The sequence below is a fragment of the Phascolarctos cinereus genome, unplaced genomic scaffold (assembly GCF_003287225.1).
Source record: "Phascolarctos cinereus isolate Bilbo 61053 unplaced genomic scaffold, phaCin_HiC Scaffold_5;HRSCAF=322, whole genome shotgun sequence".
Lineage (NCBI taxonomy): Eukaryota > Metazoa > Chordata > Mammalia > Diprotodontia > Phascolarctidae > Phascolarctos > Phascolarctos cinereus.
The window spans coordinates 156,613,074-156,685,162 of NW_027555958.1; the positions used below are offsets into that span (position 1 = coordinate 156,613,074).

The 72,089-nt window shown below is 39.2% G+C and overlaps 1 protein-coding gene and 1 pseudogene across 2 annotated transcripts; both read left to right on the forward strand.

Moving 5' to 3' along the window:
• The first annotated feature begins 14,992 nt into the window (after nucleotides 1-14,992).
• Nucleotides 14,993-47,076, forward strand: POPDC3 (popeye domain cAMP effector 3). 2 transcript variants are annotated; one of them, XM_078155221.1, is made up of 5 exons: nucleotides 14,993-15,262; nucleotides 38,023-38,117; nucleotides 39,170-39,886; nucleotides 44,636-44,744; nucleotides 46,671-47,076. In XM_078155221.1, exons 3-5 carry the CDS (start codon nucleotides 39,402-39,404, stop codon nucleotides 46,944-46,946), a joined length of 870 nt encoding a protein of 289 aa, XP_078011347.1. In that variant the 5' UTR covers nucleotides 14,993-15,262; nucleotides 38,023-38,117; nucleotides 39,170-39,401; the 3' UTR covers nucleotides 46,947-47,076. The 2 variants fall into 2 exon arrangements, with proteins under 2 accessions (XP_078011347.1, XP_078011348.1); XM_078155222.1 differs by lacking the exon at nucleotides 38,023-38,117.
• Nucleotides 47,077-47,173: 97 nt separating this feature from the next.
• On the forward strand, nucleotides 47,174-58,701 carry LOC144457561 (heat shock protein HSP 90-beta-like; annotated as a pseudogene).
• Nucleotides 58,702-72,089: the final 13,388 nt, after the last annotated feature.

The window sequence follows — 72,089 nt, forward strand, 5'->3', positions numbered from 1 at the left end:
TAATGTCTTGTACATAGTATACCCTTAAAAATGTTTGTTGTGGGGCAGCTAGGTGGATAGAGCACCAGCCCTGAAGTCAGGAGGACCTGAGTTCAAATTCAGCCTCAGACCAAACACTTGACACTTATTAGCTGTGTGACCCTGGGCAAGTCACTTAACCCCAATTGCTTTAAGAAAAAAATGTTTGCTGAATTGAAAAGCCCTAAAAAATTATCATCAATTACTGACCGACTAAAAGGAACCCTCCAGTTGAGCCTCAGATCTTTCTAAAGGCTATGACCCTGATGTCAGACTGGATGAGGATGCAGCCTTTTTCACTGGGGACCAGAATCTGGGCTAACAGACTCAAACCCTTTAAGGCTTAGAGGATCAGAAGAGAGTCTAACCAGAAGGGACCTGAAACACCAGGAATACAAGGTGAAAGTAGTTTCTTCAGGTGAGAGAGAGAGAGGGAAGAAGCATTTATTAAGCACATATAATGCGCCAGTGCTAAGTGCTTTACATATATTATCTCCTTTGATTTAGGTGTTCATTGGAGGTAACAAGCCTATTGGGAATTCTCTCGGGTAATATGCATTTACCAAGTGCTTACTATGTGCCTGGCACTGTGTTATGAACTGGGGACAAAAAGAGAGGCAAAAGCCCACAGTCCCTGCTCTCTGGGAGTACCCAGTTTAATAAGGAAGATGAACAGGAAAATTAGAACATACGTGTAAAATAGAGTAGGTGGCAGAGAAGTAATAATACAGAGTAGCAGCTAGGTGGTGCAGTAGATAGAGTGCCAGGCTTGTAGTCAGGAACACTCACCTTCCTGAGTTCAAACCTATCTCAGACACTTACTAGTTGCATGGCCCTGAGCAAGTCACTTAACTGCTTGCCTCAGTTTCCTCATCTGTAAAATAAGCAGGAGAAAGAAATGGTAAACCACTCCAGTATCTTTGCCAAGAAAACCCCAAATGGGGTTATGAGGAATGGGACACAATTTTAAAATGTCTGATTAATAACAATAAAATACGGAGTAGATGCAAGGCCATCTCAGAGGGGAGGGTCCTAGCTTCCTGGGGTAGAGGTAGAGTTGGGGGGTGGAGATCCAGGAAAAGCCTCCTTGCAATAGAAGGGCCAGTAGATAAAAGGAAGCTAAAGAGTAGAGACAGTGAGGATGAAAAAGGAGGCAATCAATTTGCTAGAATATGGGGGAGATTTGGAACAGAATTCATTATTTTGTAAAAATTGTTGGGAAAGCTGGAAAGCAGTCTGGCACAAATTGGACATAGACAAATATCTTACACCATTTACCAAGATAAAATCAAAATGGCTAGAAATAAAGGGAGCTATTTACAAGAGAATTTGAAGAACATGGAATATATTACCCATCAGACTTATGGATAGGTCAACAATTTATGAATAAACAAGAGATAGAGAGCATTGTGAGATGTAAAATGGATAATTTTGATTACATTAAATTTAAAAGGTTTTGTACAAATAAAAGAATGTAGCCAAGATTAGGACAGCAGAAAACTGGGGGGGGGGATTTTTATAGACAGTTTGTCAGATAAAGATCTCATATCTCAAATATATAAAGAACATTGTCAAATCTATAAGAATATGAGTCATTCCCTAACTGATAAATGGTCAAAATGAACAAGAAGTTTTCTGATGAAGAAATCAAAACAATTTATAGTTGTACAAAAAAATGCTCTAAACCATTCTTGATTAGAAAAATGCAAATTAAAACAATCGAGCTATCATTTTATGTCTATCAGGTTGTCTCAAATGATAGAAGGAGAAAGTGACAAATGTTGGGAGTGGATGTGGAAAAATTGGGACACTCATTGTTGGTGGATCTGTGAGCTGATCCAACCATTTTGGAGAGCAATCTAGAATTATGCACAAAGAGTTGTTAAACTGCCTATACCCTTTCACCCAGCAATACCACTATTAGGCCTGTTTCCCAATATGATTAGAGAAAAAAGGAAAAGAATCTATATGTTCTAAAATATTTATAGCAGCTCTTTTTGTGATGGCAAAGAACTGGAAATTGTGGGGACGCCCATCAATTGAGGAATGGCTAAACAAATTGGGGTATATGTTTGTGATGGAATACTATTCTGCTATAAGAAATGATAAGATCGATGATAAAACATGGAAAGACTTGTACAAAATAATGAAGAGTGAAATGAGCAGAATCAAGACAACGTTGTATGTTGTAACAACAATATTGTTTTAAGAATAACGTTGAGCCACCAAGTCATTCTGACTATTATAAATACCCTAATTAACTTGCAAAGGTTCTATGAAGGAAGATGTTGTTTGCATCCAGAGAAAGAACTGATGATAGATAGATGGATAGATAGAGAGATAGAAAGATAGTTGTCTCTAGTTGTAGCCATCTCTAGGAGGGGAAAGGGAAAAAAAGAGTTACATGATAATTTTGTCACGTGACATGGACTCAAGGCCTTTGTTGTATATTTAAAAGGCATAGCAAGTTGTTCGTAATATATCTGCAGTTTCAGGTGCAATCCTCTTTTTTTCTATTCCATTTTGTTATGGAAATGCTTGTTTTATATCTTAAGTTCAGAGTAAAAAATGTTTTTAAATTTAAAAATTTTTGCAAAGAGAAAAGGTTGTGAGAGGAGAAAATCAAGATTGCATGTAGAAGGGTTAGCCTTGGCAAGAAGAGTTACCTAGTCATTTGAAAGAGGAATGCAGGAGAAGATGGTGGTGTGAGAAAAGTATAAGGCGAGCAGAAAAAGAATGGTCTCAGAGAATGGTCTCATAATTTTCAGTGATGTATGAAGCAAGGTGCCCAGTTGAAAGGGTGGGAGAGAGCTATATAGAAAGCTTAAGGAGAGAGAAAAATATTTGGAACAGCTGCTGTGGGGTGTAAGTTAGTGAATATATTAGGGAAGCATAAAAGGAATGCCTTTGACTTTAGGGCACAGTTCATTAATATAAATTTGGTGCAGTCTCAGTCAGCATTTTGTTGTGGTTTCCTTGAGCTCCATTCAGCAGCATGTGAGTGAAGGAGGCAGGTGGTGGAAGTAATCCAAGGTTGGGATTGGTAAAGCATAATTGACAATAGTCCAACAACTTGGTCAAAGGATGAATACCCTCCAACAATATTCCTGACAAATTGTCATCCAGTCTCTGCTCAAACCAATCCAAAGACAAAGACCTCACTATATCATGAGACAGCCTCCACTTTTTTGAACTACTTTAATTGTTAAAAAGTTCTAACTTTGTCTAATTTGCTCTAGTTTCTATTTTATACTGTCTTGAAGCTTCTTTATCTGGCCAACCTCCAAACCTCAGTCTGCCTACCTCGACGACCTGATTAGAGTTCTGCAAAAATGCCCAAGTTCTGCCTGCAATTGAGCCCTGTTTCAGCTCTGGCTTGTTCAATAAAACATCTCTTTTGTGTGTGAGGTTTCTAATCTTTGGCCACCTTCTCCTACCTGCTGCTGCTATTTCTACCCACTGCATTGGCTAAGAAACTCCAACAACCTGTTAATTCTCTCAGTGTCTTTAATACTTAATAGTAAAGCATGCTCGATTTCTTGACTTCAATCTTACATATTTCACCATTTCAACTCTACCCCTTCTTTTTTATTTCACCACAACTATCTCTCCCTTACATTATACCATATACAGATATACATATACATATATGTGTGTGTGTGTGTGAGTGTGTGTATATGTGTATGTGTATATATATGCATACACACATATATGTGTATGTATATATGTATACACACACATATATGTGTATGTATGTGCATGTATGTGTATGTATATATATGTATATATATTTGTGTGTGTGTGTGTGTGTGTGTGTGTATATATATATATATATACACACACACCTCTGTAATTCCATTCTGTAAGTAACAAACCTCCCTTCATTTGGGATCTTTTACTTTCATGCATCTTCCACCTTCTGGCACTCACAGAGACCTGGTTTCCCCTAGATGACAAAGAATCTTTGGTCCTCCCCTCAAGCACTAGCAGAACCCTGTCTCTTGCACTCTGAATAAGAAACTAGCAGTGCTGGGCCAGGCAGACAAGAGTAATTGCCCTCTCCTTCTCTTATGAGGGGCCCTTTGGACAGGGGAACTGGCTGCCTTGGTTCAGTCCTGAGGGAACCTAGTCCCTAAAGAGAGGAATGAAGGAAGCAAGCATTTATTAAGGACATACTATGTGCCAGACACTGTGCAAGGCATTTTGCAAATATTATTTGATTTAACCCTCACAACAACCCTGCAAGGTGGGTGCTATTATCATTCCCATTGTAGAGTTGAGGAAACTGAGGCAGAAGTTAAGTGATTTGCCCAGAGTCATACAGTTACTAAGCTCTAAAGACAGATTTGAACTCTGGCCATCCTGACTCCAGAAACAAGAAGAATCATTTAAGATTATGGTTTAGCTCATTTCTAGGATGCCCCTCCAAATAGAAATACACTTATTGTATAACACAAACAAGGTATAAGATAGATATTAATTTCCCCTATGTAAATGAAATGGTAAACACACGAGACTCACAAGTATTTACTGACAGAAAAACAAGCAGCAGCAGTAAAATAACTATTGCTGTAGTGTCCAGGGAGGCTGAGACTTAAACCTTAGAAAATGAAGTTGTTTTGGAGACTGCTGAGTAGAGATTTTATATTTCACCTTAGCTCTGCATTGTCTAAACAATTCCATCCCCACCCCCACCCCCATCCCCGCTCTGCCCCTCTCCAGTCCTTGGCTCTGGTCTCATCATTCTGCTTGTGGCCAATCTCTCTGGACTGGAAACTTCCTGCTGTCAGTTAATTCTGCTAAGGGACCCAGGAGCTCCAACCTCTCTTACAAGGCTGCTTTCAAGGCTGGAATGTATACCTCAGCATCACTATTCAGTCACTTATATTCAGAAAAGAAATAGTAAGAAGAAAAGGCGGCCAGGGACCCAAAGCCTAAACTAAAATCTTAGCTTAGCTGCCATGTATTTGAAGGTGTCGCGGAACTAGAGTGGGTAGAAGGTCACTGTCCCTCCCCCACATTTCACAGGAACTCTACAGGAACACCAGGGAAAGAGAGCTACTTGTCACACATTCCACAGATAGGAAGGAAGTTATCACTCCTTTTAAACTGATGCAGTGCCTGGCCCTTCTCATTGTTGAGGCCCTTGGAGAGACCCCATAGAGTTTGCTGCATCATGCCAAAACACCAAGCCCTTTCAGCATCGAGCCACATGTTTTCCTGGAAGTGGCTTGGATGCAGGTTCGGCTTGGATATACCCTAGCCAGAGCAAGAGTGGGAGTGCTGCTCTACACCCCTCATTATAGTTCCGTCTCTCTGGTCTTGGATAAAAAATCAGAATACCCCTTGTTACTTCTGACCTCCCCTGTTTCACCATTGCTTGGCAACCTTTTTGTTTTTTGATGTTCACTTATCAGAATGTATCACCAAATCCAGATCTGAGTGGCTACTACCTACTGGCCCCTGGGCTTTTTCCCTCTTTTCTCAAGGAGTTCAGGACTTGATTTATTATCTTTCTCTCATACGTAACTCCTGACTTATACTTAGGAACTTCAACATACCTGTTGGTGCCCCTTCAAACACCATAACCTCCTGTTTCCTTGATCTCCTCAAACCCTATGACGCACTGCACGCTACCATCACTGGACCACCAGGGATGGTCACACCCTAGATTTGGCCATCACTCACAAGTGTTCCTTTTCCCTGATCAAAACCCTGGTCATAGCCTCCTATTATTCTATCTCTCCTGTGCCTTAACCCTCCTGAACCAATTTTTATCCTCCCAGTGACCTCTAATTCTTCTACCTCTCAGTACTTTTTAGGCCATTACCCTTGCTCTGGATTAATTTTCTTCTCTTCCTAATCTCAACCCCATACTTAAGTAGTTCAATTCTACACAGTAGAAGACTGTGCTCCTTTGTCCTGTTACTGACAATACCTAATCAAAGCCAAGCACTGAATTACTCCCATCATCTCCTTCCATTCCTTTACTCATGTGCTTCTGTGAAGAAATAAAAAAGTTCCAAAGGAGCTGACTCCACTACAATTTATGGTATCTAAATTCAACGGGGCTTTAGTGTAGAAAGGCAGTTTTTTTATTCCTCTATAATTGATTCCTTATCCCATGCTTCCATAAAGGCTTCCCAAGCCTTCTCTTCTCTCCTCAAACTTTCCACACCTCCCACTCCTGCACTCTCAAAGTAAATCCTCTTTACTTACTTTACTGAGAAAATTGAGGCCTTTTTAAGGGAGGACTCTATTTTCTCCATTTTCTTCATCTTAAACCCTCTGGCATCATGCCCAACTCTCTTGTCCTTTCCACCAGTCTCTGGTAATCAAATGGCCCTTCACCTTGCCAATCCTTCTTCTGTGCCCTTGATCTCATTCCCTCCCAGCTTCTCCAGCAGATTACCTCCTCAATCATTTCCCTTTTTTTTTTAATCTAACTTCTCCCTATTTTTCTTTCCTATTTCCTTCAAACATACCCTAGTCCCTCCATTCTTAAAAAAAGGCTTTTTGGTACCATCTCCTAAAACTATTTTTCAATACCTCTCCTTACCTTCTCAACTCCAAGAAAAAGCTATCAACTATACTGATTGCCTCTACTTCTTCTCCTCTAACTGGTTTCTTATCCCTTTGCAATCTAGCTTCTGATCTCATCATTCAACTGAAACTACTATATCAATTTCCTCATCTGTAGAATGAGGGGTCAGACTAAGTGATGTCTGAGACGCCTTTTAGTTCTAACTCTGTGATCCAAAGAGACCTCATCAGCTCCCATGAGTTTAATGATCATCTCAAGCAGAAGGCTCTCTATATATCTGGCACCAATCTCTTTATTTAGTTCCAATCTCACAGCACCATCACCTATAGGACATTCCAAACTGAATAATCTATAAACATGTCAAAATCAACATATCCCAAACAGAACTTTATTATATTTCCTCAAAAGTCCCCTTCCTTTCCAAATATCCCTATTTCAGTCTAAAGCACTATGCTTCTTTCAGTCTCCCAACTTCATATTTTGCCATTGTCCCTTACTTTTCACTGTCCTTTATCAAACAAATCCATATGGTTGCCAAATCTTGCAATTTCTGCTTCTATAATGTCTCTTATTTTCTCAGTACTCCCATAGGCAACTCTGCATGATTATGCCTTCATCACCTCTCATGTGGACTATTGAAATGGCCTTCTAATTGGACTACCTGCTTCAAGTCTTTTCCATTCTTCCATCTATCCTCCACAGAGCTGACAAAGTTATTTTCCTTAAATGATAGTCTGACCATCCCACTCCCTTGCTCAATAAACTCCAGTGGCTCCCTTTTGCCATTAGCATAAATGTATAAACTCTCTGTTTGACTTTTAAATAAATTCCTTCACAACCTAGCCCCAATGTACCTTTCTGGCCTCATTATATATTACTGCCCTTCCTGCACTCTATATTCCAAATAAATTGGTCTTCTTGCTGTTTCTCACATAGAATATTCCATCACCCGTGTCTATGATTTTGCCCTGGCTGTCCCCCATGCCTAGAATATATCCCTCCTCACCTCTGCCTGATAGAACACCTTATTTCCTTCAAAACTCAGCTTAAGTGTTGCCTTGAGTTGTATTAAGCCTCTTTGGAATCTTCCCTTCATTTTTTTTTTAGGCAATTGGGGTTAAGTGACTTGCCCAGGGTCACACAGCTAGTAAGTGTCAAAGTACTGAATCTTTCACCTGCAAATGCCCTCGATACTTAAATTGCTTTGTATTTATTTTGTATTTCTTTTTCATACATGAGCTGTATTGTACACATTATTCTTCTATATATATTGTATGTGTACACACTGTCTTTCCAAATAGAATGCAAGTTTCTAGAATTCACTGGGGTTTTTTTGCTTTTGTATTCACAGAACTTAGCATCTTCCAGGCATTTAATGAATGTTTATTGCTGTTTAATTGAATTAAACTTTCAGTTGTCAAGGGAACTACCAAGAAAGAACAATGACCCAAGGATTGGGGTTAGAGGACACCCTAGCCTATAGAAAGAAAAATGAAATAGAAGGAGCCTAGCATACAGTGATTACATTTTAATTTTTGCATCACATTCATTTATGAATGTATCCCTCCCTCTCCCTCTACCAAGTGAGCTTTTCCTTACAGCAAAAAATTTTTAAAGAAAAACAATTCAGACAAACCAACTAATATATTAGCTGCCAACAAACACATCACCCAGCGGTGTTTACAATACTCCATACCCCATTGGTCCTCATCGCAATGAAGTGAAGGAGGTATAATAATTTAATCTTGTGCCAAGCTACTTTAAAAAATTATTATACTTTATTTATTTTAATATTAATTTTAAAATTTTTTATTTCTAAATTCTACCTCCAGCCCCTCCCCCACCCACTGAGAAGACAAGCAATGTCGGTTATACATGTGAAATTCCATATTAGCCATGTTGGAGGGGACAAAAAGCAAAAAGAAAAAAAGTGGAAAAAAGTATGCTTCAATCTGCACCTCCAGAGAGAGAACTAATGAACTCTGAGTGCCAAGCTAATTTTGAAATAGCAAACATTTACTAAATGCCTGTTGTTTGCCAGAATATTACATGTTTCTAGGGAAATTCAAAGCTTAGAAAGGATCCAGTCCCCACCCTCAAAGAGCTCATAACTTCATGGTGTTAAGAACCTAAGGTAGCTGTAATATGAACTTTTACATGGTAAGTTCGATAGTTACAAAATGGAATGCCATGTGAAGTGATCATATGTACTTAATGTTAATGTGCACATGGATTTGATCTTGAGAACCTTTTATATCATGGTCAAAATAAACACCATTGAAATGACTGTGCCTGTACAGACTGTGCTACAGTAGATGGATTGAAGGAGGGATATAGAAGAATCCCAGTAAGTTCTGTGGCTCTGGTCTTTTGAGTAGGAATCTTTCTCCAGGTGGCAACAGTTAATCAAAAACTTGTCAGTGGCAAAAAGTTAATTAAAGAAGTGGCAATAAGGCACCCTTCTGAGCAGTCTCATATCTCAAGGTGCCTATTACATCACAGTTCTCTCTCTCTCTCTCTCTCTCTCTCTCTCTCTCTCTCTCTCTCTCTCTCTCTCTCTCTCTCTCTCTCTCTCTCTCTCTTTCCCTCCCCACCTCCCCCCATCAAGAGAGTCCTAGAAGGATTTCTTGGCTTATTTGACCACCCTTGTCAAAGCCCTGGTAAATATACTCTGAGAAGTCTTGCCATTTTCTATCACTTTTCACAGGATCATACGCTTAGAGCTGAAAGGAACCTTAGAGTCATTTAATCCTTACTTACATTTTACAGATGAGGAAACTGAGGTCAGTGGAGGGGAAATCACTTATTGAAGATCATATAGATAGCATGCAGCAGAGCTGAGATTGAATCTAGACTCTCTAATTCCATATCCTATACTTTCCCCAGCATACCCAACATTGTCCCTGATAGTTTGCCTTTCTAGCGTTTTGGAATGTTTCTGGCGTATGAGAAAGGATTGTAAGTTAGGCTTCCACAGCAGAACAAGAACAGTTCTGAGGTCTTCCAAGAGCTTGTGGGTAGTCCCTCAACCAATCAGAAAGTGCTCCAAACTTTCTGTAAACAGCTAGTTCCTTAAGAAAGAGCCCTGGAGGCTAAATAGTTGCAACCCCTCAGGTCAAAGGCTTTTCTCCACTGCCCTTGCTTAATAAGCATATTGCATATTAACTGACACACCTAGAGGGCAGAGTTAGCCGCCATTTTTATCATGAAACCCATGAAGTGGACAGAGCTAACAGAACGTGGAAGAACATGCGATGGATTGTCCAGGGAGAGTGTAACTCAGATGAACTAGACCAATCATAGCCCTGATGGGTGGAGTATAGTTCTTACTAACTGCTTAAAGATTGATTGTACCACTGAACCAGAGCCTACATGCTCCTAGAGTGCGTTGTGCCCACTTCTCTCATGAGAAGTGTAACAGAGGCTTTCCTTCACTCACTCACTCACTGTAGTAGATTTTTGTTTCAGATTTTTCTAACGTGGTGAAAAGGATTGGGGCTAAGTCTTGGTAGAAGTATGAGAATCAAAAAAAAAACATAGGTCTAGATCTGGATGGATCTTAGAAGCTATCCTGTCCAAACCCCTCATTTTTCAAAAACGGAAACTGATGCCCAGAGAGCTAAGGTGCTTTTTCTGAGGCCACACAGGAATGTTGGAGGTAGGATTAAGACCCAGGTCTTCTTACTCCAGAGACAGTGCCTTTCCTGCTTTACCACACAGCCTTCCTAATCCATCAATCAATAAGCATTTATTAAATTCCTACAATATGCCAGGAGCTGTTCTAGCCCTATGGATACAAAGACAAAAATGAAACATTTCCTGAGATAACATATACATCTAGAAGTATATGTAAAATCCATACTAGGTAATTTCAAAAGTGAGACACTAGTGTCTGTGAAGCTCAGAAAAAGTTTCACTTAGCAGATGGGATTTGAGAAGAAAGGGAAAAAAAGTTTTTTGAAGGATAAATGATTACTCTTTAATTTTAACATTGCCAGAAAATAGGCTTATTTTTCTATGTAGTCATACATCATTATATGATAATCATATGTGAGTATATGTTTTTTACCTTCCTGAGTTTTGAAAACTTGGTTTGGATGCAGTAATAAGAAAAATCATAATGGGGGGGGGTAGAGCCAAAAATGGTGGAATAAAAGCAATGAGCTTGAGCTCTCCTCCAAACCCCTCCAAATACCTGTAAAAAATGGCTCTAAAAAAATTCTAAAGCAGCAGAACCCACAAAAAGACAGAGAAATGAATTTCCAGCCCAAGACAGCCTGGATGGTTGATCAGAAAGTTATATCTCGCCAGGCAGGAGAGGAATGAAGTTTGGCCTGGGCGTGCAGGCAAACCAAGCCTCAGCAAACCTGGAGCAGGCCTCAGAGGACTAAATCTTGAGCAGCTGTGGCAGTTTCCAGACTTCTCAATCCATGAATGCCAAAGACAACTTAGAAGGTCAGTGGGAAAAGTTTGTGACTGTGGTAAGAGAGAGAAGTGTGGTCCCAGCCCCAGCCCTGCTGCAGCCCTAGGGCTGCGGCTGCCTCCAGAGCTTCTGGCCCGCAGACTGAGGCGGAATCAAGTGGCTGATCAGAGGGGGATTGCAGAGATCTCTTGCTTTGCCCTGCTTGGATCTGGGTCACAGTTCTGGGTGGTAGTCTTGGGGCAAGGAGGAGTGCTGGCATGTGGAGCTTGTAGTGGTGGCAGAGAGAAAATCCTCCTCACAGTTCCAAGGCAGAAAAGAGTGCTTGTAGTCATTCATAGACCAGACCACAGGACAGGAAATGAGTAAACACCTTGCCTCTTAGAAGAATTGAGAATTTACAGGTCCCTAGAAGTATCTCTGAAAATAGCTGCACAAAACCCCTGAAGCTTGGAACAGTACATTCTCCACATTGGAAGCAAACTTCTACCTTAACAAAGAGTTTAAAACTCAAATAATTGGCTGGGATCATGAGCAAACAAAGGTGCAAAAGAGTCAGACCACAGAATCTTTCTTTGGTGACAAAGAAGATCAAAACATACAACCAGAAGAAGACAAGAAAGTCAAAGCTTCTACATCCAAAGCCTCCAAAAAAAATGTGAATCAGTCCCAGGCCATGGAAGAGCTCAAAAAGGATTTTGAGAAGCAAGTAAGAGAAGTAGAGCAAAAACTGGGAAGAGAAATGAGAGTGATACAAGAAAATCATGAAAAAGAAATCAACAGCTTGCTAAAGGAGACCTAAAAAATACTGAAGAAAATAACACCTTAAAAAATAGACTAACCCAAGTGGCAAAAGAGGTCCAAAAAGCCAATGAAGAGAAGAATGCCCTAAAAAGCAAAATTGGCCAAATGGAAAAGGAAGCCCAAAAGTTTATTGAAGAAAATACTTCCTTAAAAATTAGAATAGAGCAATTGGAAGCTAGTGACTTTATGAGAAATCAAGACACTGTAAAACAAATCCAAAAGAATGAAAAATTAGAAAACAATGTGAAATATCTCATTGGAAAAACAACTGACCTGGAAAATAGATCCAGGAGAGAGAATTTAAAAATTATTGGACTATCTGAAAGCCGTGATCAAAAAAGACATCATCTTTCAAGAAATTATCAAGGAAAACTGCCCTGATATTTTAGAGAAGGCAAAATAGAAATTGAAAGAATCCACCCACCACCTCCTAAAAGAGATCCCCAAAGGAAAACTCCTAGGAATATTGTAGCCAAATTACAGAGTTCCCAGGTCAAGGAGAAAATATTGCAAGCAGCCAGAAAAAACAATTCAAGTATTGTGGAAACACAATCAGGATAACATTAGATTTAGCAGCTACTACATTAAGGGACTGCAGGGCTTGGAATATGATATTCTGGAGGTCAAAGGAAATAGGATTACAACCAAGAATTACCTACCCAGCAGAACTGAGTATAATCTTTCAGTGGGGAATAACGGTTATTCAGTGAAATAGAGGACTTTCAAGCATTCTTGATGAAAAGACCAGAGCTGAATAGAAAATATGACTTTCAAATATAAGACTCAAGTGAAACATGAAGAGGTAAACAGGAAAGAGAAATCATAAGAGACTTATTAAGGTTGAACTATTTACATTCCTGCATGGGAAGATGATAATTTGTAACTCATGAGACCTTTGTCAGTATTAGGGTAGTTGGAGGGGAAAATTATATGTATGTATGTAGATAGATAGATAGATAGATAGATAGATAGATAGATAGATAGATAGATAGATAGATGGCACAGGGTGAGTTGAAGATGAAGGGGTGATATCTGGAGAATAAAATTAAGGAGTGAGAGAGAGCATTATGCTGGGAAAAGGAGAAGGGAAAGGTAAAATGGGGTAAATTATCTCACATAAAACCAATAAGAAAAGTCTCTCACAGTGGAGGGGAAATGGGGGAAGGTGAGAAGGAATGAGTGAATCTTATTCTCATAGGATTTGACTTAAGGAGGGAATAACATACACACTCAATTGGGTATGGAAATCTATCTTACCCTACAGGAAAATAGGGGAGGAAGGAGACAAGAGAGCAAGAAGATGATAGAGGGGAGGGAGAACAGGGGAAGGGGTAATCAGAAGCAAGCACTTCTGAGGAGGGACAGGGTCAAAGAGAGAATAGGGGGCAGCTAGGTGGCGCAGTGAATAGATGTCTGGCCTTGGAGTCAGGAGGACATGAATTCAAATCCAGTCTCAGACACATGACACTTACTAGCTGTGTGACCCTGGGCAAGTCACTTAACCCCGATTGCCTCACCAAAAAGGCAAAGAAAAAAAAAGAGAGAGAATAGAATAAATGGGGGCAGGATAAGATTAAGGGAAATGTAGTTAGTTTTTCTCAACACAATTACTATGGAAGTGCTTTGCATAACTATACCTGTATAATCTGTATTGAGTTGCTTGCCTTTTCAAGGAGAGTGGGCGGGGAGGGAGGAAGGGAGAAAATTTGTAACTCAAAGTTTTAAAAACACATGTTAAAAAAATTATTTTCACATGCAACTGAGAAATAAGAAATACAGGAAATGAAGCGTAGAAATCTATCCTGTCCTACAGGAAAATAGAAGGGGAAAGGGATAAGAGAAGGGGGGGAGAATATAGAAGGGAGGGAAGATTAGGGGAAGGAGTATTCAGAATGCATGCCATCTTGGGTTAGGGAGAGGGACAAGATGGGGAGAAAATTTGGGACTCAAAATCTTGTGGAAGTGAATTTTAAAAACTAAAAATAAATAAATTTTTAAAAATCATAATGGTGCATGACCCCCTAGTTATAGGTTGTCCAATTCTAAGTGCACAGTAAATTTTCTTTCACAGAACCCCTTAAATTGAAGCTGTAAACCACCATCCAAGTTGTAAGATTGGAAAAAGAATTAAAATGACCCTGACTGAATATATCCCACCATTCTAGAGTCATCAATCAGTTGAGAAGCATTTATTAAGCATCTACTGTTGTGCCAGGCACTATGCTAAGCACTAGGGATACAAAGAAAGGCAAAAAACAGTCCCTGCCCTCAAAGTGTTCACATTCTAATGGGCAAAACAAACATGAAAATTAATAAGGTATGCATAAGATATATACAGAGTAAATGAAAGCAAATCTGAGAAGGAAAGGCACTCGCAGCTGGGAAAATCAGAACCAGCCTCCTACAGAATGTGAGATTTCAGCTGAGTCTCGAAGTTTGATTAAGCTGGGGGTTTGGGGATATCTCCTGTATTGCTGCTAAGAAATTAATATATTTTAGCAGCTTGCAGGCTATATTTCATTGTTGCTATCAATAAAAAAAAATAATTCATGCCTACATCCCTATGGATTCTTAATTACATGGGTCACTAGAAAAAATCTTGAATTGCCCTTTCTAGTGCAGTAAGAATTGTGAAGAAATGGTTCAGTCGGGAGAGGCAGGGGTAGTGGTGGTGCTGGTGGTGATAGCAGCAATCACACTAGCTCTCACTCAGAATCTCTGTTTCCTGATGTGCAAAATCTGAGTATCGAATAATATCAGTTCTTTTAGCTACAAGTCCATGATCTTACAAGGTGAGAAGCTCTGATCACCACCCCTAGAGCTTCTTTCGTAAAACAAATATTTAATACCAAATGGGACAGATTAAAATATGAATTTCAACACACGTGGTGTATATTCCGTAGTGTGAAATGTTATTAGTCATGCGTACAAGGTACTCAAGCCCTAATGTATTTATTAAGAGTAACTGGAGTTTATCGAAGTTTTCAAACAGTCTTCTTGTTCTTCTCCCGAGTGCCTTGCTGTTATTTAGCCGGGTATTCCTCATCACTTTCTTGGCTCTGGACCCTAGGGTTCCTCCCAGATGTGGCTCCAGCTGCTCCCACCCCACCGCAGCTGGTCTCAGTGTCTCCGCCTGCCAAGCGCTGCTGCAGCTACAGCTGCAGCCGCATCTGGGGGGCGCGTGCGCCGTGGCAGCCGATGCCCGGGCACCGCCGCCTCCTCCCCGCTGCCCTGCCTATTTTAGTCCTAGCTGCCGCGGCCGGGCGCGGGGCCGCCTGGAGCCGGGGGCTGAGCTCAGGGGCGCGGAGTTGACCCGCTGGGCCGGGGCTGCGGGCACCCACCCTGAATAAGAAGGGGAGCCGGAGCAGTCCGGTCAGCTCCAGCCTCGCAGGCTCTCAGCCTCCCAGCCAGAGTCCGGCTAGGACCTGAAACTTTTGTCATGCAACCCTGGAGCTTGTGCCGAGCGAAAGAAAAAGGTAAGAAGGAGTTGGGAGAGGAGCTGCTGGCTTTGCAGCCGCCTCCTGCTCGGGTGTCGACTTACAGCCTGGCACCTCACGGGGCTAAAAATGGAAGCGAAAGTTGGAGGCACCCCGGGCTTTGGAGCAACTTTCTCGGAGCTCTCCAACCCCCATCTCTGCCTCTTCCTCTCTGTGCTCTGCAGCTACTCATCTGCCTCCTCTTTTGCCCCAGGTCGGTTACTGGGACTATCATTTTCCTTGGCTGCTCCCCAAATTCCCATCCCCTTCCTCAGCCACTTCACACGTGTTGCCCTTTTTCCTACCCCAGGCCTCCATCACTACTTTCTGTGTTGCCTTGATCCCCATTCCTTTTTGTCTGTCAATCCTGCCTATGCCGTGTCCTCAGGGCCCCCTTAAGAGAGTTGGGGAGGGAATCTAATGAGGGAAAGGAGCCCTCTTAGATTCTCATAGGCGTCTGTGTTTTTAGCTGCTGTCAGTCTCCTGCACTGGACCCTAGAGGGAACAGGATTGGTTCCCCTTGTCTTCGGTTGCACACCGACTTGGGAAAACTGCCACATCTAGCTATACATCTCCATCCTTTCTCACTGGTCCTGTGGACAAGTCTGGTTGTGGAAGAAAAAAAAAAGAAAAAGAAACGTGATTCTTAATGTTTCCCATTCATGTTTCATGTAAGGACTTTGAAATGTAAAGGCAGGCTTGGAAGGCATTTGAAGAGGGAGGTTACTGACACTCCATCAGGAGTTTCCTTCCTCCCTCCTTCCTTCCCATCCTTCCTTCTTTTCTTTTTTCCTTGCTTCCTCCCATCTTTCCTTTTTCCTTCTTTCCTTTTTTCTTCTATTTTTACTTTCCTTTTTTCTTCCTTCCTCTCTCCTCTCCTTCTTCCTTCCTTCCTTCCTTCCTTCCTTCCTTCCTTCCTTCCTTCCTTCCTTCCTTCCTTCCTTCCCTCCTTCCTTCCTTCCCTCCCTCCTTCCTTCCTTCTCTCTTGTAAGCAGGTCAAAGGATCTCTAATATTCAAGAGAGAAATTCTTGGTGGAACCATGGTCAAGTAATTTCTCTTCTCTATTCTTGTTTCCTCATTTGTAAAATATAACAGGGCTGAACTAGATGACTTTTAAGGTTCCATCCAGCTCTAGTGATTCTTGGTCCCTGTATTGATTGAAAACACAAATAGACAATTAATAATATACAGATGGTGAGAATTATTTCCAGCAAGAGAAACTCATCAACTTTGGAAACAAATTTAAAACCTTTCCACCAAACATGCACATTTAGTGATTTAAAAAAAATTGTTAACCATTACATTTTAAGTATTTTGAAATTTCAGAGTAAGCATAAATTATACTTATTTCTTCATATTTTTAATTCCCAAGGACATTTGCATAAAATATTATAATATTGTAGTTGGGAATTGTTCTTTTTGGTAATAAATAAAGAATTAAACAAGAATGCTGAGTTGAGAATATAAACAAAGGTGATCAAATCACTTCTATGGGCTTCAGTTTCCTGACCTATAAAATGAAAGCATTGGACTAAATGAGCCCTAAGATTCCTTCTGGTTCTAGCATTCCATTACATTAGAGTAACTTCAAGAGAGTATTTTCCAAAATCCAATTTAATATAAGGCATTACCTGCTCTCTAAAACTGTGTGCATTTATGCCCTCAGACATTTGGTAAGCAGTTGGATTTCTTTAATTATACAAATCTCTTGTAATATCTGAATCATAAAACAAACTAAACTTCTAAATGGTGACATTCTATGTTGTTAAATTTAAAAATGTGTCACCAGAAACTGGAATCCAGACATTGTACCACAGAACTGACTAATAAGGTTGGCACATCTTTTTAGAGCTACTTGGTCAAAAAGGAGGCTTCAGAAGACTGAAGGTGAAGGCAGGACCTCTTTATGAAACAATCCTCACATATGGGCATGGCAGTAGGAACATTACCTGTAATGATGGAGTGATATTAAATTTTAAGGTAGTCTTTGCAAAATATCTGAGACCGGTCCTTTAAAAAGTAGAGGAAAGCTTCAGAGTTTAGATTTTTGTTGCTGTCGGTGAGGGTCACGGGCATATAGAGCACAAGCAAGTCTCCAAATAAGATGCTACATGTTTTTGATTACCTTTGTAAAGAAAAAAAAATTAAGATTTCCCCTCACTCGCCTTCTGCTCCCCCACTTCATTTCAAAAAATAAACAGGAAAATGCTTCAAAGTGAAAGTCACAGAGGTGTTTTATAAAAACTTTCATTTCATTGTTATTAGACAAATCTGCTGATTTAGGCCTAATAATTCCTAGTTATACTCTTATATGCTGAGCATTTATATTACATAAGATCCAAAGTGTAAAAAACACAGAGATAGATAAAGTTGTGCAACTAAATTATTCATAGAGTTAACAGATGTGACTTGATGAGGACAGAAGGCTATATGTCTGCCTTCTGAGTAAGTATGGGAACAGGATAAAAACCTATCCTGTTTGAAACCTGGAATCCTTGGTCTTTTTGACTTTGCCTACATTTTGAAAGGTTGACAAATTCGATGTGCCTTAAAGGAGATATGGCCATTAATTTTTCCCAACATATAATCTAGTTGAGTTTCTAGCACAACCTTTTTACACAGGTGAGGAATAGCACAAATGCTATTTGTATGGGGGAAGGAAGTATTATATTAGAATGCAAACCAAGTGCTTATGAAATCTAATTTACCCAATCTGTGAATAGTAAGTAAAAACAGTTGAAGAAAGAATTAGATTTTTATTCATACACCTTAGACTTGGAATGAGGCGGGAGGTAATACTTCGGATTTACAATAATGGATTTATTCCAAATAGATTGAAGCAATTATCTTTCTTTCATTAATCAAAATGTATTCTTTTTGGTAAACTGAGGGACTCCTGAATCCAAATGCTTCTTGTTTTATCCTCGTAAAATGCCCACCTATTACTTATAAAAATTAAAGTCTTTTGAACGTCAAGTTAAAGAAATAGCTAATGTACCAGTTTGGCTAAAATATAATTCATATGAGGGCAAAAAGATACAGTTTGTCTGGAAAGGGAGGTAGGAAGGAGGTAGGAGGTAGATTATGGAAGATGGCAAATAACAGCCTATAGAGTTTGTGTCTTAGAAGCAATAAGGAGCTACTAAGGATTTTTCAGGGACACATATATGTACTTGATGAGCAGGAAAGAGAAATTTATTCAATAAAGGAGATTAAGGAGTAGTTAGGTAGAGATAAAATAATATGATTAATAATAATACCTAATATTTATATGGTACTTGCTATGTGTGCCAAGTATAATACTAAGCACTTCACAATTAATGTCTCATTTAATCTTTACAACAATCCTGGGAGAGTTTAAGTGTCTTCCTTAGAGTCACACAGCTAGTGAGTATCTGAGGCCATTTTTGAAACCAAGTCATTTGTTGTTAGGCCCACTACCTTACAATAATAATAATAATAACAAGCATAGTAAAAATAACTTATACAGCACTTAAAGGTTTGCAAAGCACTTTGCACATATTTCTATTTGATCCTCACAACAGCCATTATAAAGTAAGAGGGAAACCAAAAGAGAGCAATGGTTCAGAAGCCAAGGAATAAGAGTATACGGGAGAAAGGGGTTGGTTGACAGTGTTACAGCCTAGAGAGAGGTAATGTAGAATGACAACAAAGAAGGACCCTAGATTCAGCAGTTCAGACAGTTACAGTAGCAAGTTCAATAGAGTGATGAAGTCAGAAGCCGCAACATAAGAGTTTGAGAAGTAAGGGAAGGTCCAGATATCAAAGCAATGAAGTGTAGATGTCTTTTTCTCCGACTTTGACTTTGAAAGGGAGAAGAGTTCTAGGACCAGAGAAGGTTTGGAGGAAGCTGTTGCCTGGAATGGGTAGAGAATGCCTGAGGAAAAATAAAAAGATAGCCATATAATAGTGAAGATGCAATTGAGATTAGATTAGATAAATCTGTTGGGCACCAAAATAGCATGTTTATGCCACTGTTGGGTCATACCATCAAAAATTACCTTCCATCTATTCAGCAGTTATTTTGTATGTACTAATTTTGTGTGTTTCCCCAATTGGAATATAAACTTCCATAGACTATAAACAGAAGTGGTTTTTGCTGCTTCTTTGTAACCCTGTGATTAACACAATCCCTGGAACATAGTTAAGCACTTAATAAATTATTGTTGATTAATTATGAGTAGAAGCAGATAATTGGATGGTGGGGTTAGCTCAGGGCTGGAATTTGGCTAGGCATGTGTAACCATAGGATGAGGGGGCAAGAAATTGAAGGGTAGGGGCAGCTAGGCAGCTCAGTGGATAGAGCCCGGCCCTGAAGTCAGAAGGAACTGAGTTCAAATCCCACCTCAGACCACACACTTGACACTTACTAGCTGTGTGACCCTGGGCAAGTCACTTAACCAATTGCCTAAAAAAAAAATTGAAGGGTATTTGATAGTACATAGTTGAATTGGTCAATCATATAATCGAGACTACAAAGAGAAGAAAGTGAGGACAGAGCAAGGATCATAGACTGGGAGAACAGGCTGAGGGGTTAGAGGTCATGGTCAAGATGGAAAATATGCTTAGGAAAAGTGGAGGCCAAGGAAGAGATGCAAGGATAGGATGTTATGAGAGAAAGCAATGTCAGAGTTCTGGATCATGGAGGTAGCACAGACAGGTGACGGAGAGATGAAATGTAGGACCAGCTCTATTTGTAGGTCAGAGAGTTTAGTAGGAGGATGAGCCGGGAGGTGATTGGGGGAACAATGAAATGCGTATTGGTGTCTTCACATATGATGGAAAGGGTTGAAATGGAGAAGAAGACTGTGAGTCAGGTACTACACTCATAAGATCATAGACCAGCTGGGTGACACAGTGAATAGAGCCTGGCACTTGGAGTTAAGAAGACCTGAGTTCAAATCCTGCTGTGTAACCCTGAGCAAGCCACTTAATCTCTGTCTGTCTCAGAAGAGGAGGATCCAATGAAGTTATATTTGTAAAGTGCTTAGTACAGTGCCTGGAACACAGTAGGTGCTCAATAAATGTTTGTTTCTTCCCTTCCTCCGTCCCTCCCTCCCTCCCTTCTTTCCTCCCTTCCTCCCTCCCTTCCTTCCTTCCTCCCTTCTTTCCTCCCTCCCTTCCTCCCACCCTCCCTTCCTCCCTTCCTCCCTCCCTTCTTTCCTCTCTTTCTCCCTCCCTTTTTTCCTTCCTTCCTCCCTCCCTTCCTCCCTCCCTTCCTCCCTCCCTTCTTTCCTCCCTCCCTTCCTCCCTCCCTTCTTTCCTCCCTTCGTCCCTTCCTCCCTCCCTTCTTTCCTCCCTTCCTCCCTTCCTCCCTCCCTTCCTCCCTTCCTCCCTCCCTCCCTTCTTCCCTTTCTTCATCTGAAAATGAAAATAATAGTATTTAGGGTTGTCATGAGGTTAAAACAAGAGAAAATTCATAAAGCGCTTTGCAAACCTTAAAGCACTATATCAATGCTAGCTATTATGAGATTTATATCTGGAAGGGACCTTAGAGGCCATCTTGTCCAATCCTCTCACTTAACAGGTGACAAAACTGAGGAAACTGAAAAATGAAGTGACTTTCTCAGGGTCACACACAGGTAGCACGTAGTGGGGCTGAGATTTGAACTAGGACTAGAACCTGAACCAACTCTGACTCCAAATTCAGTATTCTTTCCTTTGTAAATTTCTCCAGACCAATTCACTGGAAAACTTTCCCTTGTGGGATCATAAATCTAGAAGTGAAAGTTTCTGAAGTGATCATCTCCTTTACCCTCGCTCATTTTACAGAGGAGGAAATCGAGGCTAATGACATGCAGTGACATTTTTCAGATGATGCTCATGGGTGAAGTGCCACAAACACAGGCTTAGAACATTTTTGGGGGGTGGGTTAGGCAGTGGGGTTAAGTGACTTGTCCAGGGTCATACAGCTAGTAAGTGTTATGTGTCTGAGTTCAGATTTGAAATCAGGTCCTCCCGAATCCAGGATCAGTGCTCTATCCACCGCGCCACCTAACTACCCCGGCTTAGAACATTTTTGACAATGATGACAGAGACTCTTCTATTTCAGTTGTTAACATATTCTTTCATGAGAGTCTCTGTGTTTTGGGGGAGGAAAGCACTAGATTGAGGATCAGACCACGATTTGAGCCTCTGCTATGCCTTACATTAGCTATGTGACTTTGAGCCACACAGTTCACCTCTCTCGGCATTTATTTCCTCATCTCTCAAATGAGTTGCACTGAATTATACTAATAGCTCACATTTCCAAATTGCTTACTGACTTACTAAGTGAGTTTGTGCTTTCTGGCAACCTTGTGAGATAACTATAGTGGGCATTATTATTGACATTTTAACACACAATGAAATTAAGACTTGAAGTCTGTTACTCGGGCATTAAATGGTATGCTGCAATGGGGTTGAACATGAATACAAACAGATCCTACAGGCATATTGGCTTAGAAAAACAAAAATTAAGATTATCTACATCTTATTTTTATTTACTTTTTGTTAAATATTTCTTAGTTCTATTTTTTATTTTATTTTTAAGAAATAAAACAAGCATTCCCATAATATAGTAGAATTTTTAAAAAGATGTATGCATTTGAAACTGCAAATTATTGCTTACCGTGGCGAGTTTTGCTGGCAAGTTGCAGGCCTCAAGTTTGACACCTCTGAGCAGATAGAGCACAGTACTTGGAATCAGAGAGACCTGAGTTTGAATTAGGTGATTACTAGCTGTGTGGCCCTGGGCAAGTCATTTATCTTCTCTCTCAGCCTCAGTCTCCTCCCCTTAAAAAGATAAAAAGAGCACTTACTACATAAGATTAAATGAGATAATATATGTGAAGTGCTTTGGAAAACCCTTAGAGAGCTACATAAATTTTAGCTATTATTATTGTTGTCAGAGTTGGGACATGAATTCAAATCAGGTAAATCTAAATCTAGTACTCTTTGCACTAGACCAGAGTGCAAGAAGAATGCCAGAAATGAACCACCTGGAAATCAAATGGTGAATTTCAGACACATTGGTACCACCTATAACAAAGGGTAGGATCAAAGGACATTTAAAAAATGCATGCCATAATCAAATTACCTCTAAAGTCAAATGATTGTAGCATCATAGATTTAGAGCTGGAAGGGACTGAGGCTCAGAAAGGCGACGCAACTTATCCAGGGGTCTCACAGGTAGTAAGTGGCAAAGTGAGAATTCAAACCAGTTATCTGATCATGAATCCAAGAATTTCCACTATTTCATTCTTTCTGGCTTTCAAACTATTACTCCATTATTTTGAGAAAATCCATTAATCTCTCTGAGCCTCAGTTTCCTTATCTGCAAAGTGGGGGTAATCATTTTGACACTTTTGAGTGTAAAGTGTTTTGTTCATATAATGTTTTTGTAGTCACTTAGGGCATTGTTTCCCTTTTTGGAGCTGGACACGTTTTCATTGTTCAATTTTATATTGTTCCTTCCTCAGAATTGCTGCAAAGTATGTTTGCATGTCAGGTTTGTGTACGTGTGTACATATGCATGTGTGTGTGCATGTACTATTTATTTCAGTGCTTTGAACAATCTCTTATTTAGTTGGTGCAGTTATTCCTTCTAGGACACAGATCAGGAGCCCTCTCCTTTCAGAACGGTCTTTACGAGTTTCTGTGTCTAAAAAATGGCCAGCTTTCTGGTGATGATTCTCTCCTAAGCTGGTCTTTGAATGACTGCTGGGTTGTATAGGCCATCACCAGGACATTCTCACATCATAAATCACATTTCTCTAGCATTTTAAGGTTTACAAAGCAACAAGCCTATGAGGAAGGTAATGCAAGTGTTTTTATCTTTATTTTATAAATGAAGGAGCCAAGGCTTGCAAAAGTTATTTAACATAACTAATAAGCAAAAAAGTCAAGACTTGAACCCAGGATGCCTGACTTCAAATCCACTACACTTTCCACTAAGTCATGTTTTATTTGAAACCTTTCTAACTTGGTTGGACTTTCTGAATCTTTGGCTTCATTGGTGTAACTTCCAAGACCTGAAAGTCACTTGGTATCTACTCAAAAAAAAGAAGAAAAAGAGTCTTCTGGTACTCTCACCAACTTAAGAGAGACATTGGGGTGAAACGCTCGCATACACAAATACAAATATAAATACACACAAACATACACACACACACACACACACACACACATAATATATATCTACCTATGTCTGTATCTATCTATCTATGAGTCATCAGCATAAAGATGAGAGCTAAACCCATGGAAGCTGATGAGGTTATCAAGAGACAATGTAGAGGAAGAAGGCAAGAGGGCCTACAACTAAATACTGGAGAATACTCACAGTGAAGCTCATCATAATGTTAGTGACCAGCAAAGGAAACAAAGAATGGTCAGATAGGTAGAAAAAGAATAAAGAGAGAACAATGTCATGAGAGCAGAGGATATCTGGGATTTAAGAGCTTGAGAAGGATAAGGACTGAGAAAAATCCATCAGCTTTGCCAATTAAGAGATCATTGTGTGACATATAAAAAGTTCAAGAGGTATAATTTCTGGGTAATTAATCATTTTATTAATCACGCTAGCATATAATTAATAAAAGGGATTAGTGACACTCTTGAATGCAAAAGACTCCTCATGGAACCCAATTGGCTTATATGCCCTTGGAAGAATGGATATTCCAGAGGGTGGCAATCAACTCTGGTAACAATTAATGGGAAGAATGAATATCTTGAGAAGTGGACCTATTCTTATGAGAAGTTGGGGAATGTGACTTTGATTAGGTCATTTACTTTCAAATCATCCCCAGCCTTGGGCAACCTAGACAGAGGATCTACACTCCTGCCAAATCAGTGGAACACAATGGGCTGGAATGCACCTTAGATGAAATTCTTTGTAAGGTTTTCTAGTTGGATGGGGCAACAACTCCACCTAGATAAGATAGTCTAGGTGGGGATAATTTTGGAAAAGGTCTAAGATGTCCCCAATAATTTGTTTTTTAATCATTGTTATTTTCAATTTACAACTTTGAAGAGAGTAGTATCTCTTGGAAAGCCAGATTGCAAAGGGCTGAGGGGTAAGAGGATAGTAGGTAGAGGCAACAAAGTATACAGGAAAACCACCTATAAGTTTTGTTTAGAAATCTGACTCTGCCAAGGGTCCCTCTCTCCATCATTCCTCCTGTCACTATTTTTGACATGAATTTAAAAAGGAAAAAAATGCAAGCTTACATAACTAATCAGCATTCATTCAATACAGCAAGAGTCAGAAGACCTGAGTTCAAACACCAACCTTGATTCTTTGTTGTTCAGTCGTTTCAGTTATGTCTGACTTTCCATGACCCCATTTAGGTGTTTTCTTGGCAAAGACACTGTAGTGATTTGCCATTTCCTTCTCCAGCTCACTTTACAAATGAAGAAACTGAAGCAAAAGGTTAAGTGACTTGCCCAGGGTCACAAAGTATCTGAGACTGGATTTGGACTCAGGAAGATAAAGTCTTCCTGACTCAGGGCCTGGCACTCTATCCACTGCAACACCTTGCTGCCCCCACCTAGATGCTTACTGGAAGTATAACCATCACTTACCCTCTCTGAGACTCAGTTTCATCATCTGTAAAAATGGAAATTATAATAACTCTGTTTTATAGAGCTGTGAACCTCAAAGGAGATAATCTGAGTAAAATACTTTTTAAACCTCAGTATAGTATGTATGTCAGCTAGTGACATAATCATATTAACATATTATGATTGCTATTCTTGAACTGGAGATAAATGAAACCAACAGAAATATGTTGGATGAGATAATTTCTATATGCCCAAATTATAAATTATTTTAGAGTTCTTTAAGATACTAAATTGCTACGGTAGTAATTATTTCTTTTTATTGTTATTGTTATTGGAGGCAGTGTGGTATGGTAGAGAAAACCCTGAAGTTGGAGTCACAGGTTCTGAGTTTGAACTCTGTCTCTGGTACTTTATAACCTCTGGGACCTTGGGCAAGTCATTTAAACTTTCTAGGCCTCAGTTTGCTCATCTGTAAAAGGAAGGGGCTGGGCTACATGACTTCTCCAGTCCTTTCCTGTTTCAGATCTACAGTCTATGAATTTGTTTCCATTTGACAGATAAGTGAATTTTCCCCCTGTGGTTTTTTTAAAAAATAATTAATTAAATTTTAATCCCCATGGTTCTTAATATGTGTTATAGCTATTGGTGATTTTAGAAGCCACAGTGAATGAATAAGTAAGCTGGTGTGCCATTCATTCTGTATGATCCTAGTAGAGGATAAAATCCTCTCTTGTGATGCAATAAGACAAAAGATTGGTAATAATGATGATTTTACAAGACCTAGTGCATAAACCACATAGTATTCTCTTCTATATGAGCCCACTATAGGATAAAATCTTTCATGGTGAGAGATGAAATAGATATAAAAGTATCTTAATATTTCTATTAGTCCCGATGCTACTTCATGCACCTCAAGTCCATTTGCAAATATAAACACAAAGCAGACAACACAATAATACACCAGAAACAGAACCAATTTCCTTCAGCTAAATGGAAAAGGAAAAGCAGGTTGATGTCAAAAGTGAAAAAATATGAGGTCAGAAGACCTTGATACAAATTCTGGCCTTGCCTCTTATTAGATGTGTAAACTTCAGTGAGTCATTTCTTCTGTGGGCTTCAGCTCCTCCATTTCACAAACCTAAATTGATGATTTTGGACCAGATTTCCATTGGCACTTCTAGCTATTGAAAGGGAAAAGACAGGTAAGAATATTAAAAGAAGGAAAGATCCTTATTATTCTCTTATGTTTGTGCAGTATGTATGTTGTAAGTTCCCTGGTCATAAAGATTGTGCTTTCTGTGGCCTGTATTAACAAGGATTATAGTGTCTTCCTTAAGCATATCAGTTGACTCATTCTCATATTTAATTTTTATTAATTAATTCAGTTAATTAATCTGCAATTATATTTAATCATCCTAATCTCTAGAACAATTCAAGAATGTGTTTGGATATTTTCTTACTAATTAAGTTTCTTCTTTTCTTTTTTCTTTCTTTTTTTTTTTTTTTTTGCTTTTTGGTGAGACAATTGGGGTTAAGCAACTTGCTCAGGGTCACACAGGTAGTAAGTGTGAAGTGTCCGAGGTCAGATTTGAACTCAGGTCCTCCTGACTCCAAGGCCGAAGTTCTATCCAGTGTGCCACCTAGCTCCCCTGACTAATTAAGTTTTAATACCTCTCAGTTAACTGAATTCAGAGCCCCTACCAGTTGATCAGATATTAATAAACTAAAGAAACCTCCTTTCCCAATAATAATTATTTATATTCCTCTATATATTAAATCCTTTGATATCTAAGAATAAATAAATATTAAATTTGTTGAACATATAATTTATTAGCAAGGAAATCAGTAACACAAAATTATAAATAATTGCTTACAATATTTTAATTCTGAGAAGTATCACAACCAGGGTCACTACAAACCTTCAATTTAACAGCAACATGGAAGGAAACAAGCATTTATTAAGCACTTACTATGTACCAGGCACTGTTCTAAGTGCCTAACAAACATTATCACATTTGATCCTTCTAACAATGCTGGGAGGTAGGTACTATTATTAACCCCATTCTACAATTGAGAAAACCAAGGCAAGCAGAGGTTAAGTGACTTGCCCAGTGTCACACAGCTAGTAAGTGTCTGAGGCTGGACTGGAACTCAGGTCTTCATGGCTACAGGACCTAACTACTACCTAGCCTAGTAGGCTACCTAGCTAATCCAGCATGTGACTTCACTTCTGAGAACATGGGATAATGAGGAAACTTTTTTCAAAAGAATTTTCTTCATCCTTTTCACAACCTAAAGATTAAAATGGTTCCATCAAAAAGGAAGGCCTCTCAATTCTCTTTTTCTCCTTCTCTGCCTTCTTTATGGCTATGACAAAGGAAAAAAATAGCCCAAATCCCAGTATCTTCACCTTTTTCTAAGTCATCACTAGGAACAGTTTTTATAAACCTAGTGTCAATATTACTTTTTTGCACAATATTCCCTTTGGCTCTTAATAATGCCTATAGCCTCTATAGGAAGATGCTTTTGAAATAAGTGTTACATGTAGATGACTAAGTCCGTTGATACATATATTGGTGGTCAATAACTATTTTAAAAATGTTGTTAATACCTTTTGTCTTAACATCATATTTGTTTCTGGAATTACTGCATCACATCATCCCAGTCCACTGCCTCTTGTACCATTAAACAAAAACACCTGATTTTGTGATTTTGTTCAAAAAAATGCATATAACATTCTGCAATAGCAGTTCATGGGATCATGGATTCAGATCTAATCCTGTCATTTTGTGGATGAGGATACTGAGGCCTGGAAAAGCAAAGTGACTTGCCCAGGACTTCCAACTCCAGAAGAAATACAGAGGCCATGCTCTTACCACACCACATTTTCTCCAACATCTCTGCTAGGAGAAATGGACAGTATGCTTTGTTAGCCATTCTCTGGGCCCAGTATCAGTTTTTCACTGACTTTAACCTCATTTAATAATCATTTCATTTCCATTGTTAGTCATTGTGCATGTTATTTTTCATTCTACTTGTTTCATACAAATCTTCCCATATTTCTCTGAATTCCCTAAATTAATCATTTCCTACCGCACAATAAGGTTTCATTAGCTCTATGTGAATTTTTTTCATTTACTTCCCAGGAGATGGAAACCCATTTTGTTTGTAATTCCTTTCTACCACAAAGACTACTGCAATGAATGTTTCCATATATATTGGGTCGGTCCTTCCTTCCTTCCTTCCTCCCTTCCTTCCTTCATTCCTTCCTTTCTTCCTCCATTTCCTTCTTTCTTTCTTTCCCCAAGGAGTGGAATACTGAATCAAGTAATTTTTCTTGCATAATTCCAAATTGAATTTCACAAAGCTTGGACCAATTCACAATTCCAGCAACAGTTTTATAGCATACTTGTTTTCCCACATCCCCTCCAACATTGATTATTTCTATTTTTGTCATTTTCACCAATTTTCAGGTTGTAAAGTAAAACCTCACAGTTATTTTAATTTACATTATTCTTAGCTATTGGTGATTTGTAGCATGTTACCATGTGAACATTTACAGTTTACATCAAAATTATTAACCTTACATTTTATATAGTGCTTTACTCCATTCAAGGCATTTTAATGAACATTTTCAGATTTTATCCTCACAACCCTGTGAGGTAGAAAGGGAAGTAATTATTATCTACAACCTACAAATTTGGAAACTGAGATTCAGAGAGGTTAATTGACTTACCTGTGGTCACAATGCAAGTAAATAGGATAGAAGGGACTAGAAGTAGTGTTTACAGGTTCTAGTTTAATTACAATCTGGGAAAAGAAGAAGAAACCAATTTAGAGACATGGTAATTTGACATCTGGAGTATATACTGAAACCGATACTAATTTAATGAGTAAAATATTGGCATAATTATGTTCTTCTGGATTGCATAGCAACCAAAAATTAGCTCAATGGTACATGCTGTCTAGAGTCATTGATTCCAACTAAATCAATACTTTAACTTGGGAGTTCTGGCTTATAAGAAGATAAGGTCCAAGAATAATTCCAGTATATGTACAAGGCATTTGATTTTTTTTTATTTTTTAAAGATAATTTTTATTGTTATCTTTATTTTTACATTACCCACATTTCCCAGTCTAGTTCTCTTTCTCCTTTCCCCCCCTTCAGAAACCCATTCCTTATAACAAAGAATAAAAAAGATGGGAAAAAAGTTCAGCAAAATTCAACAATACATCTAAGAAGTCTTATATCTGTAGAAGGGAGGGAAGTGCCTGGTCATATCCCTTCTTTCGGACCAAACCTGATCATTATAATTTCACAGCATTAAGTTTTCATTATTTTGTTGCTATTGTTCTTTCCATTTATATTGTTGTAGCCATTGTGTGTATTCTTTCCCTAACTCCGCTTACTCCTTTTTGCATCAGTTCGTATTAGTTTTCCCATATTTCTCTGTATTTATTGTATTTGTCATTTCACATGGTACGCTAATATTCATTACATTCATGTAAAATAACTTGTTTACTAATCCCTCAAGTGCTGGATATCTGCTGTGTTTCTAGTGATACAAAAAGTGTAGACATTTAATTAAAACAAAGGGGGTTTTTTTGGGTTTGTTTGCTAACCACTTGTCTTTTTGCAATAGAATCTGATGACTGGATCCTGTACAAAATATCTTGTTACTATCTTAACAATAGAAGTATGGGCTTCCACTGCTTTCCCCATCAGCTAGAGAGTATGTCTCCTATGCCTACCTATTTCCCCTAACCAAGGGAAATGTTTGAACACTTCTCTGGCTTCCCGTGGCATGGGAACAGCAAAGGCATCCTAACAGGTCTTTTGGATTAGTTTTGTGGGTCATCATTCCATCATTTATTCATTTATTGGACCAGAGGAGCCTTTCATTTTAATACTACAGCATGGCTGGTAGCCATCTTGGCCTATTTTGCCCAGTATTCCATTGATTTTTATGGAATTGATGCTATCTAAAATAATATTCAGATATGAATCAGTGTTTGGGAAAAGTTTTCTATAGAGGCTTTCTGCATTCCCTCATGCCTAGGACTCTCTCCTTCCTTATCTCCATCTTTCTCAAGCTTCCTTCAAGTTTCAGCTAAAGTAGCACTTCTTGTAAAAAAAAAAAAAAAGAAAAGAAAAAGAAAAAGCTTTTCCCAGTCTTCCCTCTACCTTAATGTCTTCCCTCTGAGATTTTCTATATCTTGTTTGTACATAGCTGTTTGTGTGTTTTCTTTATCATTAAACAATGAGCTTTTCCAGAGTGGAGACTGGTTTTTGTTTGTATGTTTGTTGCTTTTCTTTGTATCTGAAGCACATAGCATGGTGCCTGGCACATATTAAGCACATGATAAATTCTCGTTGAGTTGACTTGATGACTTGAAGTTCAGAGAAGGTAAATGGTCATAATTACAGTATGTGAACAGTATCTGAACATATCTGTCTATCTGAAAACATGTTGTCTTTTCCACAAAAACTTACCCTTGGGAGGGAAGAAAGGGATGAAATAAGCATTTATGTAACACCAAAAATTATCTCATTTGATCCTCACAATAACCTTGAGAGGTAGGTGTTATTATCACCCCCATTTTACAACAGAGGAAACTGAGGTAAACAAATTAAATGACTTGCCCTTAACACAGTTACTAACTGTCTTGAGGATAGATTTGAATTTAGGTCTTTCTGACTCCAAGCCCAGCACTCAAACCACTTCACCATCTAGTTTTCCCTGCTCTAATGCTGCAACCAATGACCAGGAATATTGAATGAGTAAAGGAGCATCTTGGCTTTGTATCCTAGTACCTAGCCAGTGCTTTGAATATAGGATAGTGATAGGGACTGGACCTGGAGAAGCAAGTATGGTAAAGTAGATAGAATACTGGCCTCAGAGCCTTGTCCATAATAGGTGTTAATTGGTTATTTAATTGAATTGAGGCCAAAGGTTGATTTTTTGTTTGGTTTTTGTTTGTTTGACTAGTCAGAAGCCTCATACTTCAAGAAGAAAGTTAGAAGCCTTCAGACATTGGAACAACATTGCCAATTATAAAATTGACTCTATGTTAGAAGACAGGAAATAGCTAGCTACCAATGTGGAAGGCATTTCCAAGTCAACTGTCAGTGTGCAAGGAAAGGATCAAAATTTATGTCAAATTAAGCAAAGGATAAAGGTGCTAATACACCGTGAACAATTTCAGTAGTTTGAACTTGACCTATCAAAATAAGTTATTGATGTTGAAATGGATAAAAAAAAAGATATTACCTCCAATTATGACCATTTCCCATGGAGGTTTTAATAATATTAAGTAAGTCACGAAAAGGAGACCAAAGGAACCCAAAATCCATTTTAGCCAGTGAAATTTTCAACTCTATGCCAAACAGAGAGACTTGGCAGCCAAAGAAAACAGTGGTTTAGATTAAGTACACATATGCAAAGCTTTGTAGGGGAAGATTGTGGAAGTTTGTGAACAATATTTCCTAACAGAATAGAAAACACCCTTGGAGGGGGGAAATGAGTTCGCTAAGGTAGATCATCTCAAGAGCATTTAGAGATGAAACTGAGAGACAATAAATTAACCCTTCATGTGGAATAGACCTGACAGTGTTTCTATGTTAATAGAAATAGAGTGGAATTACCGTATTTGGACTGTAATACCTCAGTCCGTGATAATGGGAAATAGAAATAGCACTTTAAAAATGAAATTGAGATAAGATTTTTGAAGAAATCTGTGCTTGATGTGACATATTTTGAGGAGCTTTGTGGTAGGTGCTTAATAAATATTTGTGAGTAAAATTGTTTGATCAGCCACATTTTTTTCAAAGGATCCAGGCCTATTGAGCTAGTGTTTGTCAGATCGACATCCTTGAACTAGCTTCTTCTACTTTTACTAATTTATCCTGACCATGTAAACATTGTTGTTAATAATACATCTTACTAGTTCATCTACCTCACTGAAGTGTGATGGATGGATGGATGGATGGATGGATTGATACTCAGAGCCATTGACTAACAGTTCTTCTAATTACCCCCATGCCAAAGTCACCTTCCAGGAATGTTTGGAAAAAGCTCCTGACTTTCTCCAAGTTTCAATTTTCCCATCTGGAACATGGGACTAATAGTATTAACATTGTCTATCTTGGAGGGCTATTTCAAAGCAACAGATTTTTAAACACTGAAAACAATGTAAAATTGTAAATTATCATCCTATTCATTATTATTGTTAAGGGGAAAATGAAAGAAAAAAAGCCCAAATTGTAGCAAGTAGCACAATGCCCTTATACATGGTAGTATTTGAGTATGTTTGTTAACTTGCTGACAGAAGACCAGTACTGTATTTGTGTCTCACTTGTTTCTTTTCAACTTATATCAACTTATATGGGTATATCCCCATCTCCTAAAACAGTGTCTTGTACGTAGTCGGTATTTTAATAAATACTTGTTGAAGAACAAACAACATGCTTTTAAGTAAAGAGCTGACTGTAGAAAAGTCTTCTCAGGATTCAGCTGTCCTCATCTCATGCCATATTCAACCCGGAAAAACTGTGAAGACCGGTTTGTCAATGTCATGAGGCAAAGACTATTTCTGATCTAGCTTTGCATCTCCCCTGATGCCCAACATAGTACAAGTGATGCTAAATAAATGTTTATCCAATTTATTGAGTAATAATAATCATGCCTAACATTTATGTAGCACTCTAAGGTTTGCAAAGCATTTTACATATTTTTTTCCATTGGATCCTCACCTCACAACATTTTGCAAATGAGGAAACTGAGGCAGAAAGTTAGTGACTTTCCCGGGGAGCTGAACAATTCTGTCCAATTCACCCAAATGTTCATTATCACATTCTTATCATGTTCTAGGACTCTATATATAGGACAAAAAGATCTTTGAAAATTAGGATGGACACTTACTAGCTATATGACCCTGGGCAAGTCACTTAACCTCCATTGCGTCAACAAAAAGCAAAAAAAAAAAAATTAGGATGGTTCCTGTATTCAAGGAGCTTGTAATTTTGTTGGGGATTGGGGTGGAGAATTAGATCTATATTACAAATAGCAAAATACAAAGAATATGAATATACATGAAATACAATTAAAATGTGGCAGTAGCTATAGTTCTGGGCCTGGAGTTGAGGAGATTCATCTTCCTGAATTCAAATCCGGCTTCAGAGACTTACTAGTTGTGTGACCCTGGACAAGTCAGTTAAGTCTGTTTGCCTCAGTTTTCTCATCTGTAAAATGAGCTGCAAACCATTTCTGTGGTGGCAAACACTCCAATGTCTTTCCAAGAAAACCCCAAATGGGGTCACAAAGAATTGGATACAACTGAAAACAACATAATTAAAATGCCCAAAAAATTCACAGCAAGGAGACTGGGACAATTGCCATAAGAAGCTATCCTGGATGAGAAGGGCATAGAAATATGGGTAAAATTTCAACTGGAGGAAATGGAGGAGAATAGGGAAGGGTAAAGAACACTAGATCCACAGTTCAAATCCCAACTCAACTATTTATATATGGCAAAGCAAATGAAGTAGGCAAGGACCCAGATGCTAGAAAGTGAAAGGATCAGTTTAGGGACAGCAAATATGCTAGTGCACAGGGTATGTGAAAAGTAAATTGGAGCTTAATTGTAAAGATTTTTAAATGGCAGACAGAGGAAGCTGGATTTTATTCAGGAAGCACTAGGACCATTTGTTTGTTTTTGAGAAGTAGAATAACGTGATTAGACCTGAGCATTAGGAAGATTGATTCACAAATGTGATGGACTGGATGCAGAAGACGCTGGATATTGGAGAAATGGAAAGGACTATCGTTCTAGTCTAGCATTGAGGGCCTAAACTCGAGTGAGGGCAGTAGCAGTGGAAAAGATGGCATGATTTTAAGGGACATCGCTGGAGTAACGCCCACAGCACTCGGTGTCTGGTTAGATCCTCTTCCAATACTCTCAGGAGCACTGTGATGATGAGAACCATTTTCCCCCTTTATGATGCTAATCACCTGACCTGGCAAGAAGTTAAGGTAGGATAAAGAACACTGGATTCACAGTTCAAATCCCAACTCAACTACTTATATATCATCTGTGACCTTGGGTATGTTATTTCAGCTTCCTGGATTTCAGTTTCTTCTTCATTAAAATGATCAATCCACAAATATTATTAAATGCCTATGATGAGTCAGGCACTGTGCCTGGAGATACAAAGAGAGATATGGTCCCTGACCTCAAGGGGCTTATATTCTAATCAAGGAGACGACCTGCATATTATGTTTACACATATTACATGTATATGTACATAAAAGACATATACAAAGCAGATTCAAAATAATCTTGGTTACATGGAAGGCACTAGCAGGAAGGGCCTAAGGCAAAAGGTAGCTCTTATACCGAGTCTTGAAGGAAACCAGGAATTCTAAGAAGCAGAGGGAAGGAAGGAAACTATTCTAAGCATAGGCTAGTATGAAGACACAGAAATGGCACAGAGGAAATATGGTTTGGCAGCAAGGTGATGTAGGGGAATAGAGCTCTGGGCTTGGAATCAGGAAGATTCATCTTCCTGAGTTCAAATTCGGCCTCTGACATGTATTAGCTGTGTGACCCTGGGCAAGTCACTTAACCTTGTTTGTCTCAGTTCCTCGTCTGTAAAATGAACTGGAGAAGGAAATGGCAAACCACTCCAATATCTTTGCCAAAAAAACCTGAAATGCGGTCACAAAGAATTAGATACGACTAAAATGACTGAACAGTGAACAACAAAATAGTTTGGCTGGACCATACATAATGTTCGTGGAGGGGTGTGTAATATGTAATAAGGTTATATGTAAAGAGCTTTAAATGCTAAACCGAGGAGTTTATGTTTGACTCTAGAGGTAGTAAAGAGCCACTGACTTTAACGAGTAAAGGGAGAATGTGTGAGTTTGTGACATGCCAGGTCAGACCTATGGTCATGTTTGCGGCTGTGTGGGGGTTGGATTTACATGGAGAGGATCTTGAGGGAGGGAGACCAAGCAAAAAATTATTGCAATAGTAGAGGCCAGTGGTTCTTAAACTTTTTGGACTTAGGACCCCTTTACACTCTTAAAACATTATTGAGGATCTCCCTAAAAAACTTTTGTTCGTGTGGATTATATATTTATTGTATTAGATATTAAAGTATCTTATTATTACGAAAGAAGTTTTTGACCTCATGGACCGCCTAAAAGGGTCTCTGGGACCACCTGAAAGGGTCTCTGATACCCATGGGGTCCCCAAACTTCTCTTTGAGAACTGCTCTCTGGGTACGAGATGGTAAGGACCTGAAGCAGGGTGGTGGCTATGTGAGGAAAGAGAAGGAGACTTAGGGAAGAGATGGTCATTTTGGGCTTGATCTCCAACAGCCCTTCCAGATGTAACAGCCTATCACTCCCAAGGTTAAAATTAGTCCAGCTTCCTAATAGGAAAGTACTACAGATTCCATATCTCACAATCACAGAGTAGCCACAAGGCAGAGAACTGATCATTGAGGTCCTCATGGCTTTTACTCCACAATACTTTCATAAACCCTTCTCTAATTACCCAAGACTTCCCTGGTAATAAAGATTCAAAACAAAACAAAACAAATACACCTGTCCTGAAAAACCAACGTAACAAACATATCTGACCACATATAGTCTTCCCCCTCTTCAACAAAAGAGGGACATATACTTTCTCATCTCTTCTCCATAGTCAATCTTGGTTATCATAATTACATACCATTCAAATTTTTAAAATGTTTTCATTGTGTATAATGTTTTGTACTTCTGTTTATTATTTTTGTTCCTATGTCTTCCCATATTTCTCTGAATTCCTCATGTTCATTATTTTTTAAGGTACAATAATATTCCTTTATGTTCATGTACCATAATTCTTTAGGCCTTGACCTTATTTCTAGTTCTTTGCTCCACAAAAAGTGTTGCTGTGATTATTTTGTATGTGGGACCTTGCTTTCTATCTTTGATCTGTGAGATATGTAGTCAGTAGTGGAATTTCTGGGTCAAAGCGTATAGATATTTTAGTCACTTTCCCCCCTATACAGTTCCAAATTGTTTACCAGCATAGGTGGAGCAATTCACAGCTCCACTACCTCTGTACCATAGGATCATAGTACTTGAAGAGCCCTTAGAGTTCATCTGTAGGAGTTTTTAACCTGGCATTCATGGATCCCCAAGGGTTCTGTGTATTGTTTTCAGGAAGTCTGTGAATTTGAATAGGAAAAAGGTTACGTTTTTATTTTCACTAATTTCTAACTGAAATTTAGCATTCTCTTCAGTTATTTAAAAATATCACTCTGAGAGTTCCGTAGCCTTAACTAGACTGACAAAGGGGTCTGTGTTACACACAAAATGTTAAGAACCTCTGGCCTCATCCAATCACCTCATTTTACGGATGAGGAATTTGAGATTCTGAAAAGTTAAGTGACTTGTCCAAGTTCACAAGAGTAGAACCCAACAGAAAAAGCAGCACACTTATCTCCTCATAGCCTCTCCAACATGAATCATCTCTATCTTTTGTTATCTTTGCCAATTTACTGAGCACAGGGTATGCCTTCAGATTTACTTCAATGGTCATTGTCATCATTGACTTCGGAGCAATCTTTCAAATGATGTGAGGAGTTTACAATTCTTCACTGGAAAAGAGTTTGTTCATATGGTCAAGTCCAATGGACCACTTATCCTTTGGGGAATTACTCTTACATATTTGTTAGTTCTCTCCATATCTTGAATGTCATGCCTTTGTCACAAACGACTGTGGAGTCTATAAGGACTTATTTCAGAAATTATTCCTCCCCTCCGGGAAGCAGTCAGCAGCAGAGGAGTTAGGGACAGGGGTTTCTCACTCCATTTATGGTAGTGATGACTCTGATGCCCCTTTCCCTCTGGCCAAGTCCTTTCACTTCTCTATGTAGTTTTTCCATGGAACAAGGCCATGATACCTGATATCTCATCAACAGGAGCTCTGCTAATAGACTTTTAAAAATAAAATTGCTAAAAATAGCCCCAAAGTTCATTTCTTTAGTTTGTTATCGTAGGAAGAAAAACAAACTCATCTTTCTAGTGGACACCATCGTTGTCCAGAGCATTTGAGTGCCTCTGATAATGGCTGTGGATCTTTCAGCTCCTACAGCATTGAGAATTCATGCTGTGTGACTCACATAGGATAAGAGTTCTTTTACCATATGGTCTAAAGGGAAGAGAATGTATGTGTAACAGAGCAGTGTTGGTAGTAACATTTTTGACCATCTGGTAAATCAGTATACAGTGCGTGCAGCCAGGACTATTCATAGCATTTGTTTATCTATATGAACTCAGCTTTTAACCTGAAATAACCTCTGATACATTAAGCTAAGATGGAAATGTTTTCCTCAAATTTCTTGAAATTTGGCTCGTGTTCAAATTATTTTTCTGTCCATCGATTTGTTAACGGGAGTGGAGTTGGAGGACAATGAGAGAGTCTATTTATGCAGCCCGGCAGCTAGTCCGTGTTTAGAGAGCCACCTGGGAATGCTAAGAGGTTAAATTATTTGCTCAGGGTCACACAATTAGTATGTATCAGAGGCAGAACTTGAAGCCAGGTATTCCTGACTCCAAGGCTCTCCATCTAGTCACTAGTGTGGGTAGTCCACAATGGCTCTCAGTGATTTATTAAGAAGCCTTAAAATACCTTATTGAAAAAATATCCCATTACCCTATTATGTCTTAGTAGTTCTGTTATCACTGTTTTCAGAATTATACATTTTGGGGCAGCTAGGTAGTGCAGTGGATAGACCATCGATCCTGAAGTCAGGAGGACCTGAGTTCAAATCTGGCCTCAGATCACACACTTGACACTTACTAGCTGTGTGACCCTGGGTAAGTCACTTAACCCCAATTGCCTAAAAAGAAAACAAGCAAAAAAACCCAAACAGAATTATACGTTTCTTTTGATCTATCGTTTCAGTGTACCTGTGCTTTTCATTTTTCTTTTGTTTCTTAAGACATGTGTAAATATACAAATATTTTCAAAAGCCAAATTTTTATATCATAGCACGTTACTAGTAAAGCAAAAGGTTATTTAAATTTCTCATGCATATCTTAGACTGGAACAATCAAAGATTTAGAGCTGGAATGAATATTGGAGGTCAGTATTTCCTTCTAAACCTACCCTTATTCTGAACTTTTCTGTTTCTGACAAGGGTATGATCATCCTTCCAGTGACCAAGGTTCACAACTTTGGAGTTTCCCTGGATTCCTCAATCCGCCTTTCTCTGCACATCCAATCAGGTGCTAAGTAAGTCTTGTCCATTCAGCCTCCACAACAGTTCTCCCGTCTGCCCCCTTCTATCTACTAACATAGCCTCTACCTTAGTTCAGACTCAGGACCTTGTCATCTCTCCCATGAATTACTACCATAGTCTCCTAAGTGGTCTCCCTACTAACTGGCTTCTCCCTTCTATAATCCAGACTCCACACAGCTACCAGTGTTGCTCTTAAAGCAAAGGTTTGACCATATTGCTTCCCTGCTCCATAAACTCCAGTGACTCCTTATTATCTCTAAGATCATACACAAATCTCCATTTTTAATTTAAAGCCCTTCGCATCCAGGCTACAGTCTGCCTTGCGAGGTTTATCACATGCTAGTTCCCTTCATGCACTCTATGTTCCGGCCAAATTGACCTTGTTATTTTTCACATGCGACATCCCATCTTCTGTCATCACTCCTTTTGCACTGGCTAGAATGAACCAATTTATAACCTGCCCCTTAGCATCCTTAGTTTCTTTCAAAACTTGGCTCAAACCCCACCTCCTACATGAAGCTTTTCCTGATCTTCCTAGCTACTATGACTAGTTCATATGGACTATTTGTGCCCGACCTATGGCAGAGCCTTCCAAGGTCATATTGGTCTGATCAGCCAAAGTCAAATACACTGTACCTTGACCCCAACATAGTTATGTCATTTTGGTCCTCTTCAAGAATGAAAGACACCCTCCATGTCCAGAATAGTGCCTAGGATATAGTAGGTACCTAATAAATGCTTGCTAATTGATTGATCTAGTCTAATTCCCTTACGAGGAGATAGAGGCCCAGCCAGATGATATTACTTCACCAAGGTCACACACGTAAGAAGTGACAAAGTCCAATTTTGAACCATGTTCCTCTGACTATAAAAATCAATTTTTAATAGACTTGTTTGTTACCTGAGTACTCCCCAGACATTTGTGTTTTAGGTATCCTACTTGACACTAAGCAGATATTTACAACTAAGGGTTTTCTTGTCTAAGTTATTCTAATGATTCTTTCAATGTATCTCTCTTGGTTAAATGAATATTTCTTTCCCTTAGGCAGGACAGATCATGCCATGTAAAGACTGAATCTAAAATGGGAGGCCAGCTGAACCTACAGAAATCAGGATGGTTTCCTGAGTGCTTTCACTGCCATAGAGACTGAAGTTATCCATGTGAGCCCAAAGTATGAGATGTCCCTGGCCTAGTGACCAGTTAGCCTAAGATGGCACAGCAAAAGACTCATTTATCTGCTTAAGAGCCTTCAAAACAGAGCGAGTCCCAGTCAGCCATGGGAGAAAATGCAAGCATATGGTGGAACTTGCTAGGTGAACATCCACTCTGCACGGCCTGGAAGCAAGAAGCAGAAGGGTCCATTTATCACCTTGCTAGTATCTTATTCATAGTTGGCTTCATGGGAGGGAGTGGATTCTTTGGGCTCCTCTATGTATTCAGTTTGCTGGGATTAGGCTTCCTCTGTTCTTCAGTTTGGGCGTGGGTAGACGTCTGTGCCGCTGATATATTCTCCTGGAACTTTATCCTGTTCATCATCTGCTTCATGCAGTTTGTTCACGTGGCTTACCAGGTTCGCAGTGTCACCTTTGACAAAGAATTCTACGAGCTCTACAACTCTCTGTTCCAGCCTCTGGGGATCACGTTGCCTGTCTTCAGGAAGATTGTTTTGTGCTGCCAAGTGGTCTCATTGGAAAAGGAGCATTGTTATGCCATGCAGGGCAAAACACCCATCGATAAACTTGCTTTACTTGTGTCAGGAAGGTCTGTACCCCTCTCTTCACATTCTCTCTGTGTTAATGTGTTCCCTCTATGTTAATTGGTTTCCCATCTTACTGTGCACTGGCCCAAAGTAGAGTTTGGCAAGAAAAGGTCTAGTCTTTAACTGCTACCACTGGACCTTCCCTGTTTTTTCCATAATGGCGGACTGAATCATCCCATACCTGTGGCTACAGAAGCATTCCTTCACATCACTTTTGATGTAATAGGGAATTCTATGATCGAGGCATCTTGGATACAAGAGGTATCAATGAGGAGATGTAGGACAAAGAATTATGTAGCTGAAGCAGGTAATGTTCCAGGTCAAATATTTCTTCTTAGAAAATCATAGGAACAGCAATTCAGATAAAAGTGTGTGTCTATTTACTATCATGCTTTGTTATTACCAATCAAAGGCATTCCTAGCCAAGGAGAGAATGACACCAAGAAATCTAAAATCTCTTAAATTACATTATTGATTATATATATATATATATGTATGTATGTACATATTATCCTTCTAAGTAGGGAAAATGGGAATTTTATTATTCTCTCCCTATTACAATAATTATTAGCATTTATGAAGCAATGCACACAGTATGCTCCATTTTAGAAAATTTTAAAATACTCAAAATAAATCTTAGATCTTGTGAATTGGGGAATTTCCTTCAATGGTACAAATTGAAACCTACCCATGCCTGCCTATCTTGTGTAACTTTTGCCCATATCCTCCCTCAGGGAATCCATTCAACATGCCATATGCCTTCCTAGAAAATCAAGTTTAAAAAATTCAAATTTAGAGAACAGAAAATGGTGGTAGGGATGGAGAAGAAGCAGGTTTTCCTTACCTCCTTCCTTCCTTCCTTCCTTCCTTCCTTCCTTCCTTCCTTCCTTCCTTCCTTCCTTCCTTCCTTCCTCCCTCCCTCCCCTCCCCCTTCCTTCCTTCCTTCCTTCCTTCCTTCCTTCCTTCCCTCCCTCCCTCCCTCCCTCCCCTCCTTCCTTTCCTTCCTTCCTTCCTTCCTTCCTTCCTTCCTTCCTTCCTTCCTTCCTTCCTTCCTTCCTTCCTTCCTTCCTTTATCAATGTAAGGAATTCCTAGTGTGCTAATTCTTTCCAGTGATTCAGATCAGCAACCCATGTATAACATAATTTTACAGGCATGCTTGAGCTACTGACTAGCCCATGGTCAGACAGTCATTAAATGTCAGAATCAGAACATGAATCCAGGTCTTCTTGACTCCAAAATTGGCCCTCTATCCTCTAGGCCACATTGTGTCTCATCAACCATTCCACAAGGACTTATTATGGACCTACTCTGTTCCACATACTGTGTTAGGTGTTGAGGTTACAAAGGGAAAAACTAAGAAAACTTATGACAACAGCTTCTGGCTTCCATCTCTAGCACTGATTCTTGGGATGCCAGTGCCCCCAAGCCATAGAAAGTGAGGTGAGGAGGGAATACAGTCCAGGCAGGCACTTGGAGTGTCTCCACAGTTAGAGGACAGGATATTGTTAATGATCCAGAAAAGGAGAGTGAGAAAGGAGCAATAACACAGGTAGGGGAAGAACCAATGGATGATGAGGTCATGGAAATCCAAAGAAAAGAAGGTATCCAAAGGTTGGTCAATGACACCAAATGGTCTATACTTCTTTATTTTGAGCACAAAGATACTGTGAGAGATTCTATCAGATTCCTTTATGCAATTCATAGATTATATCTATAATATTGTCCTGAATTACTAAACCTAGGGACCCTATCTTAAAAGGTCTGGCTATTTTCAGATGAACCCTGTTGGCCTACAGGGATTTATTTCCTTTTGTACAGTTTCTTCCCTTCTTAAAGTTCACAACAGTACCTTTAAACATTTTAGATTTTATGAGGAATCAATATCAAGTTCTTGGGTCTGAAATATTCACCTCGATCCCCTTTTAGAAAATTGAGGTATAGCCAGGAGTGGTGGGTGGTTCACACCAATAATCCAGTGACTGAGGAAGCTGAAGTTAGTGGATCTCTTAAGCTCAGGGATTCTGAGCTGCAGTGGGCTAAGCTGATGAAGTGTCCAAGCTAAGATGGTGAGTCTCAGGGAACAGAAGCCTACAAGGTTGCCTAAGGTGGGGTGAATTGGCCCATATCAGAAATGGCAGGTTATAGCTCCTGTACTGAGCAGGTGGGACCATGCCAGTAAACAACACTTGTACTTCCAGACTGGGAGAGATGGGGATACTCATTCTTAGCAAGGCAAGGCAAGGCAAGGTAAATGAGATGGTTGCCCATCTTTTGTCTCTCAGCATCTTTCCAATTCACCATAATTCCTTAAAGGTTGCTGATAGTTATTCAATAGTCACATCTACAAATTATTTTAGTATTCTTTTTATTCTATGGTCCAGAAAATTGCATCCCATTCTCTAATGCCATTTTTAAAATCAACTACTTATTTCCTCTATCTTACTTTATCTTCTAAAAGCCTTACCTTCAGTTGGAAGAACTGATGGAAGTAATGCTTATGCCTCTGACTTTCTCTGTCTCCTGCCCAGGTTCTTTCTGGCAGTACCATTTGCTCCCAATCTTCGGATTTGGCCAATCTCAAGAAGCTCTCCATGACATTCAGAATACATGGCCAGAAAGATAGCATAAGTCCTAACGGGCCATATCAGGTCATCATACAAATACTCATATACCTCTTTTCAGAGAATTACCCGGCACAACTCTTCTTCTCTGGAGCCAATAACACATGCCCCCATTAAGGGATCACTCCACTTTTACTGGAATACTAGGGAACAGAGGGCTATTCCTCCACCCCTTTTGCCCCTCACCAAGACAAGTTTGAATTTAATGTCCACATATTTATTGATGGCAGCTAGGTGACACAGTGGATTGAGTCCTAGGCCTAGAGTCAGGAAGATTCACCTTCACAAGTTCAAATCTGGCCTCAGACACTTACTAGCTGTGTGACCCTGGGCAAGTCACTTAACCTCATTTGCCTCAGTTTCCTCATCTGTAAAATGAGGTGGAGAAGAAACAGCAAATCACTCCAGTATCTTTGCCAAGAAAACCCCAAATTGGGTCATGAAGAGTCAGACAAGACTGAAACTAGTGAACAACAACAACTTATTGATGGTGTGTGAAAGGAACACAAACCTGAAACAGGCAGTCTCTACAGGTTACAAGAATAATTCCCTTGCCCTTAATACCTCCAAAAACTGAAATTCTCTCTTATTTGAGAAAGCAATGTGGTATAATGGAAATTGTGCTGAACTTTAGGGTCAGGAGAGTTCAAATCCAGCCCCTGGTACTTACTTGCTATGTGACCATAGGTAAGTCTCTTAACTTTGCCTAGCCCAGGGGCAGCTTGGTGGCACAGTGGATAGAGCACTGGCCCTGAAGTCAGGAGGACCTGAGTTCAAGTCCAGCCTCAGACCAAACACTTGACACTTACTAGCTGTGTGACCTTGGGCAAGTCACTTAACCCCAACTGCCTCACTGAAAAAAAAAAAAAACCTTTACCTAGCCTCAATTCCCTCTTCTAGGAAGCAGGTTAACAAAACCTATAGTACTTTACCTAATGGGGTTGTAAGGACCAAATAAAATAATGTAAAATGCTTTGTGAATCCTTGTCTGTATAAAGTTAGAAATTATTATTTGTGATTTCCCTGGCTTATAACAATAACAAAAAATTATTTGTGCCAAACACCTGAGAGATGGTCCCCCCTTTCTTTTCATAAGGACCTTAAGCTTTCCCCTTTCTTCTATACTTTCCCCTCCTAATCTTTTGTTGTTATTCAATTGTTTTCAGTCATGTCTGACTTTCTGTAAACCCATTTGAGGTTTTGTTGACAAAGATAGATACTGGAGTGGTTTGCCATTTTCTAATCTAGCTCATTTTACAGATAAGAGAACTAAGGCAAACAGGGCTAAGTGACTTACCCAGTGTCACACAGCTAGTCAGTGTCTGAAGCTGCATTTGAACTCAGGAAGATGAATCTTCCTGACTGTAGGTATGGCACTCTATCTATTGCACCACCTAGCTGCCTGCTTCTCACCTACCTGGTGTGAACAGTCAGCAGTGAGCCATCCAATGTCCTAACTGACACAGCACCAGCAGAGATCCGGCACTAAGCAGGAAAGGAAATCATACTCCACCCTAGAGAGAAAGAATTGTATCACTTAGGATGTCAGCACCTGAGGCAGAGTCCTGGCTGCCCCATGCCAATTGTAGCTTAGCCTTTTACTGCTTATGCTGAAGATATGTTCCTGGCCTCCCAAGATGATTCTATGAATACTTTCTCCCTGCAGAAACATTGTCCCACACAATGCTTTCCCCCTTCCAGTGCTGTTGGTACGGTCCTGAACTTAAGGCACATTTAAGCCCTTGTGTGTTGACCTGGGGACTTAATTATAATTTATCACTGCATTGCTATGAGAAAAAATGTGTTGCTTGTTCCACACAACCAATTTACACATGAAACTTTGAATTGTGACCCTTAATTTGAAGTCTGCTTGAATATATAATTATTCATGTCGATTCGTTGAGAGAAGGGACTGTTTTATTCTTTGTGTTTGGATGCACAGTGCCTGGCATGTAGTAGCCACTTCATAAATGCTTGTCGATTACCAGCAATGCACGCCCTTCATCTCTTGTGTGGATGGAGAGAGAGTCGGGTTGGTACGAAAATGGGCAGAAGATCCAAAGTTCCCCTAGTATTAGGATGCCTTTTTCTTATACTTGTACAATTCATGCCCATTTTACTTGGTGTAGGATCCGAGTGACGGTGGATGGAGAGTTTCTGCATTACATTTTCCCCCTTCAATTCCTGGATTCTCCTGAATGGGATTCACTTAGACCCACAGAGGAGGGCATTTTTCAGGTAAAGCATGAATGAACTGCATAGTAAGCACTCAGTTCTCTGGATTATGGACAATATGAAAATGTAAAAGAAAAATAGTACAAAAATCATTCATTTTAATTAGTTTATACTTACTGTATAATGTCTTTCTTTTTTAAAAAAAAATGAGATTATGCCCAGCTCAAGCTTATAATACATGAACACATATGAAACTGACTATAGCTATGGCATACAATTGTATATGATAGGAAGAAACTAATGACAAATTTGAAAAATTGTTTCAGATAATCAAACTGTGTTTAATTCAGGCTGTACTTTTAAAGCTATTGGTGGACAATTATCAGTCTTTGGAATTCATTAGTAGGGCAATTTAGAAATAAACTAAAATTCAAAGATGTTTATTGCTAGAAGGAAGGTAATTTTGTATTTTCTAGGAAGTGTCATTTTCTTGGGCATCATGAAAAATTATCTGTTTGGCTCTATTGTATCTCGTTATTTTGAAAGTTGATGGCGAAGTAGGTCCCATCATTAGGTTTTACTTTTATTTCTATGGCTTCATATCTGAAACATACTCTTTTGTATAATCTACCTACGGTATTTTGTGTACAGAATGAGGGCATCCAAAAGTACAGGCCTTAAGATAGTTTTATTTTATTGTTTTTGTTTTGTTTGTTTGTTTTTGGAGGCAATTTGGGTTAAGTGACTTGCCCAGGGTCACACAGCTAGTAAATGTCTGAGGCTGTATTTGAACACAGCTCCTCCTGATTCCAAGCCCAGCACTCTATCTACTGCTCCACGTAGCTGCCCCAAGGTGGTTTTATTTTAAACAATACTGGACATCAGTAAAACTTATTAAACTTGCTTTGTAATAATTTACATATTTTTAAAAATAAATTTTAATGCATAAAATAGCATCAGAACTTTTTAGTCACTTCCTCCAACTCTCCATCAGAATTCTTTGTTTATCCATTTATTCCAATCCACTCCTCTCTTATATGATTGTAGCTAGTGCATTCCAGGTTTCCATTTTTCACTTTGTCTTATTTCATAAGTCTTTCTACATTTATATTTCTTGTCATTTTCAGTCTTAATTACACTATAGTACCTATTTTAGTAACATAACACAATTTATTTGACAAGGACCCTTTAATTCTAAATTTCACCAATTGCCTCCCCACCTCTCCCCCCATCCCATAATAGTTATACTATTAGCATCTGCTCTTTGGAAATATATATGTGTGTGTATCTATCTATCTATCTATCTATCTATCTATCTATCTATCTATCTATCTATGTATATATGTATGTATGTATGTATATATATGTACATTGTATATTATAACATGATATAATAAATATATAACAAAACATAAATTCACTTAAAGATATAACTGATTCCATCTTATATTTCTGTCATTTTATATATTATATATACATATTAATCATAATAGTATCTATATATATTTGAAAAATGTATAAGACATTATGTATTCAGTGTAGGGAAGGTGTATTTGCATATTTATGGATTCTCATGTGGATTCATAGGCCTGATAATTCTGTAACCCAGGGGTTGGGATCCATGGTTTTAAATCACAAAAGGGCCAGAAGCCTCTAAAACACAGGGCATCTTATTAAATTCTCAGTAGCTGCAGTCATTTTGGATACTTAACAATTCATAAACTTCATTCCCCCTGCCACACACACACACACACACACACACACACACACACACACACACACACACTTTTGGAATATGTTGTAGATTACCAAATTCTATTCTGAAATTTAAAAAGGAGTTAAATGAAGAATAGAGGAAATAAAATGGTAGGATGGTTTCCTTTTCTGATGTCAACAAAACCAATTCAAATGCTATCCACAAAGACAGAGGCTGCCTGTGTTTATATTTGGTCCCTTTAATCTGCTTGTTCATGGTCTTATGTTTTGCAGGTAACCCTCACAGCAGAGACTGACTGCCGGTATGTGGCTTGGAGGAGAAAGAAACTGTATTTACTCTTTGCTCAGCATCGTTTCATCTCCCGCCTGTTTTCTGTTTTAATTGGCAGTGATATTGCTGACAAACTCTATGCCTTGAATGACAGGGTACATATGGGGAAAGGCCATCGCTATGACATCCGGTTACCTAACTTCTATCAAGCTGCCACCCCAGAAATAGCCAGATCACCCCTGACAGAACATTTTCGGAAAAATACCAGAAGATACTGAGCTAACCATTTCCAAATGGTGACTTTTTTAAGCATAAAAAATTCTCTCTTTATCATTCCCAGAATTAAATAGGAAAATGAAATGTCAAAAGTTGAGTTCATCAATATTTTTATAAATCACACTGGGAAGTCACAGGGCCAATGCCTCTGGTTAAGAACAGCTATTTTCATGCACCATATCAATATTTTTTTTGTAACTAGTCTGCTCTTTTGTGCATCTCAAATACTTTGGCACAGTTAAGGAGCTGGTATTGATTTCTCTGGTGTGTCTGATTGTTATTCTTGTGGCGGGGGAGATCAATAATCATGATATGTATTTGGTGTCTCTTGCATCAGAACTGGAAAAGCAAAATTTTATATGCTCAGATTCTTTATCCAATTCATTCAAGCCTATGCCCAGTGACTTCTTTAGAGGAGCTGTACTGCTCAGCTTTCTCTCTCTCTCTCTCTCTCTCTCTCTCTCTCTCTCTCTCTCTCTCTCTCTCTCTCTCTCTCTCTCTCTCCTACCACCAATTTAGCTCAAAGCAAATGCTACATCAGCTGTGGCTTTCACAGTTGCTATTTGAAATGTTTGTTTTGATCCGTTACTGATAGAAACAACTTCTTGCTTTGTAGTGGGTAGAGATTGTTTATTTTCAATGTAATATTAGTTGATATTACTTTGCAAATAAAATAAATTCTAGATAACATAAAATGCCTCCTTAAAACACTATTTTTATGAAATATAAATAATACAAAGAAAAAATTACATTCAAGTAGTTCATAGAATACTATTATAAAAAATGATGCCATCAATGTCATTGCTGAGTCATCTAATTAGAAAAAAGTTACAAAGTGCTTCTTTCTATTGTTAATGTTATACTGAAAGAGCAAGAACTGCAATGGCACCAGATATACAATACATGTTGTAAAGCAACAACACAAACATGGAAGTCTTTTTTAAGACAGTGCCCGTAGACACTGAGCTGCTTTCAATACTTTTCATTCCTCTTTTCAAAAGATTGCCCATAAGTTGAGTTTTGCTGCTTTAAGGCAGACTTAAATCACAGAAATACCGTCTTCCTACTTCTTAGGGTCAGAGATCTACAATTTTGAAATATTTAGGGGCCTGCTGGTAAATATTTAACAACTGGCTCTTTGGAAGGAAACAAACAAAACCAAATCAAACCAACAATATACCCACAACACACTTTTTTTTTGAGGCAATCAGGGTTAAGTGACTTGCCCAGGGTCACACAGCTAGTAAATGTCTGATGCTGCATTTGAGCTCAGGTCCTCCTCCAGGGCCACAACATTAAAATAAAGCTGCAATACTAATATTTTCTCTATTACTTTCAAATCTAGAAAATCAACAAAACAATAAAGCAAGCCCTGATTTGAAGGGTTTGCTGATTTCCAAGGTATAAATGCTCCAATGAACATTTAATAATCTAGCTCTTGCAAGCCTCAGAGCATGTCCATAGAAAGGGACCTTAGTGGTCATTGAATCTAATGCTCTCATATTATGGCTATGGAAACTGAAGCCCAGAGAGATAAGGTGACAGAGTCACAGAGGTAGGAAGGAGCAAAGCCAGTATTCATCCCCACGTCCTTTTATTCTACCTTTCAGCAGCTACTATATATGGCTCTCAGTGGAATGCCTATTAGGAGTCAACTATGGAATCTTCTTCTAGTTTATCCCAAAGCTGTGTGACTCTTTATAAGGCCCTTAACCTCTCTCAGTCTCAAAAACACATTCTTCATAAGGTTCTTATGAGAATCAAATGAAATAATAAATGTATATTGCCTTGCAAGCCTTCAAGTATTTTATTAAATGTTATTGTTATTATTATCATTATCATTAGTATTCATTTGCTTCCAATACATTAGTGGATTGATGATCTCATCAATGTTAATACTCCTGCCAATAGGATTTAGGCCACCACAGGCAGATTCATTCCTGCCTATCCCATAATACTCATCCATGCCTGCCCAACATTGTAGAGGTCTTCTTCATGTTCTCTTCTTGCAGCATGGATACCAGTGGAGCACTATGGATTGTCCCTCCATTTTGCTATGTAACTTCATATTTTCTGGTCATACATGTCATCAGTAATATTCTTTATGGTATTTCTCTTGAATAATTCCATCATATGTAACATATTACAAACTGTGTTCTCCATGAACTTTTCCATTATTCTCTGGATCCAAGTCAACATCATTTCTTCAGACATTTCTTCTGCCTCCCTCCTCTTGGCAGAGAGGTGGGAAATTAGGAGGGTGGAAGCTTACCAGACATTGTGCTAAGCACTTTACAAATATTATCTCATTTAATCCTCAAAACCCTGGAGGGTGGGTGTACTTTGTAATCTCCCTCTTACATTTGAAGAAACTGAGACAAGGAGAGGTTAAATGAGACATGTCCAGGGTTGCATAGCAGCTGGATTTGAACTCATATCTTCCTGGCTCAGGACCCAGTGTTCTATCCCCTGTGCCACTTACCTGCAGGCAGATGCAGAGCAGCTTCCTGACTCCGTATTCATTTTCCATTTTTCTCTTTTCTGGTATTTTCTGGTACTTCCCATGTCTCATCTTTCTTAGGACAGTTTGAACTCAACTTTCCATTAGACACATTGCAAGCATTTCCTCCAACTAGATTCCATGCTATGGTGGTCATAACCTGCTTTTGGAAGGTGTAGTTACAAAAGAGAACATGTCTTTCCCTCCTTCCCACAACTCCCATTGAAACAGAATAGACAAAAAGGAATAGGAGGGCAGAGAAGATTAGGGAGTATGGAAGGGAAGGACTGAGGTGAATGGGGATGGGAGTGCAAGGAAGCAGGGCAAAGGATTTCTGCCTCAAAGATGGCAAGCCTAAATCACAGGGATAAAGGAACAGGAGGTGGGATTTTTCCAGATATTGAATTAGGGTAGAACCAGTTGATCAGGGCCCCCACATTCTAGAGTCCTTTGATAATTGAATATGGTGTCAGTGTGGAGACAGTACCATCAGCTTTTTCTAAACCCCAAGGTTTGGGGTTTTCCAAACCCCAAGGTGAGCAGAGATTTCTGGCCTGAAATATGGGTCAGTAAATATCTAGTAATCACATTGCTAGACTTGGACTGAGCTCATGGTTGGTTCTATTTCTGTAGTCTCACCCTAAGATGGTGGAGAGATGAAGTAAACCCATAAGCTACTCCACACATAAAGCATGCACCAGTTCCTGGTGTCTGGGGCTCATGGTGCTTCTGGATCCTCAAGGTTCTATATGATCAGCCTATATATGTTCTACAACCTGGGTCACCAAGGCAATTTGAGTGGCACTACTCCTGCTCCCTTCCAACATTTCCCTTAGGCTCCATATTTTGTGATTTCTTTTTCCTTTTAGTACTTTTCTTGAAATTCACCTGCACAAAAACACTGGGATATGATGATGATTGGGGTGGGCGGGCACAATGAGACTTTTCTCAGGTACCATATGTCTTACTTGAGGCTTATCATAAATAGACATAGAAAGGGTTCTCCATGTACGAGTTTACATTTTTCTTTTTTAAAAGGAAGATTTTAACTGTATGTGAGCAGGGTGGAAGTAGGGGTGGATAGAAATATCTAGAAAAGATTATGACATAGAAAAACATCAATATACCTTTTGGTTTTAATAATAGGCTTAGGAGGAGTAAAGGAGAAAAAATTAAAAGGATTAGAAATTATGATCAAGGAGGAGAATTTCAGATTGCAAGTGCAAGCTCATAGAGGTAGCACAGTTAGGGGTGATAATGAAATCTAAGCTATGACCCCTTTGAGGGTTGCGGAGGTAAGATTCTGTGATTCTGTGACCATAACCAAAAATATGTAAGGTAATAGCACCTGTCTTCATAAGAGTCATTGAAGAGCCCTCTTCCCTGTATATTCTACCCTCTTCCTTCCCCCTCGGTAATTATATGGTAATATCCTAAAGAATAGAAAAGAGTGCCGAGCTCTTCATGGTACCTGATCTTTGGAGCCACTGGACTCAGCACTTCCTTGAACTGGCCTTCTTCTCCACAACCACTCAAGATGCCTGAGGAAGTATAGCATGGAGAGGAGAAGATGAAGACCTTTGTCTTCCAGGCAGAGATTGCCCAGCTTATGTCCTTGATTATCAATACCTTTTATTCTAATAAGAAAAGCTTCCTTCAAGAGATCATTTCCAATGCCTCTGATGCCCCGGACAAGATCTGCTATGAGAGTCTGACAGATCCTTCCAAATTGTACAGTGGTAAAGAGCTGAAGATTGACATCATCCCCAACCCTTAGGGGCGTACTCTGACTTTGGTGGATACTGGCATTGGCATGACAAAAGCTGATTTGATCAGTAACTTAAGAACCATTGCTAAGCCTGGCACCAAGGTTTTCATGGAGGCTTTTCAGGCTGGAGCAGACATCTCCATGATGGGTCAGTTTGGTGTGGGTTTCTATTCTGCTTACTTAGTGGCAGAGAAGGTAGCTGTCATCACCAAGCACAATGATGATGAACAGTATGCCTGGGAGTCTTCTGCTGGTAGCTTTTTCACAGTCCATGCTGACCATGGTGAGCCTATTGGCAGGGGCACCAAGATGATCTTACATCTGAAAGAAGACCAGGGCTCAGATTCTTATAATCTAGCCAAGGGTTTAGATTCTTAAAATCTAGCCACTGCTCAGATTCTTAGAATCTAACCAATAGCTTACTAATGTTCAGACTCCTTAAGAGTCTGACCAATATGATGGATGTTCTAATAAACCTTATCTTTGGCTGAAAGAAGGCTTGGCTCTAATTCTTTCAGGCAGGATCCACATGATGTGATATTGAGGTCCCAACACCCTTAAACCCCTAAACCTCATCATTTTGGTGGCCCATATAGGGAAACTGTCTAACCCCAAATTCTTCTCCAGCCAAGACCAGAAGGTATGTAAGCCTCCACTCCCCCTCCTTTCTTGCTCAGCAGTTGGGGTTGCTCTTCAAGTACCAAGGCTTGGAGGCACTTTTTGGGCAGGCAGTTACAAGCCTGTCTCGCACATGGCCTGATGTTCTCAGGCTCTCAGTCCGCTGGGCTGGTTTGAGGCCATGGACCTGGGTACACCTTATGTAGCATAGAGGACAAGGACAGACACCCTATCTGGAAGTGTATGCCCAATTCTTTTAATTCTCTAGGTGCTAGAGAATTGGAGAAAACTGCAGTTGCTTTTTGGTTCCCTGAAGGCTTACTTACTCCATTCCCTCTACACCCCTGAATCCTCCTTCATGGAGGTTACAGGGAACAGTTAAAACAGCTAAAAATATCTTGGATTGATCATTAAGGAGTTTTGAAATTCCTCCTTACAACCTTAGTCACTCCTTTCTCCCACTCTCTTCCCTTGAGTCAAGAGGGTGTGTTAACCCCTCTCATAGGAGAAGAGAGTTTCACCCTTTACCCCTCACCTTTGATTTCACCTTCCCCCTCCTGAGAGAGGAAGGAGGGGGAAGGGGCAGCAGCTACAGCCTGGGTCCCACTGGCAATGGCCTTGGGTTCTGAGGCAATCTTTGCCTGGAAGCATCACCCAGGTTCAGCACATCCTGCTTAAGGTAAAGAAGCTGGCCTCTGAACTTGGGTAAGCACCCTCTTTTAAATTTATAGTTTTAACTGTTAATGATGAGATGTTGATTCTCTGTGTAAAGTAATTTGGAAATGCAGTTAACAAAACTGAAGTCACTTGTTTGGCAACAGGTTTGTTTCAAGTTTCAAATTGGCCAACTTTTTGTATCAGTTACTTCAAGCAACTTTTCATAATTTGGTTACTGCTAAAATAATTTGGCTATTGTTGGTTATTGTTTTAATGTATAAATTAGCCAAAGAGCTTGTTTGGGTTACGTATGGCTTGCTGAGAATTTGCAAGTGTATAGAAATCTCTAATGATTGGCTTTTTACACGAGAACAAATTTAAGTTTGAGATGTAAATTCTGGAAAAGTTTTTCCTAAACTATGATTAGTGAAACTCACTGTATGAGGTAAAAGTTCTAGGATTTTATTTTGAGTTATCTGATAGGCCATAATAATCCATCGATAATCAATAATCCACCATCTAAGAGAAACGCCACAAGCTACTTAGAGAATGTGATACTGGTGGGAAATGAGCATTGAGAAAAGCTAAGAGGACAATTTTAGCCTCAGTCCAAGATGGGATCCTCCTGGCTCAGTTTCTCCATCATGTTCCTTTGAAAAGGAATGTAAACCCACCTGGCTATTCCTGATTCTGGCTATGAAGTAGATTTGATACTGCACGGTTGGAAAATTGAATTATCTGAATCCGAACAGAGCTAAGCATGTTTTATCTTGTCATATCTAGGCCCTGCAGTCTTTTCTGTCAGATTCGTGTCTTCCAGACTACAGGCCATTCACCTACAATTGATAGCAAACAATGGGTACCAGCCAATGTCCCCCCATCGTTCCCTGGATGCAATCTGTGCTAGGTTCCAGTCAACCTCCTCTTTGGGACCCCCTTGAGGCAGGGACAGCTCTATACCCTTTACCAACAGGAAGCAGTTTCAGAAACCAAGACCTTTGCCCCTTACCTCAAAAGAATTTTTTGAGAGGAGAATGATGGGGTTGGGATCTAGACCCCAGGAAGGAAAAACCCATGTCTTTCTCACATGGCCAAATCTCTGGCATTGGCCTGAGGCTATAATCCCATCAACTGGCCTTTCATTGTGGCTATGCCCAATCTCTGTTACCCTTAATCTAGCCTAGCCCTCCTTTGTTTTATGTCCCTATGGCCCTGGGCCATTTCCCACCCTTAATCCTAGCTAGGCTCCATTCTCCCTTGGCCATGTGGTCCAGGTCCCTGGAGTTCTATTACCTCATAGACTACTTGGCCACTCCTAGATCCCTCCCATAGTCTTTTTGTATATAAGGTCCATCTTGTCTCCATTAAGATGCTCAGATTCTTATAATCGAGCCAAGGGTTTAGATTCTTAAAATCTAGCCACTGCTCAGATTCTTAGAATCTAGCCAATAACTTACTAATGTTCAGACTTCTTAAGAGTCTGCCCAATATGACAGATGTTCTAATAAACCTTGTCTTTGGAAAAGAAAAAAAAAGAGTATCTGGAAGAGAAGGGAGTCAAGGAGGTTGTAAAGAAGCACTCTCGAGAGGCGGAACCAAGATGGTGGAGTGAAAGCAGAGACTTGCTTGAGCTCTCCCCCAAACCCCTCCAAATACCTATAAAAAAATGGCTCTAAACAAATTCTAAAGCAGCAGAACCGACAAAAAGACAGAGTGAAGTAAATTTCCAGCCCAAGACAATCTGGATGATTGATCAGAAAGATATATTGCGCCCGGTGGGGAGAGAAGCGCAGTGCAGTGTGGGGGCACAGGCCACAGCAAACCTGGAGCAGGCTTCAGAGGACTGAATCGTGGGCAGCTGTGGTGGTTTCAAGACTTCTCAACCCACGAATGCCAAAGACAACTTAGAAGGTCAGTGGGAAAAGTCTGTTTCTGCGGTGAGATAGGAGCTAGGTCTCAGAGCCAGTTCCAGAGCACAGAGCACAGAGCACGGGCACCTGGGCGGTGGCTGTGTCCTGAGCTTCCAGCCCACAGACTGAGAGGGAATCGAGTGGCTGATCAGAGGGGGATTGCATGGATCTTTTTGCGTGTGTTGAGGCAGGAATCTCTTGCTTTGCCCACGCTTGGATCTGGGTCACAGTTCTGGGCAACAATCCCTGGGCAAGGAGGAGTGCTGGCATGGTGGAGCTTGTAGTGGCTGTGGAGAGGAAACCTTCCTCACAGTTCCATTACAAGTGGTCACTAATAGACCAGAGCACAGGCCAGGAAAGGATTAAACACCTCACCCCATATCATACCACCTTGCAAGAACTGAAAATTTACAGGTCCCTATGTGAGTATCTCTGAAAACAGCTGCATAAACCGCCGAAGCTTGGGGCAGTACATTCTCCACACTGGAAGCAGACTCTTATCTTAACAAAGAGTTTAAAACTCAAGTGATTGGCCAGGATCATGAGCAAACCTCACGAAAAGAGTCAGACTATATTATCTTACTTTGGTGACAAAGAAGATCAAAACATACAACCAGAAGAAGACAACAAAGTAAAAGCTCCTACATCCAAAGCCTCCAAGAAAAATATGAATCAGTCCCAGGATTTGGAAGAGCTCAAAAGGGATTTTGAGAAGCAAGTAAGAGAAGTAGAGCAAAAACTGGGAAGAGAAATGAGAGTGATGCAAGAAAATCATGAAAAACAAGTCAACAGCTTGCTAAAGGAGACCCAAAAAAATACTGAAGAAAATAACACCTTAAAAAATAGCCTAACCCAAATGGCAAACGAGGTCCAAAAAGCCAATGAGGAGAAAAATGCCCTAAAAAGCAAAATTGGCCAGATGGAAAAGGAAGTCCAAAAGTTTATTGAAGAAAATACTTCCTTAAAAATTAGAATAGAGCAATTGGAAGATAGTGACTTTATGAGAAATCAAGACACTGTAAAACAAATCCAAAAGAATGAAAAATAGAAGACAATGTGAAATATCTCATTGGAAAAACAACTGACCTGGAAAATAGATCCAGGAGAGAGAATTTAAAAATTATTGGACTATCTGAAAGCCATGATCAAAAAAGAGCCTAGACATCATCTTTCAAGAAATTATCAAGGAAAACTGCCCTGATTTTAGAACCAGAGGGCAAAATAGAAATTGAAAGAATTCACCAATCTCCTCCTGAAAGAGATCCCCAAAGGAAAACTCCTAGGAATATTGTAGCCAAATTCCAGAGTTCCCAGGTCAAGGAGAAAATATTACAAGCAGCCAGAAAGAAACAATTCAAGTATTGTGGAAACACAATCAGGATAACACAAGATTTAGCAGCTTCTACATTAAAGGACCACAGGGCATGGAATATAATATTCTGGAGGGCAAAGGAGATAGGATTACAACCAAGAATCACCTACCCAGCAAAACTGAGTATAATCCTTCAGGGGAAAAAATGGTCATTCAGTGAAATAGAGGACTTTCAAGCATTTTGATGAAAAGACCAGAGCTGAATAGAAAATTTGACTTTCAAATACAAGACTCAAGTGGAACATGAAGAGGTAAACAGGAAAGAGAAATCATAAGAGACTTATTAAGGTTGAACTGTTTACATTCCTGCATGGAAAGATGATATTTATAACTCATGAGACCTTTGTCAGTATTAGGGTAGTTGGAGGGGGGGAAATTATATGTAAATAGATAGATAGATAGATAGATAGATAGATAGATAGATAGATAGATAGATAGATAGATAGATGATAGAGGGCACAGGGTGAGTTGAAGATTAAGGGGTCATATCTGGAGAATAAAATTAAGGGATGAGAGAGGATTATACTAGAGAAGAAGAAAGGGAGAGGTAGAATGGGGTAAATTATTCACAAAAAAAACAGAAGAAAAGTCTCTACAGTGGAGGGGAAACGGGGAAGGTGAGAGGGAATGAGTGAATCTTATTCTCATAGGATTTGGCTTAAGGAGGTAATAACATACACATTCAATTGGGTATAGAAATCTATCTTACCCTACAGGAAAATAGGGGGAGGGACAAGAGAGCAGGGGGATGATAGAGAGGAGGGAAGATTGGGAAAGGGGGAAATCAGAAGCAAATACTTCTGAGGAGGGCAGGGTCAAAAGAAAGAATAGAATGGGGGGGCAGGAAAGGATTAAGGGAGAGTTAGTTTTTCACAACATGTCTACTATGGAAGTGTTTTGCATAACTGCACATGTACAACCTATATTGAGTTGCTTGCCTTTTCATTGAGGGTGGGTGGGGAGGGAGGAAAGGAGAAAATTTGGAACCCAAAGTTTTAAAAACACATGTTTAAAAAAAATGTTTTCACATGCAACTGGGGAATAAGAAATACAGGAAATGGGGTACAGAAATCTATCCTGCCCTACAGGAAAATAGAAGGGGAAAGGGATAAGAGAAGGGAGGGGGGAGAGATAGAAGAGAAGGCAGACCAGGGGAAGGGGTATTCAGAATGCATGCCATCTTGGGGTGGGGGGAGGGGCAAGATAGGGTGAAAATTTGGAACTCAAAATCTTGTGGAAGAAAATGTTGAAAACTAAAAATAAATTTTAAAAAATTGAAAGATCCACCAATAAAGGATCTCCCTTCAAAAAAAAGAAGAAGAAGAAGAAGAAGCACTCTCAGTTCATTGGCTATCCCATCACACTTTATTTGGAGAAAGAACAAGAGAAGGAAATAAGTGATGATGTGATGGAGGAAGACAAAGAGGAAGTGCCCGCTAAAGATGAGGAGAAACCCCACATTGAAGATGTAGGATCTGATGAAGAAGATGGAGGCAAGGCTAAGAAGAAAACCAAGAAGACTGAAGAGAAATATGTTGATCAGGAAGAGCTGAAAAAGACCAAGCCCATCTGGACACATAACCTTGATGACATCAGCCAAGAGGAATATGGTGAGTTTCACAAGAGCCTCACCAATGATTAGGCAGATCACTTGGCAGTAAATCGCTTCTCTGTGGAAGGTCAGCTGGAATTCAGAGCTCCTTTTGATCCTTTGAAAACAAAAAGAAGAACAACATTAAACTGTATGTATGGCATGTGTTCATCAAGGACAGTTGTGATGAGCTTATTCCTGAGTATCTTAATTTTATCCAAGGTGTGATGGACTCTGAGGATCTGCCCCTCAACATTTCCAGAGAGATGCTGCAGGAAAGTAAAATCTTGAAAGTCATCCATAAAAACATTGTCAAGAAGTGTCTAAGGGCAGCTAGGTGGCACAGTGGATAGAGCACTGGCCCTGAAGTCAGGAGGGCCTGAGTTCAAATCCAGTCTCAGACACACAACACTCACTAGTTGTGTGACTCTGGGCAAGTCACTTAACCCCAATTACCTTAAAAAAATGTCTAGAGCTCTTCTCTGAACTGGCATAAGACAAAGAGAATTACAAAAAGTTCTATGAGGTCTTTTAGAAAAACCCAAGGCTTGGAATCCATGAGGACTCCACCAACAGGTGCCGTCTATCTGTGCATATCTAGAATGAAGGAAACCCAGAAAAGCATCTACTATACCACTGGTGAGAGCAAACAGCAAGTGGTCAACTCTGCTTTTGTGGAACAGGTATGGAAACATGGTTTTGAAGTAGTATACATGACAGAGCCCATTGATGAGTACTGTGTGCAGCAGCTAAAGGAATTGGATGGGAAGACCCTTGTCTCTGTTACTAAGGAAGCATTAGAACCTTCAGAGGATGAAGAAGAAAAGAAAAAATGGAGGAAAGCAAGACAAAATTTGAGAACTTGTGCAAGCTAATGAAGGAAATTCTGGATAAGAAGGCTGAGAAAGTGACAATCTCCAATTAGCTGGTGTCTTCATCCTGTTGCATTGTGACTAGCACATATGGCTAAACTGCCAACATCGTGAAGGCACAGGCGTTGAGAGACAACTCCACAATGGGTTACATGATGGCCAAGAAGCACCTGGAAATAAACCCAGATCACCCCATTGAGGAGACTCTCAGACAGAAGGCTGGGGCTGACAAGAACAACAAGGCTGTGAAAGACCTGGTAGTGCTGCTTTTTGAGACAGCTCTGCTGTCTTCAGGCTTCTCCCTTGAAGATTCCCAGACTCACTCAAATTGAATTTACTGCATGATTAAGCTAGGTCTTGGCATTGATGAGGATGAGGTGACAGCAGAAGAACCTAAGGTGCTGTTCCTGATGAGATCCTCCCCCTTGAAGGAGATGAAGGTGCATCCTGAATGGAGGAGGTAGATTAGACAAACCTCTCCATCAGATCCCACCCTCTGTATTTTCTCACAGCAGCAATAGAAGCCCTGTCCTTGCCTGGTTCCATCTGCCAATGTCTGGTTAGTTTTTTTCCCCCCTGTTTTCCAGTGTATTAGGGCAGGATTTACAGGGTCCCTACTCCCCCTCTTCTGGTATGGGGAATAGGATGTGTATTGTGGGCTGTTAATGTTTATTTTGTTCTAAAATTAAAATATGCAGAATAGAGAGAATGCAGTTTTTACATGAAAAAAAAAGAACAGAAAGGGAAGGATTAATCTATTATCTCAGAGCCCAGTTAAGTAGGACCATAGAACCAGAGATTTAAAGCTAGAAGTGGTGTTCAAAGCAATTTAGTCCAACCCACTCTTTTTACAGATGTGGACAATAAGACCTAAGTGATATGCCCAGGATCACATAGCTTATAGCAGAGGTGAGCCTCAAAACCAAGTCTTCTAGACTCCAAGTCTGGCACTCAAAGTACCACCCCATGGGGCTGCCCCATTATAATGAGCCATATAATTATAGTTGGGAGACTTATACAACTGTAAAAGATATAATTGTAAAAGATAGGTAATCTGAAACAAGGTGTAGTCAATTTAATTCAATAAGCATTTATTGAGTACTTTGCATGGTGCTGGGGCAGCTAGGGCACAATGGATTGAACCCTGGGCCTAGAGTCAGAAAGACCAGAATTCAAATTTGACTTCAGACCCTTACTGGCTGTGTGACCCTGGGCAAGTCACTTAAACTTTGCTTGTATAAAACAAGGGAAAGAAATAGCAAACCACTCCAGTTTCTTTGCAAAGAAAACCCCATGGACAGCATTAAAAATGCTAAAATGAATAAGTAAATAAATAAGCAAATAAAAGACATGACATTGGAAGATGAGCCCCTCAAGTCAGAAGGGCTGACCACAGGGTCTCGAAGAATCAGACACCACTGAACAAAGGATGCTAGTTACTAGTGAAATCAACATTTGCTTTCACTAAACTTACATTCTTCTGAGGGCTTTACATTTGACTTAGTTCAAACTGAATGTAGAAACAAGAATTTCAGACTAACACGCACACAGGAGATAAGCTCTGACTCATTGATCTCTGAGATAGGAAAGCCTTTTTCAATGGGATTTAATTGTATTCTCTGCTCTTTAGAAATAAAAAATAGTCCATCAAAATGCTTCAAATAAGAAAATATTTCTTAGTAAAAAGTCTATTTTCATGTATTTGTATAGGAAAACAAACCAGGCTGATCAATTCCATCATGCTTTCTTTATTCTAATTATTTTAGACAAATACAGTTAATAGGAAACAAATAAAAGTAGCATGGGATACTAGAATCACTTGTGTATTTTATGATTAAATGCTGTTATTGTCATTCATCCTTTGTTTTTTAAGAGGACCAATAACATCATGATGGTGATGCCTTGACTGGCACATGAATTGCGTTTAAGTGAGGCAAAGTTACACAAAGTCATCAGCCTCACTCAGTGTTCCAGAGTCATCAAAGTCCAGAGGCAAGACAAAAGTTAGGACCGCCAGCAATGGCTTGGTATGTAGTGGATGACCTTGGCGTCTTCGATGTCTGACCGAGCTCTAAGAGCTCCACAACACCTGTTTCAGCCTCCTTCATGGCCGTTGGTACAAATTATTCTCGTCTGCCCATTCAACCAGGGGAAGTCTTCATATGCTCAGGATAAACATCCCCCCAACTCACCAACTTGTTTCTTATCTGCCACTAATTTTACCGGAGTATGGCTGCAGCACATGCTGCTACTTCTTGGAGCCACCAGTGAGAGTTGAGTGCCAGGTAGACACCAGAGTGGATGAGCCATCCTGAAAAAGCCTTGGCAAGTTCTCACAGCAGAGATGCTAGTCCTCCCTAAACATCCCATTCACCCCATGAGTAAATGCAAATGAACCTGGCAGAATTGGGCACTATTTCTAAAACAAATAAAACTTCCTCTAGTAAAGTAGTGAAAAGAAGTGAAGTAAGAAAATGTCATATCTTACCCACCTGGCCACAGGCATAGCAATTTTTTTTAAATAAAAATTTTTAAGTTAAAAATTGAAAATATTTAATTCTACTTTGATGGACCAAAGATTTATTGCTGGACAAGACATTAGAGGTCATCAAATCCAACTACCTCATTTAAGAGAGGAGGCACCTAGAAAGTCTAGAAAGGCTGAACTGACCAAAGTCACACAGGGTGTAAGTGGCACTCTTCAGAGGTAGACTCAAGTTCTCTGGTTCCAACCCCTATGTTTTTCCATTACACCAGATCTGTGATCTCATAGATGTGGTTCCTGCCTCCACCAGTGCAGACTGTGACCTCTCCATGCCTTCTGTCTTGTCCCTGTCCTATTGCAAATCTACCATAGGAAACCAGGCAAGAATCATTGAGTTTTACATTTGCATAAAATAGTATGGCGTTTGGATATAATTTTTAATTTTATCATTATGCTAAATCTAAATATATTTACAATCTGCTGGCAATTAAAGACAGGCAGAATTATAAGACACTTTCATTGGTAGTGATATTTTGGGGGAAAAGCACATTTAGGCTTGAAAAACTTCCTAACCATTAGAGCTGTCCATAAATAGAAAGAGATGCTTCTGGTTTTGTTTTTTTGTTGTTTTGTTTTGTTTTTGCTAGGCAATGGAGTCAAGTGACACACCCCGGGTCACACAGCTAGTAAGTGTTATGTGTCTGAGGCCAAATTTGAAATTAGGTCTTCCTGACTCCAGGGCCAGTGCTCTATCCACTGTGCCATCTAGCTGCCCTGAAAGGGTTTCTTCTGGAGCTGATAGGTACCCCTTTCTTGGAGAGAGGTGGCTACTTGTCAGGTATGATATAGTAGGGACTCCTTTTTGGATATAAATTGGAATATATGATCAATAAGATATAAGTTCATTAATGGTAAGAACTATTTTGTTTTTGTCTTGATACCTCCAAAGCCTGACACACAGTAGGTGCTTAATGAAAGCCTGTTGAAAGAAAGAAAATGAATGTTGTAATCTCCTTTCAACTTTAATTGTACATGAAGAAAAATTGTGTAACTTGTCTCTTTACTTTCTTATTACAATCTAAAGTTTGGTGATTTTTAACAAATTATGCTGATGGTTATACTAATGGTATCCAAAAATTGTTTTATTGAATCATTTTGCAGTAGGAATTCAGCCCTGGTTGATATAGAATTTGATGTCTCAAGTCCCCTTTCCTAAGTACACTTAAAAATCATTGAATCTCAGAGACAATCTCAGAGGCAATCTTGTCCAATCTCCTGACTTGTATAATGAAAGAATCTTAGAATTAGAAATACAAATCTCTTCTACAGCCTTTGAGCCAAAGGATTGCCCATCTTCTCCTTAACATCCCCAAGGAACTCAAAGTTGCCCATTCCATTTTGGGACAATTCTAATTATTAGGTAAAAGTGAGCTGAAATCTCAACTTGAGATGTTATCCAACTTATTTGCAACTTCCTTCCACCCATTGCTGCTAGTTATTCCCTTTGGGGCAATAAGTCTAATCCAGCTATCAAATAATAACCCTTTCAGTACTTAAGGGCGGAGATTCTATTGTCCCAATTCCAGGCTAAGCATCCCTAGACCCTTTAAACTTTATTCATATTTTACAGTTTGGAGACCTCTCATCATCCTGATTGTCCTCCTTCAGACATGCTCTAATTTGTCCCTGTCCTTCCTAAAATGTGATGTATCAAACTGGCATAGGATTCCAGTCCTATACAGCTGAAGAAAAACGAAGATCAACTACCAAGTTTTTCAAGTGTTATTAAGGACAACCCAAGATCTCAAAGGTAACTTGGATTCTGTCAACTGACAAGTATTTATTTAGTGCCTACCACATACCAGGCACTGTGCTACAAAGACAAAAATTAAATAGTTAAGTTGCTTTCAAGAAGTTTACATTCTATTGGGGGAGACATATAAAATATAAGCATTTACAAAATAAATGCAAAATAACTGAGGAAGGTGATAGTAGGTGGGAAGATCATGTGGGAAGATCAGGAAAGGTCTCACTGTGTTTGAGCTGAGCTTTAAAGGAAGCTAGGGAGTCTAAGGGGGAGGTAAGGAAGGAGTGCATATCAGGTATGGGGGTGGCAGGGAAAGTGGGGGGAGCCTCCGTAAAACCTACAGAGAAACAGCCAATGTCGTAAACTTAGAGCTAAAAAAAATCTTAGAAGCCACTGAGTCTAGCCTTTCTCCTTATACAGATGAGTAAACTGAGGCTAGGAGAGGTTAAGTAATTTGCCCAGAGCCACACAACTAAATGTCTGAGGGAAGATTTGAATTCAAGTTTTCCTGACTTCAAACCTAGCATTATGCCACTTTACTACCTAACTACCTCATTATATGTATTTGACCTTCGTTCTTGAAGAGGACAATGGCATCAGGAAGGTGATGCCGTGACTTGCAAACGAATTGGATTTAAGTGAGGGAGGGCAATGCAAAGTCACCAGCTTCACTCTCTCCTCCACAGCCATCTGGGTCCAGTGGCAAGATATAGATCAGGACGACTGAAGATGACCCAGAGCAATTATGTCATTACATGTGACGAACAATAAAAAAGCCAGTTTATCTGGACCACAGAGTGAGTAAAGAAGAGTAATGTATCATAAACTTGAAAAGGGAATTTTTCCAAGTCGGATGAAAGGAGAATTCAAGCACAAAATACCAGAGGCATTTCTACTTAGATCCATTAATAATAGTTCCAGGAACATTATCCAAACATGAGATTTTATGATTAGTGAAGACCCAGAAACCAGCTTGAGCTGAAAACTGGTTCACATTTCACAGCAATTCAGAGTCAATACTTCACAAAAAATTGCTGTAAAATGTTAAAAGACAAAGGCCAAGGGTGAGCTCCTTTGACGCAGTCAGTTTACATAAGCCCTTCAAGGTTTGGGTCTTTCCAGTTCATTTTCAGGCACTTACAAGGTTTATTTGTGACCTCTCTGGGAGTTTCCTAAGAGAAGTCTTCATCTGAATCCATCAAGTTTAATATCTTCTGAGAAGGCACTGCACTGTGGGAGAATTAGTTCATGGCCCCTTAAGGTGCTGTTTATCCTCAAAATTTGGAGGTGAGGAGGGAGGCAGGGTACTGTATATACAATGAAACTTTGTAAAAGGGGATCTCTGAGAGACCTGGATGCAATTTAGATTGCACCTCTTGTCCTTTGGGTCCTTTGTTAGCTGAAAAACTACATTTCTGCTAAATTAGTTTGTGTGCCTTTAGGGCAGGCTTTGGAAACAGGGTATTATTGTTGGACATAAATAGGTTCATCTAAAGATGATGGCTTAGCCCATGGATAAGCACTTCTTTTTCTAAGAAATCCAGTTCCTTCTTTTTCTTTCTTTACAAGGTAAAAGTCTAAAAAACTTTCCCCTTCCTATCTCTTTTCTTTTTCTCTTTTCCTATCTCTTTATCTGAATCAGCATAGTTTTCTTATTTCTGCCTCCATATTGATCTTAAACATGCAACACACCAAAAACAAAGATTTTTCTTTTTTTTGTAAAGAAATAAAATCCAAAGCTTGGTACAATCTCAACTGTACAGACTACTATAAGTTTAATATTTCTAAAGGAGCTTTTTCAGAACACATTTTTTTTCCTAATGGAGGTGTTGAAGCAAGTTTCATCAGTTCTTGTTAAGAAGGGGAAGTTATTAGCTTTTTTCTTGGGCATAGAAGAGCTACTGAAGGTTGAGTGGAAACACTGAATGAATCTTTGTGCCCTCTGTAAATAATTCTTGTCATTTTTTCCTTTTTACTCTGAAAATGTGCACTGGTACATTTTTTTTCATGTGTTTGCTTTCCCTGAGTCACTTATATCAAGTTACATATATTTTCTGGAATGCCTTTCATCTTATCTTAAAGTACTTCTCCATGCTTTCTAAAAATCTTTTTTGTTTTTTGCTGTTCTATGCAAAAGCCATCCTCATATAGTCATTTCATTTATTGACTTACAGTGTCAGGTTTCTACTACATTCTTCTTCCCAAAGGCTTACATCAGTACCATACAATGAAATTTTTAAATTTAAGAAGGAAGCATCCTACAAAAATTATGAGGTGTGGTGGGGAAGAGTAAGGAGTTGGGGACAAAAATGAAAGGAAGTGAGAAAAGAAAATAGGCTGTTTAGGTCATCATAGTGAAACAAGCAGTCTTCTGCTTAGCAGGGTATGCTGGGAAGACCACTGGACTAGGAATCAGAAACTCTGGGTTTCAGTTCTCACCATGTCAATCACTATCTCATGTACACATAAGAGGCCTTTGATGTGACTTTGCTCTGTCCTAGACTTCTTTGTCTAAGCCCTCTCTCTACAAGCTCATCAGTTCCCATGGATTCAATTATCATCTCTATGCTGATGATTTCTATATGTATACATAAGTGTGTGTGTGTTTATATATGTATATATATATATACACATATATATATGTATATATATATATATATATATATATGTGTATGTTCAGCTGTTTCAGTTGTGTCCAACTCTTTGTGACTCCATTTGAAGTTTTGTTGGCAAAGATACTGAATTTGCCATTTCCTTCTCCAGCTTTTTTTACATATGAGGAAACTGAGAGAAATGGGGTTAAGCGACTTTCCCAGGATCACACAGCCAGTAAGTGTCTGGGGCCATATTTGAATTCACAAAGATGAGTCTTCCTGACTCCATGCCTGGTGCTCTACTCACTGTGCCACCTAGCTGCCCATATATGTACATATACCTTTAAATACATAGTATATCTATATCTGTGTATATGTATACACACATGTATAAATGTATTATATGTATATGTATACTCTGAACTCCAATAATGCATCACCCATTGAAAATTAGACATTTCCAATTGGATATCTCAAACACACTTCATCCTCCATATGTTCAAAACAGGATTTGTTATCTTTTCCCCAAACCCATCCCTCTTCCTAATTTCCCATTTTCTATTGAGAGCACCAACATTCTTTACTGTAACCCAGGTTTGTGACCTCAGAATCATCCTCAATTCTTCACTATCCTTCCGCTTTGCACCCTTACTCCATCCATCCAATTAGTTAGCAAATCTTGTCAATCTGCCTCCCTATAATTTCTTACATTTGTCATCTCTCTGGTCACACAGACACTGCCAGGCTTTCTCAGGTCCTCAAGATTCTCCCTCTCCAATCCATGTTCCTCATTGTTGCCAAAATGATATTCCTAAAGCGCAGGTCATTTTTTCTTGGCTTGAACATTTTCAATAAATTGAACAAGCCATCAGTGAACTTCTAAAGAAAAATCTCCAGCGCCAGATGGATTTACCAGAAAATTCTACCAAACATTTAAAGAACAATTAATTCCAATACTATATAAAGGATTGGGGGAAAAAAAAAAAGGTGGAGTCCTACCAAATTCCTGGTATGGCACAAAAATTATGGTGCTGACACCTAAACCAAGAAAAGCCAAAACAGAGAAAGAAAATTACAGACTATAATACCCTATGACCAGGCAAGATTTATACCAAGAATGCAAGGCTGGTTCAATATTAGGAAAACTATCAGCATAATTGAAAATCTTCAGTAGCTCCCTATCACCTCTAGGATGCAACACAATTGCCTCTGTTTGGCATTTGAAGTCCTCTGCAATCTTACTTTAGCTTACTTTTTCGACTTATCAGAAACTGCTGACCATCATGAACTCTATTTCCCAACAAAACTGGATTACTTGATCTTCCTCTCATATGACATTATATCTCTCATCTCCATTTCTTTGCACCCCTTCTCCCCTCTAGTTTTCAGAGTTCCGAGATTCTTTTAACGCTCAGCTTAACCACTATCTCCTCAATGAGACTTTTGCTGATTCCTGCTATGGAACTTGCTTTGAATTTGCTTTGTATGTTTTTCATTTGTTGTCTATCTTTTGGAGCTTAACCAAAAAGTGTTTTAGAATTGGGTGAAGATAAACAGAATGAGGCCCATGGCCTTGCTCATGCTCTCTAAGCTCCAACAATATTTTATAATTACCTAATGACCTATGATGTTGCCTTTGGAGGGGGCTGCAGGCCAGGCCTGACTCAAACTGATCTGATGGGTCAGGTTTCAGATGAAATAAAATGGTAGGCCATTCAGCAGTTAACAAAAGGAGGCTTATTCATCCATGTTATAGAGAGGATATTCAGCAAGGATACAGCATAGATTCAGTTGAGCACAGATTCCTAGGCTCTGTGGTGGCCATGCTAGCACACCTATCAAGCCTGAAGGAGGAATCCCAGTTTGCTTGGAGGGCTGGCTTTTGAATCTAAGTTTACAGGAAGCTATATCATTGGTTTAAGCCTTAGCCCCCAGACCAATTAAGTCTTGCGAATGATTTTAAACTCTTTTAAGGAAAAACTAGCCTAACCTGCATGAGGTAGATGTTGCTCTTATGACAGAGGGAACTCTGATCTTAAAGGGGACTTGCAGGTATTGTGCCCAATCTTTGGACCTTAGCATTGGGAAGGAGACCTGCCTGCTGAGAGCCATGTGGATCTGCCATTGTTCCATTTCAAACCTTTTTGGCAGAGCTCCCAAAGGGGACTACATCTGTTTCCTTCTATATATAATGTTTTCCCCAATTGAAAGTAAGCACCTTGAGGGAAGGGACTGTTTAATTTTTTTCTTTACATCCTCAGCATCTTAGAATACCGCCTGGTGCATGAGTAAGTACTTCATAAATAATATGCACTTGATCAAATAATTGTTGATTGATCAATGATTAATTGATTGATTGTGCTCTCCTAGGGCACAGTTTCCTCATTCATAACATGAGGAGTTTGGATCTCTAAAGCAGTGGTGCAGAGAATCACTAAAGAGTGGTGTGATGATAAATATTTTAAATATTTTAAAATTAATTTAATTGTTTTTAGTTAGTATTTTACTTTTCTCAATTACATGTAAAAACGATTTTCAACATTTATTTTTAAAACTGAGTTCCAAATTCTTTCCCTTCCTCCCTCCACACCTCCCCCAAATTGAGAAGGCAAGCAATTTGATATAGGTTATACATGTGTAGTCATACAAAACACTTCCATAATAATTATGTTGTGAAAGAAAACATACACAAAAAAACTCAAGAAAAGTAAAGAAAGTAAAAAATAAGTATGATTCAATCGGTATTCAGACACTATCAGTTTCTCTGGGGATGGATAGCATTTTTCATCATAAGTCCTTCAGAGTTGTCTTGGATCATTGTATTGCTAAAATAGCTAAGTCATTCACAGCTTACTATATTTATACCTTACTATATTGCTATTACTTTGTACACAATACATTTCACTTTGCATTGGCCTATGCAAGTCTTTCTGGGTTTTTCTGAGAGTATCCTGCTCATCATTTCTTATGGTATAATAGTATTCCACCATGATCACATACCACAACTTTTTCAGCCATTCCCCAATTGATGGGCATCCCTTCAATTTCTAATTCTTTACACCCAGAAAAGATCTGCTATAAATATTTTTGTACATGTGGGTCCTTTTCTTTTTTTTTTAATCTCTTTTGGGATACAGACTTAGTAGTGGTATTGCTAGGTCAAAGGGTATGCATGGTTTTATAGCCCTTTGGGCATGGTTCCAAATTGCTGTACAGAATGGTTGAGTCAGTTCACAATTCCACCAACAGTGCATTAATGTCTCATTTTCCCACATCCCCTCCAACATTTGTCATTTATCTCTCCTGAAAGCTGATTATATCTTTTGATCTTATCAATTGGGGAATGGCTCTTCTTTTTATAAATTTGACTCAGTTCTGTATATGTTTAAGAAATGAAGCCTTTATCAGAGAAACTTGCTTCAAAATTTTTTTCACACTTACTATTGCTAACTGTATTTCCCTCCATCCTATTCCCCCCCCATTTATTCTATTTTCTCTCTCCTTTCATCCTCTCCCTCCTCAAAAGTGTTTTGCTTCTGACTGCCTCCTGTCCTACTCTCCTCTTCCTTGTATCACCCTCCGTTTTCTCTTATCCCTTTCCCCTCCTACTTTCCTATAGGGTAAGATAGATTTCTTACCCAGTAACAACCACATTGTGTGATGACTGACTTTGATAGACTTAGCTCTTCTCAGCAATGCAAGGATCTAAGACAACTCCAAAAGACTCCCAATGGAAAATGCTATCCACATCCAGAGAAAGAACTTTGGAGTCTGAATGCAGATGGAAACATGCTACTTGCTCTCTTTTTCTTTTGTTGTTTTGTTTTGTTTCTTCTTTCTTGTGGTTCATCCCATTAGTTCTAATTCTTCTTTGCATCACGACTAATGTGAAAATATCTTTAATATGAATGCACAAGTAGAGCCTATATCAGATTGCATGCCATCTTGGGGAGGGAGGAGGAGATGGAGGGAGAGAAAATTTAAAACTCAAAATCTTATGGAAGTGAATGTTGAAAACTAAGAATAAATTAATTATTTTGAAAAAAAAAGATATTTCTATACCCATTGCAAGTGTATGTTATTCCTTCTTTGAGCCAATTCTAATGAGTTCACTCACTTCACCTCACCTTCCTCCTCTTCCCCTCCACTGTAAGAGCTTTTTCTTGCCTCTTTTATATGAGATAATTTATCCAATTCTACTTCTCCCTTTCTCTTTCTCCCAGTATATTCCTCTTTCACCCCAGCCCTTCATATTGAACTCACACCTGTTCCCTCTATCTATATATACTCCTTCTAACTACCTTAATAATGAGAAGGGTCTTCTGAGTTACAGATATCATCTTCCCATTTAGGAATGTAAACAGTTTAACCTTATTAAGTCCTTTACAATTTCCCATTTCTGTTTACCTTTTTATGCTTCTCTTGAGTCTTGTATTTGAAAGTCAAATTTTCTATTCAGCTCTGGTCTTTTCATCAAGAATGCTTGAAAGTTCCATTGAATGTCTATTTTTCCCCTGAAGGATTACACTGTTTTACTGGCTTGGTGATTCTTGGTTGTAAGCCTCGCTCCTTTGGCCTCTGGAATATCATATTCCAAGCCCTCTGGTTCTTTAATTTAAAAGTTGCTAAATCTTGTATTATCCTGACTATGGGTCCATAATATTTGAATTGTTTCTTTCTGGCTGCTCGCAACATTTTTTTCCTTGACCTGGAAACTCTGAAATTTGGCTATAATATTCCTAGCAGTTTTCTTTTTGGGATCTCTTTCAGGAGGGGATCAGTGGATCCTTTCAATTTCTATTTTACCCTCTAGTTCTAGAATATCAGGGCAGTTTCCCTGGATAATTTCTTGAAAGATGATGTCTAGGCTCTTTTTTTGATCATGGCTTTCAGGTAGTCCAATAATTTTTAAATTATTTAAATCTATTTTCCAGGTCAGTTGTTTTTTCAACAAGATATTTCACATTGTCTTCTATTTTTTTATTCTTTTGGCTTTATTTTATTGTTTCTTGATTTCTCATAGAGTCATTAGCTTCCATTTGCTCTATTCTAATTTTTAAGGAATTATTTTCTTCAGTAAGCTTTTGGACCTCCCTTTCCATTTGCCCAATTCTGGTTTTTAAGGCATTCTTCTACTCACTGGCTTTTTGGTCTTCTTTACCATTTGGCCTAGTCTGTCTCTTAAGGTACTATTTTCTTCAGCTTTGTGTGTGTGTACGTGTGTCCTTTACTAAGCTGTTGACTCTTTTCTCATGATTTTCTTACATCACTCTTACTTCTCTTCCCAATTTTTCCTCTATCTCTCTCACTTGATTTTCAAAATCCTTTTTGAGCTCTTTGATGGCCTGAGACCAATTCATATTTTTCTTGGAGGCTTTGGATGTAGAAACTTGATGTTGTTGTCTTCTTCTGAGTGTGCATTTTTATCTTCCTTGTCTCCACAGTAACTTTCTATAGCCAGAGTCTTTTTTTCTATTGTTTGTTCATTTCCCCAGCCCATTACTTGATCTTTAACTCTTTGTTAAAGCAAGGCTCTGCTTCCAGGATGGAAGGCGCACTGACACAAGCTTCAGGGGTTTTGTGCAGCTGTTTTCGGAAATACTTCTAGGGATCTATAAATTTGCAGTTCTTCCAAGGTGGTATGATCTAAGGAGAGGTGTTTACTACTCTCCTGGCCTGTTCTCTGTTCTGTGAGCAACCACAAGCACTCTTTTCTGCCCTGGAACTGTGAGAAGGGACCCCTCCACTAGGGCCACAAGTGCTCCTCCTTGCCCTGGGACCAAGATCCCAGTATGGGGAAAGCAACAGAGTCCTGTGTCAGTGCTAGCAAAAAGACCCCTGTAATCTTCTGAGCAGTTATTCAACCCCTTTATCATCTGTGAGCTGAAAGCTCTGGAAGCAGCCACTGCCACTGCTGATTCAGTCACTACCAAGGCCTGCTTCTGGTTTGCTATGGCCAGAGCTGTGCTGGTTCAATCTGTGCTGGACTGTGCTCCCACTCTCACCTAAGTGTGACAGATCTTTCCTGTTAACCTTTTAAGTTGTCTTTGGAGTCTGTGGGCTGAGAGGTCCGGATTCAAGACAATCCCAAAGGACTAATGAAGAAGAGTACTATTTACCTCTAGAGAAAGAACTGATATTGATTGAACACAGACTGAAGCATGCTATTTTTCACTCTTTCTTTCATTTTTTCTTTTATTCTAGTCTTTTTGTACAACATGACTGATATGGAAATGTTTTATGTAATTGCACATGCATAGCCTATATCTGATTGCTTACTGTCTCAGGGAGGGGGAAAGGAAGGGAGGGAGAGAGGGATAGAATTTGGAGCTCAAAACTTCAAATAAATATGTTTTAAAAATTTTTTAAAAGGGGGATGTTTAAATGAAAAAATAATGATGAAAAAATAAAAGAATATTAATAAATCATTTTTAAAAATTTTAAATACTTGGTTTCTCTATATACTACAACCTTATTTCCCCTGTGATGGTATATGACAATCTTTGTGATCCCCATACCAACTATTTTAGCCTTTGCATGGTTCTCTTATAAATGCAGCAGAGGAATTTATAAATGCAAACAGGAAAAGAACCTTCTCTTCCCCAAGAATTTCTCATCCAATTTCTCAGAACTTTCAATATATTTTGAAAAAGCATGTTTTGGGAAAAAAATTGCCTTATAAATATTTCAATCATCTTTATATATGCATTAAGCTAGTGAGGTGTCTTATTTTCATGAATTTATAACAACAATGTAAGTAGTAGTAATAATAATAATTTGCATTTAAATCATTTCTTTCCTCCTGGGAACTGAGAGTGCTTGAGTGTTTCAATTAATGCTTCTTAGCTGTACCATTATCCTGAGTTTCCGTTATTATTCCATCTTTTTAATGTACTGTTTGCTGTTTTTGTTCCATCTTTTTAATGTATTGTTTGCTGTTTTTGTTTTTCAGTCCCACGTCAATTACTTTT

Coding starts and splice junctions, on each gene's coding strand:
- POPDC3 (XM_078155221.1), top strand. CDS start 39,402: ATGGGAGAAAATGCAAGCATATGGTGGAACTTGCTAGGTGAACATCCA. Junction 39,887..44,635: donor GCTTTACTTGTGTCAGGAAG/GTCTGTACCCCT, acceptor TACTTGGTGTAG/GATCCGAGTGACGGTGGATG. Junction 44,745..46,670: donor CAGAGGAGGGCATTTTTCAG/GTAAAGCATGAA, acceptor TATGTTTTGCAG/GTAACCCTCACAGCAGAGAC.